The sequence below is a fragment of the Rhinatrema bivittatum genome, chromosome 7, assembly GCF_901001135.1.
Source record: "Rhinatrema bivittatum chromosome 7, aRhiBiv1.1, whole genome shotgun sequence".
NCBI lineage: Eukaryota > Metazoa > Chordata > Amphibia > Gymnophiona > Rhinatrematidae > Rhinatrema > Rhinatrema bivittatum.
Window position 1 is genome coordinate 311185364 of NC_042621.1, and position 72089 is coordinate 311257452.

A 72089-nucleotide genomic window follows, 5' to 3' on the forward strand; every position below is an offset into this window, starting at 1 on the left:
AATTAATGCCAGCCCTGGAGTTGGTGTTAAGTCTTGAGAGACTTATTTCTGTGTAGTTCCTCTGACTTAATGTTGTAGCAATATTGAGTCAGAGGAACAGAAAACAGGAATAATATAAAAACAATTTTTTTTAAAGTCTTGCCGGCAGTCAGTTAGGAAAACGGATTCTTGTAAAATTGAGCTTCCGTTTTCCTAACCAGCGCACAACCTATTCTCCCGAGCACCCAAAGCCAAGCAGGTGCTAGGAATGCACAATTTCCCCTAGTGCTGCCTCCTGCATTGCACACTCAGGAGAGGAGGATGGGTGCACATTAGAGATGCGGGTGCTCATGTTTTTCGTGCATTGATATTACATCAGCCTATAAGTGTGTGTGTGTTTCAGTATGTGTGTGTGTGTATATGCTTCTCTCTGTATGTGTGTGTGTGTGCTTCTCTTTGTGTATATGTGTGCTTCTCTATGTGTGTGTGTGTGTATGTGTGCGCTTCTCTTTGTGTATATGTGTGCTTCTCTATGTGTGTGTGTGTATGTATGTGTGTGTGCACTTCTCTTTGTGTATATGTGTGCTTCTCTATGTGTGTGTGTGTGTGTGTGCACTTCTCTGTGTATATGTGTGCTTCTCTATGTGTGTGCGTGTGTATGTATGTGTGTGTGCACTTCTCTTTGTGTATATGTGTGCTTCTCTATGTGTGTGTATGTGTGTGTGTGTGTGCTTCTCTTTGTGTATATATGTGCTTCTCTATGTGTGTGTATGTGTACGCTTCACTTTGTGTATATATGTGCTTCTCTATGTGTGTGTATGTGTGTGTATGTGTGTATGTGTGCGCTTCTCTTTGTGTATATGTGTGCTTCTCTATGTGTGTATGTGTGTGTGTGCACTGCTCTTTGTGTATATGTGTGCTTCTCTATGTGTGTGTATGTGTGTGTGTGTGCACTGCTCTTTGTGTATATGTGTGCTTCTCTATGTATGTGTGTATGTGTGTGTGTGCACTGCTCTTTGTGTATATGTGTGCTTCTCTATGAGTGTGTATGTGTGTGTGTGTGCTTCTCTTTGTGTATATGTGTGCTTCTCTATGTGTACTTGGACCGGTGCTTTTCAATATATTTATAAATGATCTGGAAAGGAATACAATGAGTGAGGTTATCAAATTTGCGAATGATACAAAATTATTCAGAGTAGTTAAATCACAAGCAGATTGTGATAAATTGCAGGAGGACCTTGCAAGGCTGGAAGATTGGGCATACAAATGGCAGATGAAATTTAATGTGGACAAGTGCAAGGTGATGCATATAGGGAAAAATAACCCTTGCTGTAGTTACACAATGTTAGGTTCCATATTAGGAGCTACTACCCAGGAAAGAGATCTAGGAGTCATAGTGGATAATACTTTAAAATTGTCGGTTCAGTGTGCTGCAGCAGTCAAAAAAGCAAAGAGAATGTTAGGAATTATTAGGAAGGGAATGGTGAATAAAACGGAAAATGTCATAATGCCTCTGTATCGCTCCATGGTGAGACCGCACCTTGAATACTGTGTACAATTCTGGTTGCCGCATCTCAAAAAAGATATAATTGCGATGGAGATGGTACAGAGAAGGGCAACCAAAATGATAAAGGGGATGGAACAGCTCCCCTATGAGGAAAGGCTGAAGAGGTTAGGACTTTTCAGCTTGGAGAAGAGACGGCTGAGGGGGGATATGATAGAGGTCTTTAAGATCATGAGAGGTCTTGAACGGGTAGATGTGACTCGGTTAAGAACATAAGAACATAAGAACATAAGAAAATGCCATACTGGGTCAGACCAAGGGTCCATCAAGCCCAGCATCCTGTTTCCAACAGTGGCCAATCCAGGCCATAAGAACCTGGCAAGTACCCAAAAACTAAGTCTATTCCATGTAACCATTGCTAATGGCAGTGGCTATTCTCTAAGTGAACTTAATAGCAGGTAATGGACTTCTCCTCCAAGAACTTATCCAATCCTTTTTTAAACACAGCTATACTAACTGCACGAACCACATTCTCTGGCAACAAATTCCAGAGTTTAATTGTGCGTTGAGTAAAAAAGAACTTTCTCCGATTAGTTTTAAATGTGCCCCATGCTAACTTCATGGAGTGTCCCCTAGTCCTTCTACTATCCGAAAGAGTAAATATGACACCTAGATCTCTTTCTTGGGTTGTAGCACCTAATATGGAACCCAACATCGTGTAATTATAGCATGGATTATTTTTCCCTATATGCATCACCTTGCACTTATCCACATTAAATTTCATCTGCCATTTGGATGCCCAATTTTCCAGTCTCACAAGGTCTTCCTGCAATTTATCACAATCTGCTTGTGATTTAACTACTCTGCACAATTTTGTGTCATCTGCAAATTTGATTATCTCACTCGTCGTATTTCTTTCCAGATCATTTATAAATATATTGAACAGTAAGGGTCCCAACACAGAACCCTGAGGTACTCCACTGTCCACTCCCTTCCACTGAGAAAATTGCCCATTTAATCCTACTCTCTGTTTCCTGTCTTTTAGCCAGTTTGTAATCCACGAAAGGACATCGCCACCTATCCCATGACTTTTTACTTTTCCTAGAATCCTCTCATGAGGGACTTTGTCAAATGCCTTCTGAAAATCCAAGTATACTACATCTACCGGTTCACCTTTATCCACATGTTTATTAACTGCTTCAAAAAGGTGAAGCAGATTTGTGGGGCAAGACTTGCCCTGGGTAAAGCCATGCTGACTTTGTTCCATTAAACCATGTCTTTCTATATGTTCTGTGATTTTGATGTTTAGAATACTTTCCACTATTTTTCCTGGCACTGAAGTCAGGCTAACCGGTCTGTAGTTTCCCGGATCGCCCCTGGAGCCCTTTTTAAATATTGGGGTTATTTACACTTTCAGATAATAGAAGGACTAGGGGGCACTCCATGAAGTTAGCATGGGGCACATTTAAGACTAATCGGAGAAAATTATTTTCCACTCAACGCACAATTAAACTCTGGAATTTGTTGCCAGAGGATGTGGTTAGTGCAGTTAGTATAGCTGAGATTAAAAAAGGATTGGAAAAGTTCTTGGAGGAGAAGTCCATTACCTGCTATTAATTAAGTTGACTTAGAAAATAGCCACTGTTATTACTAGCAACAGTAACATGGAATAGACTTAGTGTTGGGTACTTGTCAGGTTCTTGTGGCCTGGATTGGCCACTGTTAGAAACAGGATGCTGGGCTTGATGGACCCTTGGTCTGACCCAGCATGGCAATTTCTTATGTTCTTATGTATGTGTGTGTGCATGCTTCTCTTTCTGTATATGTGTGCTTCTCTATTTGTGTGTGTGTGTGTGTATGTGTGTGCGCGTGCTTCTCTTTGTGTATATGTGTGCTTCTCTATGTGTCTGTATGTGTGCGCGTCTCTTTGTGTATATGTGTGCTTCTCTATGTGTGTGTGTGTGTGTGTGTGTATATGTGTGTGTGTGAGCTTCTCTTTGTGTATATGTGTGCGTGTGTGTGTATGTGTGTGTGTGCGCTTCTCTTTGTGTATATATGTGCTTCTCTATGTGTGTGTGTGTGTGTGTGTGTGCGCTTCTCTTTGTGTATATATGTGCTTCTCTATGTGTGTGTATGTGTGTATGTGTGTGTGCTTCTCTTTGTGTATATGTGTGCTTCTCTATGTGTGTGTGTGTGTATGTGTGTGTGTGTGTGTGTGCTTCTCTTTGTTTATATGTGTGCTTCTCTATGTGTGTGTGTGTGTGTGTGTGTGTGTGTGGGAGCTTCTCTTTGTGTATATGTGTGCGTGTGTGTGTATGTGTGTGTGTGCGCTTCTCTTTGTGTATATATGTGCTTCTCTATGTGTGTGTGTGTGTGTGTGTGCGTGTGCGCTTCTCTTTGTGTATATATGTGCTTCTCTATGTGTGTGTATGTGTGTATGTGTGTGTGCTTCTCTTTGTGTATATGTGTGCTTCTCTATGTGTGTGTGTGCTTCTCTTTGTTTATATGTGTGCTTCTCTATGTGTGTGTGAGTGTGCGTGTGCGCTTCTCTTTGTGTATATTTTTACTTCTCTATGTGTGTGTGCTTTTCTTTGTGTATATGTGTGCTTCTCTATGTGTGTGTGTGTGTGTGTGCATGTGTGTGTGTGTGCTTCTCTTTATTTATATGTGTGCTTCTCTATGTGTGTGTGTGTGCTTCTCTTTGTGTATATGGGTGCTTCTCTATGTGTGTGTGTGTATGTGTGTGCATGTGCGCTTCTCTTTGTGTATATGTGTACTTCTCTATGTGTGTGTGTGTGTGTGTGTGTGTATGTGTGTGTGCATGTGTGCTTCTCTTTGTGTATATGTGTGCTTCTCTATGTGTGTGTGTGTGTATGCTTCTCTTTGTTTATATGTGTGCTTCCCTATGTGTGTGTGTGTGTGTGTGTGTGCTTCTCTTTGTGTAGTATATGTGTGCTTCTCTATGTGTGTGTGTTTCTCTTTGTTTATATGTGTGCTTCTCTATGTGTGTGTATGTGTGTGCATGTGCGATTCTCTTTGTGTATATGTGTGCTTCTCTATGTGTGTGTGTGTGCTTCTCTTTGTGTATATGTGTGCTTCTCTATGTGTGTGTGTGTGTGCTTCTCTTTGTGTATATGGGTTGCTCTCTATGTGTGTGTGTGTGTGCTTCTCTTTGTGTATATGTGTGCTTCTCTATGTGTGTGTGTGTGTGTGCTTCTCTTTGTGTATATGGGTTGCTCTCTATGTGTGTGTGTGTGTGTGTGCATGTGTGTGTGTGTGTGTGTGTGCTTCTCTTTGTTTATATGCATGCTTCTCTATGTGTATGTGTGTGTGTGTATGTGTGTGCATGTGCGCTTCTCTTTGTGTATATGTGTGCTTCTCTATTTGTGTGTTTGTTTGTGTTGCGAGGGAGGAGGCTAAGTTCCAGAAATATGGAAGAGGAAGTGTGAGCTACAGATGTAGGGGATAACAGGTAGAATTTATTTAAAATATATATTGCCTACTCATGCCAAGGTTTGAGGTAGGGCGCAGTATGCAACTGAGCTCCAAGTAGAGACAATGAGGTGTGGAATGAACTATTTATTTCTTTTATTTATATTCTGCTTTTTGGTGCTTCAGAGTTGTTTACATTCAGGTCCTTTAGGTACTGTAGTAAGTGTGTGTGTGGGGGGGGGGGGGGGGGGGGGGGGAGGGGACAGTAGGTGAGGGGAAAGATTCAGATAGAGCATGGGGAAGCGAACTTCAGAGATAGGAATACGTAGTGGGGGCTGAAGGGTGCAGTGGGTTTGAGAAAAAGGGAAATTGGGGAAAATGAGCTGAAGAGAAAGGGTAAAGCAGGTGGGAACAATCTCTAGAGATAGGGGATAGTAAAAGGGTAGTAAGTTCCAAAAATGGGAGATAGTAAGGGGAAGGGAGATGCTGAGCTAAGAGACATCAGTAATGCAATAAATTCCATATCAGCTGAAGGGAAGTTGGGAGGGGGTGGGGAGCCCTGGAGATAGGGGAAAGTAAGATGGGGGAGTAATCTTTAGACATAGGGGATAGTAAAATGGTAGTAAGTTCTAGAGATGTGAGACAGGAAGGGGAGGGGAGATCCTGAGATAGGAGATAGCAGTAGTGGATGAATTCCAGAAACAGATGAAGGGAAGGGGGAGCTCTGGAGATAGGGAAAGGTGTGTGTGTGTGTGTGTGTGTGTGTGTGTGTGTGTGTGTGTGTGTGAATAATCTCTAGAGATAGGGGATAGTAAAAGGTTAGTAAGTTCCAGAGATGGGAGATAGTAAAGGGAGGGGAGATCCTGAGATAGGAGATAGCAGTAGTGGATGAATTCCAGAAACAGATGAAGGGAAGGGGGAGCTCTGGAGATAGGGAAAGGTGTGTGTGTGTGTGTGTGAATAATCTCTAGAGATAGGGGATAGTAAAAGGTTAGTAAGTTCCAGAGATGGGAGATAGTAAAGGGAGGGGAGATCCTGAGATAGGAGATAGCAGTAGTGGATGAATTCCAGAAACAGATGAAGGGAAGGGGGAGATCTGGAGATAGGGAAAGGTGTGTGTGTGTGTGTGAATAATCTCTAGAGATAGGGGATAGTAAAAGGTTAGTAAGTTCCAGAGATGGGAGATAGTAAAGGGAGGGGAGATCCTGAGATAGGAGATAGCAGTAGTGGATGAATTCCAGAAACAGATGAAGGGAAGGGGGAGCTCTGGAGATAGGGAAAGGTGTGTGTGTGTGTGTGAATAATCTCTAGAGATAGGGGATAGTAAAAGGTTAGTAAGTTCCAGAGATGGGAGATAGTAAAGGGAGGGGAGATCCTGAGATAGGAGATAGCAGTAGTGGATGAATTCCAGAAACAGATGAAGGGAAGGGGGAGATCTGGAGATAGGGAAAGGTGTGTGTGTGTGTGTGAATAATCTCTAGAGATAGGGGATAGTAAAAGGTTAGTAAGTTCCAGAGATGGGAGATAGTAAAGGGAGGGGAGATCCTGAGATAGGAGATAGCAGTAGTGGATGAATTCCAGAAACAGATGAAGGGAAGGGGGAGCTCTGGAGATAGGGAAAGGTGTGTGTTTGTGGGAATAATCTCTAGAGATAGGGGATAGTAAAAGGTTAGTAAGTTCCAGAGATGGGAGATAGTAAAGGGAGGGGAGATCCTCAGATAGGAGATAGCAGTAGTAGAATGAATTTTAGAAACAGATGAAGGTAAGGGGGGGGGGGGGAGCTCTGGAGATAGGGGAAAGTGTGTGTGTGTGTGTGTGGGGGGGGGGGGGGGGGGGATAATCTCTAGAGATAGTGAAGAGTAAAAGGTTAGTAAGTTCCAAAGATGGGAAGAGGACTGGAAGGTTCATCTGCAAACTGCTCCCAGCATCCCTCAGAAGAGGACTCCAGAGGTCACAGCGAGCGACCCAGGCTTTGAACTCCACAGCCCCAGCTTCCAGAGGCCCCGCACCCTTTGCAGTAGAAGAGGACCGGAAGCACGTGCCGTTAGGTGTGCGAATCTCAAACCTTTCAATCCTTTCAGTGAAGATCAACTTAATGTTGGTTGAAGAGGATTGGTAAGTATAGCTTTGTGAAATCTTTGGACTTAATAAAGTTTGGAGAAAGGTGAAGTAGTGGGATATATTTTTTAGAGTTTGTGTGTATCTGAGATAATAAGCAAGTCAGAGGGGGTTAATTCTAGAGTCTGTCTTTCCCACCCACCCCAGCTCAACCCTTGATTTTTAGGCAATAGACACTTTCTCATTAAAAATCAATCAGGCTCTTATCTAAATCATGCTATTGTACCAGCCCTTTTTGACAATTGAATCATCCCCTTATAGGACACCTTTAAATTTAAAGTACTCTAATTCCAACTCCCTTAGTAACCTAAACTGTTATGATCGTGGACCCTTGGGCTGGCTGAGACTGCAGATGTTGCACTGTAGGGACCCACATTGAGCGTCGCAGCCGGGAGGTGGCGCTGCTGAGAGACTCCGGAGAAGACTTCACCGCTGGAAGTCCTAGGTCCCCCCAGGAGGAGCCCGTAGGGACCCGGACCTCTTGGACTTAGGTGGGACCCTATGCGACCAAGGATCCAGGAAGCGGCCGAAGAGATGGACGAAGGACGGCTGGGCCCAGGAGGCTGGAAGAGTCTTCACCCTCGGAAGCCCGCGGCTCCCCCGGGAGGAGCCCGTGAGAGCCCGAGCCACTGGAACTTAGGAGAATCCTTCTGGGCCAGCAAGTACCGGATCCTGAAGAGACGGAGGGAACAGAAGTCGGAGTCCAGGAACGAAGCAGGGTCAGAAGCCAGAAGTCAGAGGTCCGAAGTCAAACCAGGGGCGGAAGCTGGAAACAGAGTCAATGGACAGAGCCGGGTCAGAAGCCAGAAGTCCAAACCAAAACCAGGAGCGGAAGCAAAGACGGTCAATGGACGGTCGGAAGCCAGAAGTAGAAGAGACGATCCAAGATCTGAAGCAGCAACTAGCAACTCAGGGGACTGAGTGAACCTCCTTGCAAGGCAGGGATTTGACCAAGCTGCAGGGTTTAAATACCCTGCAGCGTCTGACGTCATCTGAAGGCCGTCCCCCTGCTTTCCCGCGCTGGCCCCTTTAAGACCCAAGCCCCCCCACGCGCGTGTGCCTAGGGGGCGGAGCCTAGCGTGTCGGGGTGGCGGCGTCTCCCTCGTGAAGGGAGAGCCGCGGTGAAAGCCATGTCAGGCCTGGACGGCCGAAGATGAGTTCCTGCGGCCCGGGCCGGCCCCGAGGTAGGTGGAGGGACCGGGGCACGACCCGGGACCGTAACATAAACTTAACTAGGAACTCAACAAAATTAAGATGAAGGCAGCAGTCCAGCAGCAAGAGGGGGGCCTCCCAGTCTTTTGCATCGAGTGTCACATGTATGATTTTTTACCCACTGGTGAGAAGTTGTACATGTGCATGCGATGCAAAGAGCTCCTGGCTCTCAGAGAACGAGTCCGATCTCTGGAGGCTAGAGTGGCAGACCTGGAGGAGCTGAGGCAGACAGAGAGGTATATAGATGAGACCTTCAGGGATATAGTAGCCAAATCCCAAATCCAGTCTGGCAGCACTGGATTCCTACAGACCTTTATGTCTTGGATCAGAAAGGTCTTCTGGCTGGAGAACTTCACCGTGGTATAGCAGGAAAGGATCCTGTAGCAAGGACCTGCTCTCCAGGTGGTGCGTTGTCCTCGCATACTAACGATGAGTCTCCCAGGGCTACTGCCCAGGAGGGAAGGGTTAGGTCGGCCGTCATAGTTGGTGATTCGATTATTAGGAATGTAGATAGCTGGGTGGCTGGTGGGCGTGAGGATCGCCTGTTAACTTGCCTACCTGGTGCGAAGGTGGCGGACCTCACGCATCACCTAGATAGGATTTTAGACAGTGCTGGGGAGGAGCCGGCTGTCGTGGTACATGTGGGCACCAACGACATAGGAAAATGTGGGAGGGAGGTTCTGGAAGCCAAATTGAGGCTCTTAGGTAGAAAACTTAAATCCAGAACCTCCAGGGTAGCATTCTCTGAAATGCTCCCTGTTCCACGCGCAGGTCCCCAGAGGCAGGCAGAGCTCCGGAGTCTCAATGCGTGGATGAGACGATGGTGCAAGGAAGAGGGATTTAGTTTTGTTAGGAACTGGGGAAAGGATGGGCTCCACCTTAACCAGGTTGGAACCAGGCTGCTGGCGCTAACTTTTAAAAAGGAGATAGAGCAGCTTTTAAACTAGAAGGGGGAAAGCCGAAATTCACTCAGCAGTGCATAGTTAGGAGAAATGTATCCTTGAAGGATACTAATGAAACAGGAGACTTAGGGCATCCCGACAGTGAGGTTCCATTAAAAGCAAAAGTAGTCCATGTGTCTATATGTAAAAAATCACCAAAGCTAATGATTTCCGAATTATCCCTATCAACTGAAAAGCAGGTTGTTAATACAAACAAAAAACACACTTTGAAATGTCTGTATGCCAATGCCAGAAGTCTAAGAAGTAAGATGGGAGAGTTAGAGTGTATAGCAGCAAATGATGAGATTGACATAATTGGCATCACAGAGACTTAAGGGAAGGAAGATAACCAATGGGACAGTGCTATATCAGGGTACAAATTATATTGCAATGATAGAGAGGATCAACTTGGTGGGGGTGTGGCACTTTATGTCCGGGAGGGTATAGAGTCCAACAGGATAAAGATCATACAAGAGACTAAATGCTCAGTAGATCTATATGGGTAGAAATCCCATGTGTGTTGGGTAAGAGTATAGTGATAGGAGTATACTGCTGTCTACCTGGACAAAATGGTCAGAAAGATGATGAAATGCTATGAGAAATCAGGGAAGCAAACCAATTTGGCAGTGCAATAATAATGGGAGATTTCAATTACCCCAATATTGACTGGGTAAATGTAACATCAGGACTTGCTAGAGACATAAAGTTCCTGGATGTAATAAATGACTGCTTCATGGAGCAATTGGTTCAGGAACCAAGAGAGGGAGCTATTTTAGATTTAGGGGCATTGATTACAGAATTCAACACAAGGCTCTGTCTTTAATTCATAAATCACTTTATAACAACAAAGTCGAATGGTTCACGGCATCATTCGATGCTGTGAACCATTGGTAGGTTCACAGTTGGTAGGCAGCATCACAGCTGCCTACCAACTTTCCGCAAAAGATTGAAGACCTGGCTTTTCAAACAAGCCTTCCCAGACAACTCATAACCACATCCAACTCCTGTAATAATACTGTAAATATTCATTAAGTTATTTATTTTTTCCCCTTACAATTCTTTTTACTCCCCACTGTTCCTATGTTTCTCTCCTAGTTATTCTACCCTTGGTTTTTTGTAACTGCTTCCCCTTTGCACAAGTTTAGTTTTACTGTTCTATGCACCCCTTCTTTCAATGTAAACCAGCATGATGTGACCTGGTCATGAATGCTGGTATATAAAAAACCTAAATAAATAATAATAAATCATTATATTTTCATATTCCCTCAAGAACAACACAATCAACCAGTACTGGGCTGCTTCCAATTCCATCAGTAAAAGCTGCACATCTGAATACAGTACTTGAAAGAGCACTATCGACAGCCGTGCCCCGATTGTGGAACTCCCTGCCACAAGACCTCAGGAAGGAATCTAACATTAAAGGTTTTAAGAAAGGAGTAAAAACGGCTGTTTTATCAAGACTTCCAATAACTTATTCTGATTTCTTTTAGTTTCTCTGTCTTAATAATTTTAATTTAAGTTTTAGTATTATATTTTATGTTATTTATAGCTAATTTTAAAATATTTTGACATTATGTATTTATAATTTCCTTTTAAAATTTGGAATTGCAAATGTTTTAATTGGCATTTGTCCATTACCGTGAACAGATGTGATATGTACAAATGAATGTCGGTGCACAAAAAAACAATAAACAAATAAATAGGGGCAGATTTTCACAGACCTACGCGCGTAAATCCAGGAGGATTTACGCACGTAGGGGGGTTATGCGCACTGGATCCATTTTCAAAAGGCCCGGCGACACGCGTAAAGCCCCGGGACGCGCGTATGTCCCGGGGCAGGGGGCGGGACGGGGCGGGGCAGACGGTCCGGGGGCGTGGCCGAGGACTCTGGCACAGGGGGATCGAGCACTGGCAGGCGTAACTTCCAAAACAAAGGTACGGGAGGGTTTTCTTTAGGACTGCGGGGGGGGGGGGGGGGGGGGGGGGACAGGGAGGGGAAGGGAGGGGAAGGTGGGGGAAGAAGGAAAGTTCCCTCCGAGGCCGCTCTGATTTCGGAGAAGCCTCGGAGGGAATGGGGAAAGCCAGCAGGGCTCCCCGAGGGCTCGGCCTGCTCAGTTTGCACTGGAGTGCACCTCCTTGCGCGCTCCGACTCCTGGTTTTCTAACATGCGCGTGGCTGCACACCCAATGTTATAAAATCTGCCCCTTAATTCTAAGTGGAACGCAGGATTTGGGGAGAGAGGTAACGGTGGTGGGGCCACTTGGCAACAGTGATCATAACATGATCAAATTTAAACTAATAACTGGAAGGGGGACAATAAGTAAATCTGCAGCTCTAACACTAAACTTTCAAAAGGGAAACTTTGATAAAATGAGGAAAATAGTTAGAAAAAAACTGAAAGGTGCAGCTGCAAAGGTTAAAAGTGTTCAACAGGCATGGACATTGTTTAAAAATACAATCCTAGAGGTGCAGTCCATATTTATTTTTATTTATTTATTTGAAAGTATTTGTATACTGTTTTTCAAAGCAAGGTTTTTTTGTCAAAACGGTTTACAAAGTAAAAATAAAAAATTAAATTAAAATAAAATGGAATTAAAATAAAATTAAAAATACAAAAACTGCTATATACCTAAAAGGTAACAAAAATCTAATTAATAATGGAGCCGGGCCATAATTCATTTTATAATCATGGGGAAGAGAAGGGTAAGGGGGGAATTTGAAATGGAGAAAAGAAATAACCATATGTATTCCGCGCATTAAGAAAGGTGGAAGGAAGGCAAAACGATTACCGTCATGGTTAAAAGGTGAGGTGAAAGAGGCTATTTTAGCCAAAAAAATTCCTTCAAAAATTGGAAGAAGGATCCATCTGAAGAAAATAGGATAAAACATAAGCATTGTCAAGCTAAGTGTAAAACATTGATAAGACAGGCGAAGAGAGAATTTGAAATGAAGTTGGCCGTAGAGGCAAAAACTCATAATAAAAACTTTTTTAAATATATCCAAAGCAAGAAACCTGTGAGGGAGTCGGTTGGACCATTAGATGACCGAGGGGTTAAAGGGGCTCTTAGGGAAGATAAGGCCATTGCAGAAAGACTAAATGAATTCTTTGCCTCCGTGTTTACTAATGAGGATGTTGGGGAGATACCAGTTCCAGAGATGGTTTTCAGGGCTGATGAGTCAGATGAACTGAACCAAATATTTATGACTTGTTGATGTGTGGGCCCTGGGCCGAGGTGAGAGATGGTACCACCCACAGCCATCCATGTGACAGGGGCCGGCCCATGGCACGGATACCCTGTCACATGGTAAGGGCAAAGGGCCATCGGCGCCACTTTGATTAGTGGCAGTCGAGGGCCCGGGAGCGGGAGATCGCTCCCGGGCCCCCCACTGGACCACCAGGTACCTGTGAAATGTTTTTGGGGGAGTCGGGAGGGTGGGGGAAGGAAAAGGGTTCGTTTTAAAGGGTCGGGGTGGGTTTAGGGGCTGTTTTGTGTGCCGGTTTTTCCGCCCTCCCCCAAATAATTCCCGCGCCCTATTTAACGATACAATGCAAATGCCCCTGACGATCGTTCAAAAACGATTCACATCCCTAATTTCATTTGCTCTCTGTCTGTCAACCAATTTGTGATCCATTCCAGGACCTTGGGAGCCACTCCCATGATACGTGAAACAATAGCAAAAGCTTTGCTGAAATCCAGATAAATCACGAGCGCGCTTCCCAATCAAAAAAATCAATCAGATTCATTCAAGCAAGTTGCCTTGGATGCTGTAGCTCATTGCACAGAAGATATTTATTTAAAGTATTTGTATTCTGCCTAGGTCAATCCTTTCCTTCTGCAGTCTCTGCATTCATTCTCCCACCAGCGAGGTGGTTTCCAGCCTGCACCCTGCTGCCTCTTTAGATAGGTGGGAGCACAATTTCTCGTCTCCCGCCAGCACATCCCCGAGCTCCCTCAGTATCCTGGGATGCAGCTCATCCAGCCCCATGAGCCCAAAACACTCCCCTCTGTCACTGGACTGACATCTACCCCACCCCCAGCAGGGCTTTTGCCAAGCAGCAATGCTCTCCTTCAAGGTCCTCTAGCTGAGCGGAAGTATTTATTCATATGTTTGCTATTTTCTCACCTGTCTCCAGCCTTTGCTCCATATCTCCTTTCAGTCTTACAATGCTACCTCCCGCCTTTCTCCTTTCCCTGCTGTGTCTGAAAAAATGTTTTGGCACTTGGCTTTTCCTCTGGTCTGCTGAGATTTTGCTATCCTGATTTCTTTCCTTGGACCTTCCAGCTTCTCTCCCACTGAATCCTGGCTGTAAAGTGCCTGGTCAGTGCCCCCCAGTCCCACCCTGGCCGGGCTGAAAGTGGATTCTGCCCTCTTCCGCCCGATTGCAGGAGAAAGGTTTCAGAAAGCCAACGGGACTGGAAAGTCTCCGTTACGGTGGCTTCCAGGGCGGTCTGAAAGCCTTGGCTTGCATTCCTCTGTGCAGAAATGCACGCGTGCATTCCTCTGTACAGAAATGCACGCGTGCATTCCTCTGTGCAGAAATGCACGCGTGCATTCCTCCGTGCAGAAATGCACGCGTGCATTCCTCCGTGCAGAAATGCACGCGTGCATTCCTCCGTGCAGAAATGCACGCGTGCATTCCTCTGTACAGAAATGCACGCATGCAGTGCGCGCCCTCCTCCTGCGCACTTTGCACGTTCAGCTGCTCCGTCTCGCGTGCACTTCTGCTGACGGCGGGCTCGTCGTGTAATGCTGCTGCCGGCCAGCAGATGGCGCCTCTCGTCCTGCTATCCGGGACCTCCTTTAACCAGTCCCTTAATGCAGAAGGCACATTACGAGCTGCCTTTTATTAGTGCTTAATTAATGTGGGGTTTTATCTGCAGGTTTAGTATTTGCAGTTTCGTTTAGCCTGACAGTGTTTGGTTTAAAATAAATGAAAAAAAATATATTTTAGGGGAGATGGGAGCAGGAGCCTTTCTGCTGGTGGCTTAAGCCCTGGAAGGCTGCCTGAAATTAAGATTAAATATTAAAGCTGCAGTTATTTACTGCACAGAAGGAATTGTTCCTGGGATTCTGCAAAAGATTTGTCTCCATTCTGAATGTGGCGGAATGAGATTTTCCTGTTTAACTACAAGTCAGACTCAACCGCTTTCCCCAGAATGGACAGCAAGACATTTGCGGCTTAACAGGTGCTGTTCTCGCTTTCACTTCCATGTTTTCCTGTCCCTGCAGTAAATATTCCGAGCAGGGGAAACGAATCTCTGCCGTGCCGAAGAAAGGCAAGGAAAAGCCGACTCCTGGGGCCCCTGCAGATCAGAGGCTCCAGCCCTGGGTTTCATGCAAAGAGACAAAAAAAAAAAACCCAAAACAAATCCGAAACGAAAAGGCGTGAAGCAGACAGAGCGCGATAAATAAACGAATTATTCTAGCATCGCAGGCTTAGGATGCGACCCTTTCCAGGCAGATCTAGCAGTTCGGCTGGGTTATTTGAGAACAGATTGGCTCTTCATTCTGCACCGGGGCCGCTGGAGTTTGCAGGGTTGAACTCAATCTTCCCCGAGCAGGAGAATTCGTTTGCGGGAAATTGTTGGGACGGGCTGGGCTCGGCTCTTCTGCCGTTCAGCGCCCGAAAATTCTCGGAACACCGACGGGAAAGTGCAGGAAATTAGCGGTACAACGAAAGCGGCGGAATAGAGAGGAAAGGCTGGACAGGGCAGCAGCTGATAGGGCAGTGACCTCGCCATCTTCCCAGCCGCAGACTTTATTATTATTATTATTATTATTATTATTATTTTTGCCTTCCTCGGCCTCGCACATTTCCCCGTCTATTGTGCTGGGTTCGCGTCTCCTTCTTCTCTGCGCGGAGATTATGCCGAATACAGTCCCTTCCCTGCCATCACACTTTGGAAATAAAAAAGCCACTTAGCAGTAAAGGCTCTTGTATATGCAAAGCCAGCGCTCAATCTGCGGACCCCGGCTCTGCTTTTACGGTCGCAACCGCAGGAGTCAATCACGCGCCCGGGAAATTAGAGGCAAAACTCCCCGGAGAGGAGCCCGGGGATGCGGGGTGAGGCTGGGGTCCGGGGGGCCCTGCCCTGAGCCCAGCGCAGATCCAAACCAGGTCCAGCTGGGCCGGGAAATGTAGGGGGGGGGGGGGCGCAGCTGTGTCCGGGGGTCCCCGCCGCAACGCACAGGCAGCTTTAGTAAATGCGGCGCTATCCGGCCTTTGCTCCTGGATACTTTTCCAGCCGGGCATTTATTGCCCAGAAAGTGAAGGTGTCAGGGCGAGCAGGTGCCTCCCTCTCCCTCTCTCCCTCCCTCCCTCCCTCCCTCTCGCTCTCCCCTCCTTCGCCAGCTCTGCCCCGGCCGGCAGCCTCTCCCCAGCCCGGCAGCGGTGCAGAGCTGCTGCTGCCTGCGCCCGACCTGTGTCATGTGCTGCTGCTCTCCCAGCCGAGCCAATATCCTTGCCTGCTAATAGCCCTCTGCTCATTTGCTGCCTAATTGGACTATATAAAGCCAATAAGAGGCGAGCGTTTGTAGCCTGAAGCCAAAGCAGAAGGCTGGGAGCGCGCGGGAGCCTTCCTCCTCCTCCTCCTCCAGATGCCGGCCCTGCGCTCTTAGCCCCTCGCCTCCTGCCTCTGCCTGCCTCTGCCTGCCTCTGCCATGCCTGAGACTGCCCAGGACGGCTCCAGCGCCCCGGCCAAGGACTCGCCCTTCTCCATCAGGAGCCTGCTGACCTGCGAGCCCCCCCCGCGGCTCCTCGCGGCCCCCCAAGGCTCTCCTCACCCCGCTGAAGGGCGCTCTGGACGCGCCGGCCTTCGCCCTCTCCTCCCTGGCCGAGCTGCCCTTCCCGCGCCTGGAGCTGCCCGCGGCGCCGAGGTTCGCCCTGCCGGCCCATTACCTGGAGAGGAGCCCGGCCTGGTGGTACCCGTACGCGCTGGGCTCCGGACTCCGCACGCCAGGTAGGGGCAGGGGCAGGGGGGGGGGGGCTGCAGGGAGCACCTGCATTGTTTTTAATGGAAGGTGGAGGGGAGGGGGTGGTCCCGATGGTGACTCTGATGCCTCTTCTCCCCTGCAGCTCCGGAGAAGACCCTGCTGCTGGGCTCCTCGTCCCCGGCCTCCGGGGCGGACAGGGACTCCCCGGACCCCCTGCAGCAGCTGAAAGCCAGCCCCGAGGAGTCCAAGGAGCGGGAGGCCGCCAGCCCCGAGGAGATCGTCCTGGAGGAGAGCGAGCCCGAGGAGGCCCGGAAGGAGGAGAGCGGCGAGGAGTGGCGCAAGAGGCCGGAGGGCAGCCCGGACAAGAAGCCCTGCCGCAAGAAGAAGACGCGCACCGTCTTCTCGCGCAGCCAGGTCTTCCAGCTGGAGTCCACCTTCGACCTGAAGCGCTACCTGAGCAGCTCGGAGCGCGCCGGCCTGGCCGCCTCCCTGCACCTCACCGAGACGCAGGTCAAGATCTGGTTCCAGAACCGGCGCAACAAGTGGAAGCGGCAGCTGGCGGCCGAGCTGGAGGCGGCCAACCTGAGCCAGGCGGCGGCGCAGCGCATCGTGCGGGTGCCCATCCTCTACCACGAGAGCTCGCCGGGCTCGGACGGCGGCCCGGCGCTAACCTTCCCGCACGCCGGCGTCTACTACTCGCAGCCGGCGCTCGGCGCGGTGCCCCTGCTGCGGCCGGTGTGAGAGGCGCCCGGCCGACAGAAACTCGGACTGTTTTGGTTTTTTTGTTTTTTTTTTACACTTTCTTTCTTTTCTTGTCTTTTTATTCTTTTGTAAAAAAAAAAATAATTGTATTTTTGGAGTGTGCAATATTGAGGAGAATCCTTCCGGCGGAGCAGAAGGGGCCGCGGCTTTCCTATTTTATTTCTTGCTCGCAGATTTAAGTGCAGGACAATCAGAGCCGCCTCCTGCGAGAGACATGGGGACTCGTTTTACGAAGCAGCGTTTTCCGAGGGGGGCTCCCCAGCTCTGCTCCGCTCCCCCGCTTCCACCACCCAACATTATTCGTTTGCAAATGATTTGTCCCCGTGAATGTTGTGCTGAAAAGTGAAATAAAAGCCTTGCTCCTGGCATTTCTCTGCCTGCTTTTGGGCGCCCGCTCCGGGGGTCTCACCTTCTCCTCCCCAGGCTCCGCTTCCTTCTCTCTCCTTTCACCAAACTGAAAACCCCAAAGCCCTGAATTTATCAGGGCGAATGGGAGAAGGTGGAGGAAGAGAAAAGCGCGGTGCTGGGCGCAGCCCGAGCCGTGAACTCCCCGGCAGCTTCCTGCCATTCGTCCCTTCCCTTTGGATGTTTTTTCCCGTTAGTTTGCAGAAATAAAATAGAAGAGGCAGCGAGTGCGAAATCTTCTTTTGCGAGAAGTGGAGTCCGGAGCGCTGCGCGGGCGCGCTCCGGACTCCTCTGAAAGTGCGAGAGCCCGGGCACCTTTGTCTCCCGCACCGCGGCTCTGCTTTCCCCCAGACAGACAGAGCTCTAGGCTCCGAGTCCTTTCTTCCAAACCATCTCGGTTTACTATTTTGGAGTTGGCTTTTCTTGGACCTCGCCTAGCACCTTTGATTTTCTGATTTGAGAGATAATATCGTTTTCAGTTGATAGAAAACTGCCCAAAATAATTTTTTTTGTGTGTGCGCTTGTGTCAAAGTTTTGAAAAGGTTACAAGGAAAATAAAGATCCATTTATTTGGCATTGTTTTTGAATAGAAATGCTGGCTTGTGTCGTAAATGAAAAATAAACAGAAAAATCTGAGTCAAAATATGCTGCCCCTTGTATAAAATAGAAACAAGGTGAAGCTCCTCGTGTTTGCGATACCAACTCCGGAGAAGTCCGGGGCAGCTCATTAAAATGTTGCAACAGCAAACAGCCGCAGATTTCTCAGTGATAGATGCAAAGCCCCAAAAAAACCAAAACCCAACCCTGCTGTAATTGTGTGGGGCTGCAGGGACGCGGTTCCGGCCTGACCCAGCTGCTTTCTCACAGGCACAGCCGGTCCTGATCCACAGGACTCCCCTGGCCACCCCCTCCGGTGCGCAGGCAGCGCAGGGAGACGTCTGCAGGGTCCCCCCCCCCCCCCCCCGTGCTCCGGAGGGGAGCGGCTGAGAGATGCCCCCCGTCCTGCCCGGGCACCTGCGCTCTGAATATTTCATGCTCTGGGGTTTGCAACAAAATGCAGGGGTGCAGCCTCTCTCACCCAGCAGGGGAGCCTTATACCGGGGGAAATGCAAGCACTGCTGCTGTCAAGAGCCTTGTGACCTGCTCTGCAGCCCCGACGCCTCAGGTCGGTCTCCATGCAAAACACCCCCCCAAAGAAGCGGGAGCACCCCCTACCTCCCCCCCCCCCCAATGAGCTGCTCCCCTCCCCCCCCCCCCCCCCCCCCAGGCTCCAGTGCCAGAGGAAAGCTGTCAGCCCAGCAGAGGGGCGCAGGCAGGGGACTGGGGCTCCCGGCAGAGCGGGGGTGGGGGACTGCGCCTTTGTGTGCTGAGGACTTGCCTACCTGTGACTTGCCTGCAACCTGTGACCTGCCTGCCTACCTGTTAAGCCGCTGCCAGCCCTGGCCACTTGTGTTTATCGCTGGCATTCAGCTCTGCAAACCTGTGCGCTCGCCCGCAATCCCAGGCAGCGCGCCCTCTGTTTGGAGACTGAAGCCGTCTCGCTTCGGTGTTTGTATTAATAACATACATGTATTTCTTTTATTTGGTAGTAAATAGAGGGTTTCTGTGTATAGCAAACAGCAGAGCGAAGGCTATAAACTTCCCGGACGGCGGGAGCCTCTGGGATTCCGCAGGCTCCTGAAGGCAGACGAGAGGACCCGACAGCCCGGGAGAGGACCCTGCACAACTTTCCCAGGTCGGTGCTTTGCTTCTTGCTTCTCCTGCTCGCTTCCCGGGGGGGGGGGGTGCCCGGGGGTGCAGGGCAAGCTCCGGGGCACGATCGCTGCTGCTGCTGCTGCCCAAGCACTGGAGCCGATCCTGCGCCCGCCCCGACGGAGGGGCAGAATGGGATTTCAGCTGCTGGCTTTGCTTTACCTCGGTGACCTTGGGCTCCCTTTCCGAGGGCCAAAGCGGCCCTTGATGCTCGCAGTCAGGGGAAGGGAACAGGGGACTCCCCGCCCCTGGAGAGCAGAGGACTCGGCAGTGAAACCTGCCAGTCCCAGAGCCCAGGATTTCAGAAACACATCTGCAATCTTTCTTTAAACTGCAATTTTCTCCAAACTTGTGCAGCATCTTTTAAAGCTCCATCTCACTCTTTGCCTTATTTTTTATTCTCTTTTTTCATCCTTTCCTCCCTTTTACTCTTTCCTCCATATTTATTATCTCTTTTATTCCCTCCTTCCCTCTCACCTTGATGAGTTTTTGAACATTAGAAGGAAGCCTCAAGTGCAGATTTATTTGTTTTTATGCCAAACATTATGCAGCACAAACTAAGAACCACTCTCTCAGTGTGAATGTGTTTCTTTAATTACATCAAACACTGAAATATCTACAGTTTGATAAATTCTGTTTATAAATGCCAAGATGTGGCAGAAACAGCAGATTGTAGTTTAGAGTCAAAGCAAAGATGTGTTTACAGATTCCGAGGAGCAGAAGGGATAAGGGAGAGAGGGGGGGGGGGTGTGGGCTTCCAGCAGCAGAGAGAGGACAGGACAGAGAGAGAGAGAGGAGGGGGGGGCGAGGTACAGGAGAGGTCTCCCAGCAGCAGAGAAAGGAGAGAGGAGAGAGGAGAGGGCAGAGAGAGAGAGAGAGAGAGGGGGGGGGGGGGGGGGGGGGGAGGTACAGGAGAGGGCTCCCAGCAGCAGAGAGAGGAGAGAGGAGAGAGGACAGGGCAGAGAGAGAGGGGGGGAGGTACAGGAGGGGGCTCCCAGCAGCAGAGAGAGGAGAGAGGAGAGAGGACAGGGCAGAGAGAGAGGGGGGGAGGTACAGGAGGGGGGCTTCCAGCAGCAGAGAAAGGAGAGAGGAGAGAGCAGAGAGAGAGAGAGGGGGGGGGGAGGTACAGGAGAGGGCTCCCAGCAGCAGAGAGAGGAGAGAGGAGAGAGGACAGAGAGAGAGAGAAGGGGGGTACAGGAGAGGGCTTCCAGTAGCAAAGAGAGGAGAGAGGACAGGGCAGAGAGAGAGAGAGAGGGGGGGGGGGCGAGGTACAGGAGAGGGCTCCCAGCAGCAGAGAAAGGAGAGAGGAGAGGGCAGAGAGAGAGAGAGAGAGAGAGAGGGGGGGTACAGGAGGGGGCTTCCAGCAGCAGAGAAAGGAGAGAGGAGAGGGCAGAGAGAGGGGGGTACAGGAGAGGGGCTTCCAGCAGCAGAGAGAGGAGAGAGGAGAGGGCAGAGAGAGAGAGAGAGAGGGGGGGGGGGGGAGGAGAGGTACAGGAGGGGGCATCCAGCAGCAGAGAAAGGAGAGAGAACAGGGCAGAGAGAAAGAGAGGAGTGGGGGGGGGGGGGGGGGAGGTACAGGAGAGGGCTTCCAGCAGCAGAGAAAGGAGAGAGGACAGGGCATAGAGAGAGGGGGGTACAGGAGAGGGCTTCCAGCAGCAGAGAGAGGAGAGGGGGAGCGCTGTTTGCTGGGAATAGTTGGCAGGCAGCGGAAATGTCCTGTGCTCCTCTCGGGGTGGGATGGGGCAGCTCTCGGGGTGGGGCTCCTGTCTGTTGTGCTCCTCTCGGGGGTGTGGGACGGGGCAGCTCCTCAGGGTGGGGCTCCTGTCTGTTGTGCTCCTCTCGGGGGTGTGGGACGGGGCAGCTCCTCAGGGTGGGGCTCCTGCCTGCTGTTGCTCCTCTCGGGGTTGTGGGACGGGGCAGCTCCTCGGGGTAGGGCTCCTGCCTGCTGTGCTCCTCTCTGGGGTGGGACGGGGGCAGCTCGGGGTTGGGGCTCATGCCTGCTGTGCTCCTCTCGGGGGTGTGGGACGGGGCAGCTCCTCAGGGTGGGGCTCCTGCCTGCTGTGCTCCTCTCTGGGGTGTGGGACGGGGCAGCTCGGGGTTGGGGCTCCTGCCTGCTGTGCTTTTCTCGGGGGTGGGACGGGGCAGCTCCTCGGGGTGGGGACTCCTGCCTGCTGTGCTCCTCTCGGGGGTGTGGGACGGGGCAGCTCCTCAGGGTGGGGCTCCTGCCTGCTGTGCTCCTCTCGGGGTTGTGGGACGGGGCAGCTCCTCGGGGTAGGGCTCCTGCCTGCTGTGCTCCTCTCTGGGGTGTGGGACGAGGCAGCTCCTCGGGGTGGGGGCTCCTGTCTGTTGTGCTCCTCTCGGGGGTGTGGGACGGGGCAGCTCCTCAGGGTGGGGCTCCTGCCTGCTGTGCTCCTCTCTGGGGTGTGGGACGGGGCAGCTCGGGGTTGGGGGCTCCTGCCTGCTGTGCTTTTCTCGGGGGTGGGACGGGGCAGCTCCTCGGGGTGGGGGCTCCTGCCTGCTGTGCTCCTCTCGGGGGTGTGGGACGGCGCAGCTCGGGGTTGGGGTTCCTGCCTGCTGTGCTCCTCTCTGGGGTGTGGGACGAGGCAGCTCCTCGGGGTGGGGGCTCCTGCCTGCTGTGCTCCTCTCGGGGGTGGGACGGGGCAGCTCCTCGGGGTGGGGGCTCCTGCCTGCTGTGCTCCTCTCGGGGGTGGGACGGGGGCAGCTCCTCGGGGTGGGGGCTCCTGCCTGCTGTGCTCCTCTCGGGGGTGGGGACGGGGCAGCTCCTCGGGGTGGGGCTCCTGCCTGCTGTGCTCCTCTCGGGGGTGTGGGACGGCGCAGCTCCTCGGGGTGGGGGCTCCTGCCTGCTGTGCTCCTCTCTGGGGTGTGGGACGGGGCAGCTCGGGGTTGGGGGTTCCTGCCTGCTGTGCTCCTCTCTGGGGTGTGGGACGAGGCAGCTCCTCGGGGTGGGGGCTCCTGCCTGCTGTGCTCCTCTCTGGGGTGTGGGACGGGGCAGCTCGGGGTTGGGGTTCCTGCCTGCTGTGCTCCTCTCTGGGGTGTGGGACGAGGCAGCTCCTCGGGGTGGGGGCTCCTGCCTGCTGTGCTCCTCTCGGGGGTTGGGACGGGGCAGCTCCTCGGGGTGGGGCTCCTGCCTGCTGTGCTCCTCTCTGGGGTGTGGGACGGGGCAGCTCGGGGTTGGGGTTCCTGCCTGCTGTGCTCCTCTCTGGGGTGTGGGACGGGGCAGCTCCTCGGGGTGGGGCTCCTGCCTGCTGTGCTCCTCTCGGGGGTGTGGGACGAGGCAGCTCCTCGGGGTGGGGGCTCCTGCCTGCTGTGCTCCTCTCGGGGGGTGGGACGGGGCTGCTCCTCGGGGTGGGGCTCCTGCCTGCTGTGCTCCTCTCGGGGGTGTGGGACGGCGCAGCTCCTCGGGGTGGGGGCTCCTGCCTGCTGTGCTCCTCTCGGGGGTGTGGGACGGCGCAGCTCGGGATTGATGGAGAAAGCTTCAGATTTTCATCAAAGTTCTATTAAGTGAAACATAGGTTGCAGGGCAGCGTCTGATTGAAACAGTTTAAATTTTAATTGTGTTTTTAATTTGACATATAGTTGCAGAAAGGAATGACACTCCGACGCCAAAGGGCGGTCGATTTCCTTAATTTCTCCCCGAGGAATTGATGAGTCTATCAGGGCAGTGGATTGGAAAGGCATTAAAGTTGTGGGGTGAGCTTGTTAATTGGAAGTTGATGGATAGGCGCCTGCACGGGCTGTGCTGATCCAATCTGCAGCGCCTTCATTTCCCCGGCACAGATTACATCAATTGCCCACCTCTGGGGCTCCCTCCAGCCCCTACCCTCCCCAAACCGCGCTGCCAGATGTCATTTGCTCCAGAAAGCGAGCAGCACAGGCTCCTGAACGAAAATCGAAACATAATCAACGCTTATACTTAGAAAATTTATTGTGATCATTTTCTCTGGTAATTTCCTTATTTTAAAGTTTGCAGGAGTCATAGATCATAATCCCGGCTTTCTGAAGGGGGAGCGGCCTTTCATATTTATCCAAGTTTCATTCTGGGATCAAACTTCTTTATGGCTTCATCTGTCACCGGTGAGGGAGCGAGGATGGAGGTTTAACCGGGGGCCCCGAGCACACACAGCCCCTCTCCCCAGCCCTGGCCTGCCCTCCCTCCCCAGCCCTGCCTGCTCTCTCTGCTCCTCACCTTCCTCTCCCCAGCCCTGGTCTGCCCTCCCTCCCCAGCCCTGCCTGCTCTCTCTGCTCCTCACCTTCCTCTACCCAGCCCTGTTCTGCCCTCCCTCCCTCCCCAGCCCTGCCTGCTCTCTCTGCTCCTCACCTCAGCCCTGCCTGCCCTCTCTGCTCCTCTCCTCAGCCCTGCCTGCTCTCCCTCCCCAGCCCTGCTTGCTCTCTCTGCTCCTCACCTTCCTCTCCCCAGCCCTGGTCTGCCCTCCCTCCCCAGCCCTGCCTGCTCTCTCTGCTCCTCACCTTCCTCTCCCCAGCCCTGGTCTGCCCTCCCTCCCCAGCCCTGCCTGCTCTCTCTGCTCCTCACCTTCCTCTCCCCAGCCCTGGTCTGCTCTCCTTCCCCAGCCCTGCCTGCTCTCTCTGCTCCTCACCTTCCTCTACCCAGCCCTGGTCTGCCCTCCCTCCCTCCCCAGCCCTGCCTGCTCTCTCTGCTCCTCACCTTCCTCTACCCAGCCCTGTTCTGCCCTCCCTCCCTCCCCAGCCCTGCCTGCTCTCTCTCCTCCTCACCTTCCTCTCCTCAGCCCTGCCTGCTCTCTCTCCTCCTCACCTTCCTCTCCTCAGCCCTGCCTGCCCTCCTGAGCCCAGTGCCTGCTCTCTCTCCTCCTCACCTTTCTCTCCCCTCCTCACCTTCCTCTCCTCAGCCCTGCCTGCCCTCCTCAGCCCTGGCCTTCTTGTCTCTCCTCCTGGCAGCCTCCCATGTGCCCCGCAAGCTCATCCCTTCACCCAACATGAGGATACGGTTTCACTTCCAGCTCCTGCTGGGTTTGCTGGCTGCGCACTTTTCAATATTTCATGAAATGCCAGAGGAGAGGGGATGTGGCGAGCGAGGTGCCCATAGGGCAGGGAGCGAGCGTGGGCTAGAGGTCGCCCCAGACCCTGCTGCTCTCTGCCACTGACAGGCGAGGGCATCAGAAGCAGATTTTCCGCCTTCTCTTCCAGGGCTGTAAATCCTGCGCAGTCCAACCCCCCTGCTAAAGGCCCCTTTCCACTTGGCAGGATTTATTTTAAAGTTTGTAGATTCCCTTTATATAAACTCATCGTTCACATCGCCGCTTGCAGAAAGACGTTTTCGTTCCGGTATAATTCCCATAACCCACGCCTCGCAATTATATTCTCTGTACGATACAGGAAGGCTGGCGGGCATGTGATAATCTATGTATAATACACGCGGATCTGGGCGCTGGTATAATCGACGGAGACTAGGGGTTCATTACAATTTATTTATAATATACGGAAAATCAGCAGAATTATTATTATAACCTGTGCATAATATACGGGGAATAAGAAGTTTATTATGATTTATGTATATATAATGCACAGGGAATCTGGGGTGTGTTATTATCTATTTATAATACACGGAGAATAGGGGTTCCTTACAATCTATTTATAATATACGGAAAATCAGCAGAATTATTATTATAACCTGTGCATAATATACGGGGAATAAGAAGTTTATTATGATTTATGTATATATAATGCACAGGGAATCTGGGGTGTGTTATTATCTATTTATAATACACGGAGAATAGGGGTTCATTACAATCTATTTATAATATACGGAAAATCAGCAGTTATTATTATAACCTGTGCATAATATACGGGGAATAAGAAGTTTATTATAATTTATGTATATATAATGCACAGGGAATCTGGGGTGTGTTATTATCTATTTATAATACACGGAGAATAGGGGTTCATTACAATTTATTTATAATATACGGAAAATCAGCAGAGTTATTATTATAACCTGTGTATAATACACGGCGAATAAGAAGTTTATTATGATTTATGTATATATAATGCACAGGGAATCTGGGGTGTGTTATTATCTATTTATAATACACGGAGACTAGGGGTTCATTACAATTTATTTATAATATACGGAAAATCAGCAGAATTATTATTATAACCTGTGTATAATATACGGGGAATAAGAAGTTTATTATGATTTATGTATATATAATGCACAGGGAATCTGGGGTGTGTTATTATCTATTTATAATACACGGAGAATAGGGGTTCATTACAATTTATTTATAATATACGGAAAATCAGCAGAATTATTATTATAACCTGTGTATAATATACGGGGAATAAGAAGTTTATTATAATTTATGTATATATAATGCACAGGGAATCTGGGGTGTGTTATTATCTATTTATAATACACGGAGAATAGGGGTTCGTTACAATTTATTTATAATATACGGAAAATCAGCAGAGTTATTATTATAACCTGTGTATAATATACGGGGAATAAGAAGTTTATTATGATTTATGTATATATAATGCACAGGGAATCTGGGGTGTGTTATTATCTATTTATAATACACGGAGAATAGGGGTTCCTTACAATCTATTTATAATATACGGAAAATCAGCAGAGTTATTATTATAACCTGTGTATAATACACGGCGAATAAGAAGTTTATTATAATTTATGTATATATAATGCACAGGGAATCTGGGGTGTGTTATTATCTATTTATAATACACGGAGAATAGGGGTTCATTACAATCTATTTATAATATACGGAAAATCAGCAGAGTTATTAATATAACCTGTGTATAATATACGGGGAATAAGAAGTTTATTATAATTTATGTATATATAATGCACAGGGAATCTGGGGTGTGTTATTATCTATTTATAATACACGGAGAATAGGGGTTCATTACAATCTATTTATAATATACGGAAAATCAGCAGAGTTATTATTATAACCTGTGTATAATATACGGGGAATAAGAAGTTTATTATAATTTATGTATATATAATGCACAGGGAATCTGGGGTGTGTTATTATCTATTTATAATACACGGAGAATTCGATTTATTAGAATCTATGTATAAACCCGGGAAATCAAGGGTTTATCTTAATCTATGTATAAATATAGTGCTCGGGCAATCTGGGGTGTATTATAATCTATTTATAATACAGACGAATCAGATTTATTATAATCTATAATACACAGGGAATAAGATTTATTATAATCTATGGAGTCAGGAGTTTATTATAATCTGTTTAATTCATGGTGAATCAGGGAATTATTATAATTTATGTACAATACCTGGGGAATCGGGGTTATTATAATCTATGTATATATATAGTGTAGGGAAATCTGGAGTGTATTATAATCTATTTATAATACACGGGGAATAGGATTTATTATAATCTATGGAATCAGGGGTTTATTATAATCTATGTTAATTCATGGGGCATCAGGGATTTATTATAATCTAAATACAAGGTGAATAAGGGGTTCATTATCATATATATATATATATATACACAATACATGTGAATCGGTGTATTATAATTTTTTAATAATATAAGGGGAATCAGGGGTGAATTATAATGTATGTGTAATACAAAAGGAATCAAGGGTGTATTATAATCTATGTATAATATACGGAGAATCAAAGATTTGTTATAATCTATATATATATAATACACGGGGAAATCAGGGGTTTATAATCTATGTATAGATAATAGACAGAGAATTAGGGGTTTGTTATAAAGCATAATACACAGAGAATTAGGAGTTTATAGTAATCTATGCATAATACACAAAAAAGAGGTTTGTTATGTTTGTATCTACAAGGCGAATCAGCTGTGTATTATAATCTAGGTACATGTAATAGACGGGGAATATGGGATGTATTATATATGTATGATACACGGGGAATCAGGCGAGTAATTTATCTATTTATGTTACACAGGGAATCAGGCGTGTATTATTATCAGGGGTTATATATAATAGAAGGGGAATGAGGAGTTTATTATAATCGGTGTGTAATCTAGGGAGAATCAGGAGCGTGTTATAATTTATGTACAATCTGAGGTGTATAATAATCTATGTACAAAGCACGGGGACACAGGAGCGTATTATATAATCCATGTATGATACACGGGAATCAGGCGTGTATTATTATCAGGGGTTATATATATAATAGAAGGGGAATGAGGAGTTTATTATAATCGGTGTGTAATATAGGGAGAATCAGGAGCGTGTTATAATTTATGTACAATAGAGGGGAAATCTGAGATGTATAATAATCTATGTACATGTAATAGACGGGGAATATGGGATGTATTATATATGTATGATACACGGGGAATCAGGCGTGTAATTTATCTATTTATGTTACACGGGGAATCAGGCGTGTATTATTATCAGGGGTTATATATAATAGAAGGGGAATGAGGAGTTTATTATAATTGGTGTGTAATCTAGGGAGAATCAGGAGCGTGTTATAATTTATGTACAATAGAGGGGAAATCTGAGATGTATAATAATCTATGTACAAAGCACAGGGACACAGGAGCGTATTATATAATCCATGTATGATACACGGGGAATCAGGAAGGTAATTTATCTATTTATGTTACACAGGGAATCAGGCGTGTATTATTATCAGGGGTTATATATAATAGAAGGGGAATGAGGAGTTTATTATAATCGGTGTGTAATATAGGGAGAATCAGGAGCGCGTTATAATTTATGTACAATCTGAGGTGTATAATAATCTATGTACAAAGCACAGGGACACAGGAGCGTATTATATAATCCATGTGTGATACACGGAGAGTCGGGGTGAATTCAGATGAGTGCCGGGACCTTATGATACGCTAAAGAAAGATTTATTTACCGGAAAACGAGTTCCCTTATTTGAGTTCACTTTTTGCGAGAAATCTGTGATGGCTGCACGTAAGGAAGCTTTCGGAAGGAGCAGAGGCTCCTGCGTGCAGCGAGTGGCAGATGCCGGGCTTTCTTCTTTCTGGCTTGAGAAGCTTTCGTTGAAAATAAAGCAAAGCCTGTGCTGAGCGCCGCCGAGGCAGGAGGAAGCTTGCATTTTGCGGCAGCAAATCCGGCAACAGTTCCCTTTCCTCTTCTCCGCGGGGCAGCGCCTTCCCCTTGTATTAAGTGCAAGGATTTTCACTTTTATTCCGTGCACCTTGCAAACATTTCTCCCCTCCCTGGGATGCGGATTGCAAGCAGCTGGAGCCATTTCTCCCCTTCTGTAAGGCCCATCTCCTCCTTTCTCCCTCGGCTTTCACATATTGTAGCTCTTTTCCCCTCGACGCTATGTCTGCCTTTTTTTTTTTTTTTTATAAGGTCAGTCCTTTTGCATAAAATGTTTTTCTTTCTTGTTGTAATTCCACTCCTTCCTTTTTCATTCCTCTTTAATTGATAGATTATCGTTTCATATCCTCGGCTTTACAGCAGGCGCGCTACAATGGGTGTTTTCCCTTTCTAGAGAGTATTTTCGTTTTACAAGAATTAAAGTTGTCCTGTAGCGCTGCTCGGTGCTTCTGCGCCCCTGGCCCCGCTCCTCCTTCCCTCCTGATAAAGCCCGGGAGAGGAGCCGCTGAAACCTTTCTTGTAAACCGCGGCTCCGTGGGGCGCGGGGCTCGGTGCTTCCGCGCCCCTGGCCCCGCTCCTCCTTCCCTCCTGATAAAGCCCGGGAGAGGAGCCGCTGAAACCCTTTCTTGTAAACCGCGGCTCCGTGGGGCGCGGGGCTCGGTGCTTCCGTCCCCCTGGCCCCGCTCCTCCTTCCCTCCTGATAAAGCCCGGGAGAGGAGCCGCTGAAACCCTTTCTTGTAAACCGCGGCTCCGCGGGGCGCGGGGCTCGGTGCTGGCAGGGGGGTTCCCCGTTGCACTCGTGCTGTAAGCTGGAGGGGCAGGGGTGCAGCCACCCCTGGGACGGGGACCGGGCAGCAGGCGACAGCTTCTGCCCCCTGCACACTTTGCAGGCCGTTTTTCTGTGTAAACGCGGAATTAAGAAGCGGAATTTTCCCTCAATGCCCTCCTCGCCCTGCACTCTCGGGCCATGTCCCTTTCAGGCTCTCTTGGCTGCTGGGATCCGGAATTAGCGCAGATACAGATTCCAGTTTTGATAATATTTAATTTTATTTTCGTGGTCATTTGATTTTTCGTATTTTTTTTATATTTATCACAAATACCTTCTGATTGAAATCGGTATTTAAATTCCGGGGTAATCCACTTGTCCTGTGTCCCAGAGCTTCCTGCTACGGCGGGCTCACTGCAGCATTTTCTATTTTATTTTATTTTATTTTAATACATTTCTAAATCGCCTCTCCGGGCAAAAATGACAGCCCTGAGCGTGTACAAAATAAAATCTCCCAGCCGACAATACAAAGAAACCACAATAAATTAAAAAAAAATACATAAACTAAATGAACTTAGGAAATAGCATTATCCAGATAGCGTTGGACTTTGTGGTGTGTGTCAGACTGTGTGTGTCTCTATGTATGTTGGGGGATGTCTTTCTGTGTGTTTGTGTGTGTGTGACACTGTGTGTGTGTCTCTGTGTGTGTGTGTGAGAGAGAGACTCTGTGTGTGTGTGTGTGTGTTTGTGTCTGTGTGTGTATCTGTGAGAGAGAGACTGTGTGTGTGTGTCTCTGTGTGTGTGTGTCTCTGTGTGTTTGTGTGTGTGTGTGACACTGTGTGTGTGAGACTCTGTGTGTGTGTGTGAGAGAGAGACTCTGTGTGTGTTTGTGTTTGTATCTGTGTGTGTATCTGTGAGAGAGAGACTGTGTGTGTGTCTCTGTGTGTGTCTGTGTGTTTCTGTGTGTCTGTGTGTCTCTGTGTGTCTCTGTGGATGTCTGTGTGTGTCTGTGTGACTCTGTGTGTGTCTCTGTATGTGTCTGTGTGTCTCTGTGTGGATGTTTGTGTGTGTCTGTGTGCCTCTGTGTGTGTCTCGGTGCCTGTGTGTGTCTGTGTGGATGTCTGTGTGTGTGTTGTGTGTCTCTGTGGGTGTCTCGGTGCCTCTGTGTAGATGTCTGTGTGTGTCTTTGTGTGTGTGTGTGTGAGAGAGAGAGACTGTGTGTGTGTCTCTGTGTGTCTGTGTGTCTCTGTGTGTCTCGGTGCCTGTGTGTGTGTGTCTGTGTGTGTGTGTGTGTCTCTGTGTGTCTCTGTGTGTGTCTCTGTGTGTCTGTGTGTGTCTGTGTGTGTGTGTCTCTGTGTGTGTGTCTGTGTGTCTGTGTGTGTGTGTGTGTCTCTGTGTGTCTGTGTGTCTCTGTGTGTGTCTCTGTGTGTCTGTGTGTGTGTGTGTCTCTGTGTGTCTGTGTGTCTGTGTGTGTCTCTGTATGTCTTGGTGCCTCTGTGTGTGTGTTGTGTGTCTGTGTGTGTGTGTGTCTCTGTGTGTGTGTGTCTGTGTGTCTCTGTGTGTCTCGGTGCCTGTGTGTGTGTGTGTGTGTCTCTGTGTGTGTGTGTGTCTCTGTGTGTGTCTCTGTGTGTCTGTGTGTGTCTGTGTGTGTCTCTGTGTGTCTGTGTGTCTGTGTGTCTGTGTGTGTCTGTGTGTGTCTCGGTGCCTCTGTGTGTATGTTGTGTGTCTGTGTGTGTGTGTCTCTGTGTGTGTGTGTCTCTGTGTGTCTCTGTCTGCCTCTGTGTGTGTGTCTCTGTGTGAGTGTGTCTGTGTGTGTGTGTGTCTCTGTGTGTCTGTGTGTCTCTGTGTGTGTCTCTGTGTGTCTGTGTGTGTCTGGGTGTGTGTGTCTCTGTGTATCTGTGTGTCTGTGTGTCTGTGTGTGTCTCTGTGTGTGTCTCTGTGTGTCTGTGTCTCTGTGTGTCTGTGTGTGTCTCTGTATGTCTCGGTGCCTCTGTGTGTGTGTTGTGTGTCTGTGTGTGTGTGTGTCTGTGTGTGTGTGTGTCTGTGTGTCTCTGTGTGTCTCGGTGCCTGTGTGTGTGTGTGTGTCTCTGTGTGTGTCTCTGTGTGTGTGTGTGTGTCTGTGTGTGTGTGTGTCTCTGTGAGTCTGTGTGTCTCTGTGTGTGTCTCTGTGTGTCTGTGTGTGTCTCTGTGTGTCTCGGTGCCTCTGTGTGTATGTTGTGTGTCTGTGTGTGTATGTCTCTGTGTGTGTGTCTCTGTGTGTCTCTGTCTGCCTCTGTGTGTGTGTGTGTGTGTCTGTGTGAGTGTGTCTGTGTGTCTGTGTGTGTGTGTCTCTGTGTGTCTGTGTGTCTCTGTGTGTGTCTCTGTGTGTCTGGGTGTGTGTGTGTGTGTCTCTGTGTGTCTGTGTGTCTGTGTGTGTCTCTGTGTGTCTCGGTGCCTCTGTGTGTATGTTGTGTGTCTGTGTGTCTGTGTGTGTCTCTGTGTGTCTCTGTCTGCCTCTGTGTGTGTGTGTGTGTGTGTGTGTCGGCGGAAGTCCCCCTGTACAGGCAGGAGCAGGGCAGGCGTGAGGGACCCTTGCTTAAATGCTATTTCAGTGCGGGTCTTTGCGGGTTAATGAGCTGACATCATGATTAAAGTTGACCATTTGTAATGTGTCTGGGAAAGGTTAATGTGGTAAGGAGGGCGGGCAGGCAGCACCTGCACCTGCCCCTCACTGGCAGGACGGAGGGGGAGGTGGTGACCCAGGGGGCAAGGAAAGGAGAAGAGGGAGCAAGGGGCGCTGGTGGGGGAGGGCAGATCCCCGACGTGAATGGAGCAGGCGGTGAAGCAGTTAAAGGCTCTGCCTCTGGTCACGTGACCATTATCTAAGCACATTATACCCACTTTATTCAATAAAAGAGACAGAATATGCTAATTTGCAGTTAATGAAAATGTCATTTTAAAACATCTTGACATTTGTCTCTATTGATTCTGATATTTCCATTTAGCGTAATTCTTTCTCTTCATCCCGCGTTTGCATGCCAGGGACTTGTCCCCCCACCCCGAGGAGCTGCAGAAGCGGCGCTCACAGCCCCCGTGGAGCTGCTCCTCGTCCTGACCTCCGCTTCGCGCGGCTGCCGCTGCGCTAGGACTTATCGCGTCCTCCGTGTAATCGTCGGAATTAGGCAGCAGAATCCGCCCCTGCATAATTCTGTCGTTAAGGGTAATTAGCCCGTTCTAACGAGAAACGATTGATAGCTTTCCTATCGATTATCTAGTGCTGTCTTCCAGCAAATGCACCGAAACGAAAAAAAAACACAAAACCCCGCGAACAGTTTTCCTGGCTGTTTCCTTCCTGCTCGGCCTCCCGTGTCCTTCATCCCGGCTGCATTTTACGGAGGGAAATATCCAGCCGAGTCTCAGTATTATATTGAATCCGACCGTATCCATCCCCGCAGCCCAGGGCAGCCGAGCAGAGCATTGCAAGAAATGAGCTTCAGAGTATTTGTGAAAGGAAAGTGAGCAGCGCGCGCTAATCCTTCTCCCCTGAATGGCGCGCTTTCTTTGCGCGCCTTTCGTTCTTCTTTTCCGTGTAATTTCGGGAAGGCAGCGCAGTTGCTGGGATCAGCTGAAAAAAATCTTCATTGAATTTTGTAAAATTTCCGGTCGGCCCGAGTCCTGCTCGCTGGCCTCTCACGGAAGCTGCCCGGTCCGGTCCGGTCCGGTCCAAGGAGGCTGAAGTCCTTTTAACCCTCTCGTTGCCCTCTTTCTCTCGCACACACTTTCTCTGCTTTTCCTCTGTCTCTGTGGCTTTGGGAAATGTAAAATTCCTTCGGCGCCTCTTGCAGACGAATCTTTGGAAAGGGATTGATGTTTTATTTTCAAAGTCTGACAGATGGAGGAAGGTTCCCTTCCGCGGCCCCTTGCTGGATTTACAAATCGCTCTTTTTCCGAGCTCAGATCGAACAAACTTTTCCTAAACTTGCAAGCAGAATGCAAGAAATCCTATTTCCTTTCTGAAATGTAATGGATTTGTCACCTTGAAGCGAAACAGAGGGAGAGACAGACAGACCGTTATAGGGAAAGCAGACGGACGTGCAGACGAGATAGAAACAGGGAGAAAGTCAGAGTAGCTGGAGAAGAGCAGAGAAGCGGACGCGTCCCCGCTGCCCACCCTGCCCGTCCGCATCGGCCCTTGCACCCTTCCTGGGGAGATGCGCGCGCAAGTTGCCAGGGCTGGGCTGAGTGAGAGGGAGTCAGTATGCACGGGATAGACAGAGACAGATAGAGCTTATCTATTCCTATTTAGTGCAATTTATGCCTGACAGACAGACAGACAGCTAGAGCAGCCGGGATGGACCGTTCTGGTCTTCATCCACCCTGGGCAGGGAAGCCTAGCGCACATGCACAAAGGGACAGACACAGATGAAAGATAAGCGGGACAGACAGAAAGTTAAAAGAGACAAAGGATGAAAAGAAACCCTGAGCTGGAGGGGGGGGGGGGGGGGGGGGGGGGGACGGGACATTGCCCCACAGCAGGCTCCAGGGACTTCCAGGGCTGGGCAGGTCCATCAGAGAAACAAGAACAGCCACACCAAGCGGACAGAGTCCTTCATCCGAGTGTGCCACGGTGCTAAGTCACAACTCTGGCACTGTATGCTGTGAATGCAAGATCTTTAAAGGCGTGGGATTAATGAACTTGCGGGGCATTATCACACGGTGTGGTCTACTATTTCTGGGCTTGGGGTGAGTGGGACAGAGAGAGAGAGACTCTAGGGTGGCCTGCACAGTATTCAGCTATTTATATCACTGTAGGAGGGCCAGCTAATAACCTGAAGTGAGGTTTTGGTGGTGGTTTAGGGTTTTTGGGGCAGTCTGACATGCAGCGTGAGACTTGTGAACAGCACAGTACGCATTAGAGATGTGAATCGTGTCCTCGATCGTCTTAACGATTGATTTCGGCTGGGAGGGGGAGGGAATCGTATCGTCGCCGTTTGGGTGTTTAGAGTATCGTGAAAATCGTTAAAATCGTGAACCGGCACACTAAAACCCCCCTAAAACCCACCCCCAACCCTTTAAATTAAATCCCTCACCCTCCCGAACCCCCCCAAATGCCTTAAATTACCTGGGGGTCCAGCGGCAGTCCGTAGCTAAATCGGGGGAAGGGGGAGGGCAGGAAAACCGGCACACTAAAACACCCTAAAACCCACCCCCGACCCTTTAAATTAAATCCCCCACCCTCCCGAACCCCCCCAAATGCCTTAAATTACCTGGGGGTCCAGCGGCGGTCCGGAACGGTCTCCTGCAATTGAATCATGTTGTCTTCAGCCGGCGCCATTCTGCGCCGCCATTTTGCAAAATGGCGGCGCAAAATGGCGGCGGCCATAGACCAACACGATTCGACTGCAGGAGGTCGTTCCGGACCCCCGCTGGACTTTTGGCAAGTCTTGTGGGGGTCAGGAGGGCCCCCCCAACCTGGCCAAAAGTCCCTGGGGGTCCAGCGGGGGTCCGGGAGCGATTTCCTGCCGCAAATCGTTTCCGTACGGAAAATGGCGCCGGCAGGAGATCGACTGCAGGAGGTCATTCAGCGGGGGTTCCAGACCCCGGCTGACCCCGCTGAGTTCCAGACCTCGGCTGACCCCGCTGAACGACCTCCTGCAGTCGATCTCCTGCCGGCGCCATTTTCCGTACGGAAAACGATTCGCGGCAGGAAATCGCTCCCGGACCCCCGCTGGACCCCCAGGGACTTTTGGCCAGCTTGGGGGGGCCTCCTGACCCCCACAAGACTTGCCAAAAGTCCAGCAGGAGTCCGGAACGACCTCCTGCAGTCGAATCGTGTTGGTCTATGGCCGCCATTTTGCAAAATGGCGGCGCAGAATGGCGCCGGCTGAAGACAACACGATTCAATTGCAGGAGGCCATTCTGGACCGCCGCTGGACCCCCAGGTAATTTAAGGCATTTGGGGGGGTTTGGGAGGGTGGGGGATTTAATTTAAAGGGTCAGGGGTGGGTTTTAGGGTGTTTTAGTGTGCCGGTTTTCCTGCCCTCCCCCTTCCCCCGATTTACAATTTTTTGACGATAAATCGGGGGAATTGGTATTGTATCGTGGCCCTAACGATTTTTGATGATTTAAAATATATCGGACGATATTTTAAATCGTCAAAAAATGATTCACATCCCTAGTACGCATCAGTGAAGATTTGACGTCATTTGGAGTGAGGAAAGTCTCCCAAAGATGAGATTTCTACACTGTTTTCTCGCCCTGGCTTGATGGACTCTATAACAGGGGACTATCCAGCTAGGGTCTCACTCTGCATGTCAAACTGGCCCCAAAACCCTAAACCACCACCAAAACCTCACCTCGACTTAATCACTGGGCCTCCTTTAGTGAAAGGAATAGTTGACTACTATGAAGATCTTATAAAGAGTCTGTCTCTCTCTCTCCCCTCCTCTCATTATTCATTTGGGCAGATAATGAGCTTAGGTATCAGGCAGAACATTTCTAGCAGGAAAGGTTGATGGACTCAGATGCTTACATTCATGGGCCAGTGATGATGTTGGGAATGAAGTTTGTAGCTCTTAAGATGGGCCATTAAATGACTCAGATACTAGGATGGATGGTTTATGGCTCCTGGGATGGGCTCAGATACCAGAATAGAAGGTTTGTAGCTGATGGGCTGAGGCTTTGGAATTCAAGGTTTGTAACTCTTGGGATGGGAGGGTGATGGGCTCAGGTGCCGGGTTTGAAGGTTTGTAGCCCCTTAGGATGGGACCAGTGATAGGCTCAATTGCTGGGATTGAAGGTTTATCTCCTGGGATGGGAGGGTGATGAGCTCAGGTGTTGGGATTGAAGGTATGTAGAACCTGGGATGGGCCAGTGATGGAGTCAGATGTTGGAATTGATGATTTGTAGCTCCTGAAATGGGCCAGTGATGGGCTCATCTACTTGGATTGGGGTGGGAGGGTGATGGGCTCAGGTATTGGGATTGAAAGTGTCTCCTGGGATGGGAGGGTGATGGGCTCAGGTGCAGGATTGAAGTTTTGTAGCTCCTGGAATGGGCAGTGATGGAGTCAGGTCCTGGGATTGAAGGACTGTAGTCTCTGGGATGTGCCAGTGATGGAGTCAGATGTTGGAATTGATGATTTGTAGCTCCTGAAATGGGCCAATGATGGGCTCATCTACCTGGATTGAAGGTTTATTGCTCCTGGAATGGGAGGGTGATGAGCTCAGGTGTTGGGATTAAAGGTTTATCTTCTGGGATGGGCCAGTGATGGGATCATCTACCTGGATTGAAGGTTTATCTCCTGGGATGGGAGGGTGATGAGCTCAGGTGTAGGGATTGAAGGTATGTAGAACCTGGGATGGGCCAGTGATGGAGTCAGATGTTGGAATTGATGATTTGTAGCTCCTGAAATGGGCCAGTGATGGGCTGATCTACCTGGATTGAAGGTTTATCTCCTGAGATGGGAGGGTGATGAGCTCAGGTGTTGGGATTGAAGGTATGTAGAACCTGGGATGGGCCAGTGATGGAGTCAGATGTTGGAATTGATGATTTGTAGCTCCTGAAATGGGCCAGTGATGGGCTCATCTACCTGGATTGAAAGTTTATCTCCTTGGTTGGGAGGGTGATGAGCTCAGGTGTTGGGGTTGAAGGTATGTAGAACCTGGGATGTGCCAGTGATGGAGTCAGATGTTGGAATTGATGATTTGTAGCTCCTGAAATGGGCCAATGATGGGCTCATCTACCTGGATTGAAGGTTTATTGCTCCTGGAATGGGAGGGTGATGAGCTCAGGTGTTGGCATTAAAGGTTTATCTTCTGGGATGGGCCAGTGATGGGCTCATCTACCTGGATTGAAGGTTTATCTCCTGGGATGGGAGGGTGATGAGCTCAGGTGTTGGGATTGAAGGTATGTAGAACCTGGGATGTGCCAGTGATGGAGTCAGATGTTGGAATTGATGATTTGTAGCTCCTGAAATGGGCCAGTGATGGGCTGATCTACCTGGATTGAAGGTTTATCTCCTGGAATGGGAGGGTGATGAGCTCAGATGCTATAATTGAAGGTTTATCTCCTGGGATGGGAGGGTGATGAGCTCAGGTGTTGGGATTGAAGGTATGTAGAACCTGGGATGTGCCAGTGATGGAGTCAGATGTTGGAATTGATGATTTGTAGCTCCTGAAATGGGCCAATGATGGGCTCATCTACCTGGATTGAAGGTTTATTGCTCCTGGAATGGGAGGGTGATGAGCTCAGGTGTTGGCATTAAAGGTTTATCTTCTGGGATGGGCCAGTGATGGGCTGATCTACCTGGATTGAAGGTTTATCTCCTGGAATGGGAGGGTGATGAGCTCAGGTGTTGGGATTGAAGGTATGTAGAACCTGGGATGTGCCAGTGATGGAGTCAGATGTTGGAATTGATGATTTGTAGCTCCTGAAATGGGCCAGTGATGGGCTGATCTACCTGGATTGAAGGTTTATCTCCTGGAATGGGAGGGTGATGAGCTCAGATGCTATAATTGAAGGTTTATCTCCTGGGATGGGAGGGTGATGAGCTCAGGTGTTGGGATTGAAGGTATGTAGAACCTGGGATGTGCCAGTGATGGAGTCAGATGTTGGAATTGATGATTTGTAGCTCCTGAAATGGGCCAATGATGGGCTCATCTACCTGGATTGAAGGTTTATTGCTCTTGGAATGGGAGGGTGATGAGCTCAGGTGTTGGCATTAAAGGTTTATCTTCTGGGATGGGCCAGTGATGGGCTCATCTACCTGGATTGAAGGTTTATCTCCTGGGATGGGAGGGTGATGAGCTCAGGTGTTGGGATTGAAGGTATGTAGAACCTGGGATGTGCCAGTGATGGAGTCAGATGTTGGAATTGATGATTTGTAGCTCCTGAAATGGGCCAGTGATGGGCTTATCTACCTGGATTGAAAGTTTATCTCCTTGGTTGGGAGGGTGATGAGCTCAGGTGTTGGGATTGAAGGTATGTAGAACCTGGGATGGGCCAGTGATGGAGTCAGATGTTGGAATTGATGATTTGTAGCTCCTGAAATGGGCCAGTGATGGGCTGATCTACCTGGATTGAAGGTTTATCTCCTGGAATGGGAGGGTGATGAGCTCAGGTGTTGGGATTGAAGGTATGTAGAACCTGGGATGTGCCAGTGATGGAGTCAGATGTTGGAATTGATGATTTGTAGCTCCTGAAATGGGCCAGTGATGGGCTGATCTACCTGGATTGAAGGTTTATCTCCTGGAATGGGAGGGTGATGAGCTCAGGTGTTGGGATTGAAGGTATGTAGAACCTGGGATGTGCCAGTGATGGAGTCAGATGTTGGAATTGATGATTTGTAGCTCCTGAAATGGGCCAGTGATGGGCTGATCTACCTGGATTGAAGGTTTATCTCCTGGAATGGGAGGGTGATGAGCTCAGGTGGTATAATTGAAGGTTTATCTCCTGGGATGGCCAGTGATGGGCCTAAGTGCTGAGACTGAAGGTTTATAGCTCCTAATATAGGCCAGTGATAGGATTGTAAGTTTGTGTGGCTGCTGGCAGCTGCTGCTTGGTTCTGTCCACTTAAAGTTTCATACAGTTGAAGGCCCTGCATTCAGGAGTTGGGCTGCTGCATGGACATGTCCAGCCAGACCTCTTTGTCTTCAGTCACCCATTCTCCTCTGCTTCTTCCCCCAGCAGAGACAGCAATGAGCAGCAAGGAGGAGACCAGCAAGAGCTCTCCAGCTCCGCTCTGCACCTTCAGCATTCAGTCCATCCTGCAGGGCGGCAGCACCTCAGAAGCAGCGCTGGGCCGGCACAGGAGAAGCCCTTCCTTGAGTTCAGACCAAGAGGATCCTGAAGAGAGCTGGATGGGACGTGGCTGCCTGTGCCCAGAGAGCCGGAGCCAGCCCTGCAGCCCTCGGCCCTGTGCTAGTAAGTAACGCTAGGACCTGTCTGGCCCAGGGCGAGGCAAACACAATCCTTAAGCAGAATAAGAGTCCCCAAAATCTAAAGAGCAAGTGGCATATCAGGCATTCATGTCTGCTCCCAACTCAGGAGACAAACCTGGCCTTACTTCAGGGGTTCCCAAATCCCAGCCGGGTTTTCAGGATTTCCACAATTAATATGCATGAGATAAATCTGCATATCATGGAGTCTTGTTATATGCAAATTTATTTCATGCATATTTGTCAGCGGTGGGCTCCCCAGGACAGCTTTGGGAAGCGGTTCACCACTTCCTGTCCTCCTTATAGGTGAATTCCTTTCTTCTTCGGGCTGAGCCTTTCTGTGCCATTGTCCGGCTCCACAAACAAAATAAAAATTGTAATTAAAATTCAGCTGGGAACTTCCACTTTAACTTCTCCACTTACAGACTGGACAGCAGGGCAGAAAGGGAGCGCTAAAACAGTGCGGAGGAGGCTTGTTTAGCGCGCGCCTTGCACAGAAGCGGTTCAGTATTAACGCCGCCGGCAGCATCAGGACGTTTGCGAAAGCCATCGCGCCCGCCCAGCCCTCTTCTTACAGCTGATGAAAAGCAGGGGCACGTTTGCTCAGAAAGGTTTAAACAATATCCTGCACTTTGACATTTCCCCCAAAGTTTAGGTTTTCCCGAGCAGAAATGCCAGAGAAACAAGAAAACCGAACAGCGAGGCGCGGGTTGCTCTGCCGGTGTCACTCAGGCATATCGCACTGCGTTTTAGGAGTTTTATCTTTGTTTTTGTAAAGAAATAACCTGTTTCCCTACAAATCTGTGCTTTGCGAAGCAGAAGGCCCAGCCCTTCACTAGCGCAGAACAGCGAGAATTATCGCCTTCTCCCTCTGCAGCCTTTGCGATGAGGCGCACGGTAACTCTCCTTAGCGCTCACCTTTGCTGCTGAGGGGCACAGCCGCGCTCCGTAGCGCTCACCTGAGGGGCACAGCCGCGCTCCATAGCGCTCACCTTTGCTGCTGAGGGGCACTGCCGCGCTCCATAGCGCTCACCTGAGGGGCACAGCCGCGCTCCATAGCGCTCACCTTTGCTGCTGAGGGGCACTGCCGCGCTCCATAGCGCTCATCTTTGCTGCTGAGGGGCACAGCCGCGCTCCATAGCGCTCAGCTGAGGGGCACAGCCGCGCTCCATAGCGCTCACCTTTGCTGCTGAGGGGCACTGCCGCGCTCCATAGCGCTCACCTTTGCTGCTGAGGGGCACTGCCGCGCTCCATAGCGCTCACCTGAGGGGCACAGCCGCGCTCCGTAGCGCTCATCTATGCTGCTGAGCGTGCACTGGACTTTGGTGTCCGTGCATTTTTTTCTGCGCAGATTTTAGGCAACTTAACCAGTGTAAAGCTGTGCCCAGGCATTAGTGCACTCCCCTTAGCTAATACTCCCCTTGCCTCTTGCTTTCTTAACGTTGGAAATTTAACTCAAGCTCAGTGGTGGAGCGCATTTATTTATTTATTTATAATGTATTCGCCGCCCCTACAAAGGCGTCCATACATAAAATTAAAACAAATGAACAGATACAATGACATTATTCAGAAACACACTGCCGAAGCTTATTAAAATGCCTCTGCAAATAGTTTTACATTACTTGTCCAGCTAACTAGAGGTGACTCGCCCCAGATACGTGACAGCAACTCCCCGCTGCTGGATAGCCGGATAGATCAGAACTTATCCGGCTAAGCGCGAAGGCTGCCGCCGTTTACCTGCCCCCTCAAGATCTGCAGATTAAGGACTCTACGGAGTCAGGGAAAGTCAGGAGCCCGCAGGAGAGGCGGAAATCCTGAAGCCTTGTTTGCGTAGCTGGAGGGAGAGGGCGAGACCGATCCCCGGGATCCGGTGCATTTCTTCGTGCACACATCACCCTCTGTAGCGCTAGGAAGATGGCAGCCAGCCCGATGCACTGTCTGGCGCTGGGGAGTAATACTTACTTACTTGATGTCCTCGTTTGCAAGGGATTTCCATGTGAGGGCGCTAAGTAAGTACTGATTCCAGTTTACAGCGCTCATTTTCAGGCTGATGCAATATCATACTGAGCCCCTCTTTTCCTAACGCGCACATCCACCTCTCCTGGGCACCTGATGCTATACTTACATGAACAGCCGTGTTAAAAAGGAGGTATTAAGTAGAAACTGTGCATCCCTAGCACTCAGAAGCATCAGGTGCCCAGAGGCTGTGGATATGCGTGAGGATAACGGGCATTCAATATGAGCGTCGGGTTTCTCGCCTCACAACTGGAGGGTGCATATCGTGCGCGTGCATTGTGTGCCCAGAAGTTTATTTCTGGTTATCAGCCGTTACATTTTCCTTTCATTTTCATTGCCACCGGCAGTAGATCTCAGGGACCAAAGAGAGCGTGACTTTCATTTTTTTCACGCACCCCCAATGCAATCAGGGCATCAGCGCATCTAAAACACCTGTCCAAACCCGCACCTAGCTAACAGCGCGCATGACATGTAAATTGCATGGAGATGAGGCTATTAGCCATTACCTCTTGCTAACACAGCAAATTTAACACCAGCCCCAGAGCTGACGTTAAGCCTTGCCACATGTCCAGGGCACACAATAGAACAAAAAACCCTGCTTTCTGTGGTGCCTCCTACGCAGTATCATGACAATACCAGATCGAAGGAACCACGGAAAGCCGTATCATGCCAAAATGGAAAGGGGAACAACATTCTGGGTGCACAATATTATACCCTCTCCAGGCCATGCATATTCTGCAGGTATATTGTGCCATTAGCCACACCATAGCTCACGTGTAGATTCCAGTTTATGGCCTTGCATGGCTGTCTACATCCACCAGCCCAGCCTCTCCAGCCTTCCCATCATTCAGCATGGAAACTTTACTGCCTATGCAGTAAGACGTTTTACACTCACAGGGGCTGATGCAATAAAAGGGCAATGGTAAAACTGAGCGCCGTTTCCCTGATGTGTGCACATCCACAGCCCCTGGGCCTCCCATGCTAGGGATGCACAATTTTCCCCAGCACATCCTTTTTGGCACAGAAGCTCATTTGCCTATTGCATCAGGAGCTCAGGGGCTGTGGCTGGGCATTAGGCACTCAACACAAGCACCCAATTTACCACAAGCTTTTATTGCATCGGCTCCTGTGAGCATGAAACGTCAAGTTTACGCTCACAAAATGAGGGCTGACTTGCAGGCAATGCCGTAGGTTGGCTGGAAGGCATTTTTCTGCATGGGCCTGCCAGTACAGCAAGCTAATGCTATGTGAATGCATCAGGAGCTTAAAAAATAGGTGCCGACAGGAAACAAATGAGCATGGGGGAGCTGCATGTGAGAAGGAGCTGAGGACTGCTCAGTTGTTCTGAGCACTAAGCCCAGTGATTCCCTTTTGCATGGACAGGCTGGGTTTCCACACACTGATCAGGAAGGAATTATAATTTTGTTACATGATTTATCTTGGTGCACTAAAAAAGACAGATTCTTTACTTCTCTCCAAAGTGTTAAACAATTGTGCTTAATAGTGCAATTCTTCATTGCTTTGTAGTGGTAGAAAGCCATGTAAACTAATACCCAATACCACAGCTCACGTGTACTTGTATGTTGTAGCTTAGGACCACGCATGGCTGTCTATATCCAGCAGCCCAGCCTCTCCAGCCTTCCCCTAACCCGGGCTGGAAACTTTACTCCACCTCTAACCAGTGCTAGTAAGAAGGGGATTAATCCCATGCACTTCTCTGCATTGGAAGGAAATAGTTAATGCCCTCCTTAGCGTGGGATTTACACGCCGAGGCGCTAAGCTGACCACACGTTTTTGGAAGCATGGGCAGTAAGGTTTACCTGTGCTTATCTGCAGTAAAACGGGGGGTTGGGCTGAAGGCACTGCATAGCATCACCCCATCAAATTTTATCCTATGAGTAAAGGAAACAGAGACTAAAATTTAGCTCACATTTTCTTACATGGGCTGGAGAGGCCTAGGATATTTTGGGGGGAATTTATTAACGTTTAGTGCTGGTTGTGAATCTGTGCTTTATCCATTAAAATTAATGGGATTTTGTAGTTAATAAATCTGGCACAAAATGCAATAAAGGAGTGGGGAAGGAGCAGCTGCAGTGATTTGCAGTGCGGTGCAGTGTGGTTCCTGCCCCCTTCAGCAAGAGCTGCTCTGGAGTGCTGGCCTCATCCTTGGGCACCCCCGCAGGACTGCCAGCTGCTTCCTCTCACCGCAGGTTTTTAAGGCAACCCTCAAACTTAAATACTTATTTATTTTTTTTAAACATGGGGGCAATGCATGCAGAAAACAGAAAATGCTGACACAAATCTGCCCTGAAACTACTTTACATCAGGTTTGAGGATGCAAATAATGAGCAGAAAACATAACTGCCAGGTGTGCCTAGGTTTTGGATCAAAATCCAACCCAGCGCAGGCTGTCGGCTGCTGTTTAGAAACGTCCCCACAGTCTTGCCTCCGTGGTTTTACTATCCTGAGTTACCACTGCTGTAAAGCGCAGGGGAAAATTTGTTTGCACTTTTTTTAAAAAGCTTCCTTCACTAAGTAAACTGAAATTAGAATTAAAAGTGTGAAACCTGACTTTTGTGTTCCCAGTCTGAGGGCTGCTCTGCAGGCTTCCTGTGGGTGCTCCCTTGCTCCCTAACCAGTGCGGCTGAGGCGTTTTAGAACCAATCATTGATTTGCACTGACTTTTTGACTTCCTTCAGCACCAGTGCTTCATGCAGCACCCTGCATCTCTGCACCTCATTATCAGCAGGGTTTGGGACTGTCTGCTCTCTCTGCTGCTTTCCTCAGTCTGCAGCCTCAGTTTCTGGCTTTGGCTTCTAGTAGCTGAGATTTTCTCTCTCTCTCTCTCTCTCTGTTCTTACAGGTGACACCAAGGGCAGTGCAGCAGTGCTTGGCTCAGACAGATCTCCACAGGTGAGCAAGGGCAAAACCTTCCCCTCCAGTCCTTCCTCCCCAGGAGACAGGCAGAGAGAAGCTGGAGACAGGCAGGGTAGTTCAGCCAAGAAGAAGACCCGCACCGTCTTCTCCCGGAGTCAGGTCTACCAGCTGGAGTCCACCTTTGACATGAAGAGGTACCTGAGCAGTTCGGAGAGAGCTTGCCTGGCCTCCAGCCTCCAGCTCACAGAGACACAAGTCAAAACGTGGTTCCAGAACCGCAGGAACAAGTGGAAGAGGCAGCTGTCTGCTGAGCTAGAAGCAGCCAACATGGCCCATGCATCTGCACAGACTTTGGTGGGCATGCCACTGGTATTCAGGGACACTTCTCTTCTGAGAGTGCCAGTGCCTCGGTCTATAGCTTTTCCAGCACCCCTGTATTACCCCAGCAGCAGCATGCCTGCAGCTTTGCCTCTCTATAACCTCTACAACAAACTGGACTATTGACTGCCTGTCTATAACCTCTACAATAAGATGAACTATCAGCTGCCTCTCCATGACCTTTACACAAGCAGAGCTAATGGGCACTTCTCTATAGCCTCTATACAAGCTGGACTGTTGACTGACTGCTTCTCTATAACCTTTACAAAAAGATGGACAATTGACTGCCTCCATGACCTCTACAGAAGCTGGACTAGTGACTGTGGCTCCATAAATTTTAAAAACAAGCCGGACTATTGACTGTCTGCATCCTCCACACAAGCTGGACTACTGACTGCCTATCTGCTAGGTATATTACTTTATAACAAGCTGGGCTATTGACTGCTTATTCTCAGCAGCACCAGTTCATCCCCTCCCATTCGGTCCTAACAGTACGTATTATGAAGGCAATGTGCTTCTGGAAAGGTTAAGAAATACACCGTGTGTATTCATTACTTCTTCTCTTTTATTTATGGACTCATCATGTTTTTATGATTTCGGCTGGCGTGGAGCATCTTGTGCAGTAAAAGGGGTCAGTGCTTGCCATGCCCCAGACCCAGGGGAGCCCACAAGCTGACCCCCTCCTATTTACTGATATATAATTTGTAACAAAACATGTTTAAAATATGTAAATAATTTTTGCAATAAATGAACATTTTAAACATTGTTTTTAACTTTTGAGTTTTGTGGCTACCAAAGTATCTAAAATATTTTGCTCAGTCAGGAGATTCAGCAACGCATGAAGAGCTCTGCTGCTTTCTAGTATTCTTAGCTCTCTGTTCTCATTTATTAGAGTTTTTCTTTGCATTGTGCTGAATACTATTTTTATTGCAACTTATACAATGCATCTAATAACGCTCAACAGACTCAAGCAAATACAGAAGGAAGTCATTAGGAAAAGTCTTAAAAAATACAATTGAGGTCTAGGACACACATGGATGCTGTAGTCGTGATACCTCTTAAACACACAATAAAAAAAAAAACCATCTGACATCTGCAATGCTAAGCGGCCAAAGAGAAAAGGCCATTGCTCTCTCCCAAACCTGCCGAATCCAAAGTGGTCTCCTCCTGAGCCCCCATCCAGCATAGCAAGAAGCACTGGGACTCACCTATCAGAGAGGAAAAGCCCCAGCCCTGAGAGGAGCAACTCCCACCCCAGAAGAAGGAATCTGGAGGGGAAGGGGCGAAGCTGCTAAAGGCAGAATGAGAGGGCAGGAAGGCGGGACTGCTACCCACTGTTACTGACAAATAGGAACACTGTTTACTTCATTTTTCATCTATATCTTCTTTTAAATATAATATTTGCCTTTCAGTGCAGTAAAAGAAAAAAAGGAAGCAAAATGAAAATTTCCAGTTTTTGTGTCATGTTGATTCAGAAATGAAACAAAATATGTAAAGTTATTGGCATCCATTTATCTGTCATTATTAAATGAGAATACATCCTTTCTATCACTAAGGCAGCATCAATAGTGACTGTCACTGATAATAAGAAAGTCTCAGATGTGACTTACAATGATAGTCAGAGCACCTCACTATTGAATGTCACAGATAAGAATATCTCCGATGTAACTTCCAATAACAATGAGAGTGCAACACTGGTGATGGTTACTGATAATAAGAGAATGTCTCAGATGTGACTTACAATGACAGAGCACCTCACTATTGAATGTCACAGATAAGAATATCTCCGATGTAACTTCCAATAACAATGAGAGTGCAACACTGGTGATGGTTACTGATAATAAGAGAATGTCTCAGATGTGACTTACAATGACAGAGCACCTCACTATTGAATGTCACAGATAAGACTATCTCCGATGTAACTTCCAATAACAATGAGAGTGCAACACTGGTGATGGTTACTGATAATAAGAGAATGTCTCAGATGTGACTTACAATGACAGAGCACCTCACTATTGAATGTCACAGATAAGACTATCTCCGATGTAACTTCCAATAACAATGAGAGTGCAACACTGGTGATGGTTACTGATAATAAGAGAATGTCTCAGATGTGACTTACAATGACAATCAGAGCACCTCACTATTGAATGTCTCAGATAAGAATATCTCAGGTGTAACTTCCAATAACAATGAGAGTGCAACACTGGTGATGGTTACTGATAATAAGAGAATGTCTCAGATGTGACTTACAATGACAGTCAGAGCACATCACTATTGAATGTCACAGATAAGAATATCTCCGATGTAACTTCCAATAACAATGAGAGTGCAACACTGGTGATGGTTACTGATTATAAGAGAATGTCTCAGATGTGACTTACAATGATAGTCAGAGCACCTCACTATTGAATGTCACAGATAAGAATATCTCCAATGTAACTTCAAATAACAATGAGAGTGCAACACTGGTGATGGTTACTGATAATAAGAGAATGTCTCAGATGTGACTCACAAGTACAATCAGAGCACCTCACTATTGAATGTCACAGATAAGAATATCTCCAATGTAACTTCCAATAACAATGAGAGTGCAACACTGGTGATGGTTACTGATAATAAGAGAATGTCTCAGATGTGACTCACAAGTACAATCAGAGCACATCACTATTGAATGTCACAGGTAAGACTATCTCCGATGTAACTTCCAATAACAATGAGAGTGCAACACTGGTGATGGTTACTGATAATAAGAGAATGTCTCAGATGTGACTTACAATGACAATCAGAGCACCTTACTATTGAATGTCACAGATAAGAATATCTCCAATGTAACTTCCAATAACAATGAGAGTGCAACACTGGTGATGGTTACTGATAATAAGAAAATGTCTCAGATGTGACTTACAATGACAATCAGAGCACATCACTATTGAATGTCACAGATAAGAATATCTCCGATGTAACTTCCAATAACAATGAGAGTGCAACACTGGTGATGGTTACTGATAATAAGAGAATGTCTCAGATGTGACTTACAATGACAATCAGAGCACCTTACTATTGAATGTCACAGATGAGAATATCTCGGATGTAACTTCCAATAACAATGAGAGTGCAACACTGGTGATGGTTACTGATAATAAGAGAATGTCTCAGATGTGACTTACAATGACAGTCAGAGCACATCACTATTGAATGTCACAGATAAGAATATCTCCGATGTAACTTCCAATAACAATGAGAGTGCAACACTGGTGATGGTTACTGATTATAAGAGAATGTCTCAGATGTGACTTACAATGATAGTCAGAGCACCTCACTATTGAATGTCACAGATAAGAATATTTCCAATGTAACTTCCAATAACAATGAGAGTGCAACACTGGTGATGGTTACTGATAATAAGAGAATGTCTCAGATGTGACTCACAAGTACAATCAGAGCACCTCACTATTGAATGTCACAGATAAGAATATCTCCAATGTAACTTCCAATAACAATGAGAGTGCAACACTGGTGATGGTTACTATAATAAGAGAATGTCTCAGATGTGACTCACAAGTACAATCAGCGCACATCACTATTGAATGTCACAGGTAAGACTATCTCCGATGTAACTTCCAATAACAATGAGAGTGCAACACTGGTGATGGTTACTGATAATAAGAGAATGTCTCAGATGTGACTTACAATGACAGTCAGAGCACATCACTATTGAATGTCACAGATAAGAATATCTCCGATGTAACTTCCAATAACAATGAGAGTGCAACACTGGTGATGGTTACTGATTATAAGAGAATGTCTCAGATGTGACTTACAATGATAGTCAGAGCACCTCACTATTGAATGTCACAGATAAGAATATTTCCAATGTAACTTCCAATAACAATGAGAGTGCAACACTGGTGATGGTTACTGATAATAAGAGAATGTCTCAGATGTGACTCACAAGTACAATCAGAGCACCTCACTATTGAATGTCACAGATAAGAATATCTCCAATGTAACTTCCAATAACAATGAGAGTGCAACACTGGTGATGGTTACTATAATAAGAGAATGTCTCAGATGTGACTCACAAGTACAATCAGCGCACATCACTATTGAATGTCACAGGTAAGACTATCTCCGATGTAACTTCCAATAACAATGAGAGTGCAACACTGGTGATGGTTACTGATAATAAGAGAATGTCTCAGATGTGACTTACAATGACAATCAGAGCACCTTACTATTGAATGTCACAGATAAGAATATCTCTGATGTAACTTCCAATAACAATGAGAGTGCAACACTGGTGATGGTTACTGATAATAAGAGAATGTCTCAGATGTGACTTACAATGACAGTCAGAGCACCTCACTATTGAATGTCACAGATAAGAATATCTCCGATGTAACTTCCAATAACAATGAGAGTGCAACACTGGTGATGATTACTGATAATAAGAGAATGTCTCAGATGTGACTTACAATGACAATCAGAGCACCTCACTATTGAATGTCACAGATAAGAATATCTCCGATGTAACTTCCAATAACAATGAGAGTGCAACACTGGTGATGGTTACTGATAATAAGAGAATGTCTCAGATGTGACTCACAAGTACAATCAGAGCACCTCACTATTGAATGTCACAGATAAGAATATCTCTGAGGTAACTTCCAATAACAATGAGAGTGCAACACTGGTGATGGTTACTGATAATAAGAGAATGTCTCAGATGTGACTTACAATGACAATCAGAGCACATCACTATTGAATGTCACAGATAAGAATATCTCCGATGTAACTTCCAATAACAATGAGAGTGCAACACTGGTGATGGTTACTGATAATAAGAAAATGTCTCAGATGTGACTCACAAGTACAATCAGAGCACCTCACTATTGAATGTCACAGATAAGAATATCTCTGATGTAACTTCCAATAACAATGAGAGTGCAACACTGGTGATGGTTACTGATAATAAGAGAATGTCTCAGATGTGACTTACAATGATAATCAGAGCACATCACTATTGAATGTCACAGATAAGAATATCTCTGATGTAACTTCCAATAACAATGAGAGTGCAACACTGGTGATGGTTACTGATAATAAGAGAATGTCTCACAGGTGACTTACAATGACAGTTAGAGCACCTCACTGTTGAATGTCACAGATAAGAATATCTCCAATGTAACTTCCAATAACAATGAGAGTGCAACAATGGTGATGGTTACTGATAATAAGAGAATGTCTCAGATGTGACTTACAGTGACAATCAGAGCACCTCACTATTGAATGTCACAGGTAAGACTATCTCCGATGTAACTTCCAATAACAATGAGAGTGCAACACTGGTGATGGTTACTGATAATAAGAGAATGTCTCAGATGTGACTTACAATGACAATCAGAGCACCTTACTATTGAATGTCACAGATAAGAATATCTCTGATGTAACTTCCAAGAACAATGAGAGTGCAACACTGGTGATGGTTACTGATAATAAGAGAATGTCTCAGATGTGACTTACAATGACAATCAGAGCACATCACTATTGAATGTCACAGATAAGAATATCTCCGATGTAACTTCCAATAACAATAAGAGTGCAACACTGGTGATGGTTACTGATAATAAGAGAATGTCTCAGATGTGACTTACAATGACAATCAGAGCACCTTACTATTGAATGTCACAGATGAGAATATCTCGGATGTAACTTCCAATAACAATGAGAGTGCAACACTGGTGATGGTTACTGATAATAAGAGAATGTCTCAGATGTGACTTACAATGACAATCAGAGCACCTCACTATTGAATGTCTCAGATAAGAATATCTCAGGTGTAACTTCCAATAACAATGAGAGTGCAACACTGGCGATGGTTACTGATAATAAGAGAATGTCTCAGATGTGACTTACAATGACAGTCAGAGCACATCACTATTGAATGTCACAGATAAGAATATCTCCGATGTAACTTCCAATAACAATGAGAGTGCAACACTGGTGATGGTTACTGATAATAAGAGAATGTCTCAGATGTGACTCACAAGTACAATCAGAGCACATCACTATTGAATGTCACAGGTAAGACTATCTCCGATGTAACTTCCAATAACAATGAGAGTGCAACACTGGTGATGATTACTGATAATAAGAGAATGTCTCAGATGTGACTTACAAAGACAATCAGAGCACCTCACTATTGAATGTCACAGATAAGACTATCTCCGATGTAACTTCCAATAACAATGAGAGTGCAACACTGGTGATGGTTACTGATAATAAGAGAATGTCTCAGATGTGACTTACAATGACAATCAGAGCACCTTACTATTGAATGTCACAGATAAGAATATCTCTGATGTAACTTCCAAGAACAATGAGAGTACAACACTGGTGATGGTTACTGATAATAAGAGAATGTCTCAGATGTGACTTACAATGACAATAAAAGTGCATTATAAGTGACTGCCACCGATAATAAAAATATCAAAGATGTGACTTTAATGACTTTGCGAGAGCACCACTAGTGACTATCACTGATAGTAAGAATGTCTCAGATGTTATTTCCAACAACAATGAGAGCGCATCAGTACTGAATACTACTGATTGTAATGTCTGAGTTGTGACTTATAATGTCAGTATGAGCGTATCACTGGTGACTGTCACTGAAAATGAGAATGTCTCAGATGTGACTTCCAGTGCCAATCAGAGCACCTCACTAGACTGTCACTGATAAGATTTTCTCATATGTGACTTCCAATGAAACTGACAGTGCATAATTAGTGACTGTGTCTGATAATAATGTCTGAGATGTGACTTGCAATGACAATGATAATACATCACTAGCGACTCTCACTGCTAATAAGGATGATTCAGATGTCTCATCCAATGACAATGTTATGCCCGTCGGTCGCAGACGGCTGCGTCCACGTGTTCTTACTTCCTGCACGGCTCTCCTGCCCTCTCCGGGGCTGCACACGGCTTGGACCAGATTTCACCGCCGCGTTCCCCGGGACTCCTCATGGCGGTCTGGACGTCGCCGCCATCCTCCTCGACTTTGGACCTCTCTAGGCGCGTGCGTGTGCCACCGGGCACTCCTATGAAGCCTCAACAGCGGGAACCTCGGGGGCGTCTCCGGTTGATGACATCATGAGACCAGTGTACTTAAGCTCCACCTTCGCCCTCAGCTAGCGGACTTGGCAACAAGATCTGTATGTCTTCGACTACTGCCTACGTGTTCCTGAGACTCACTTCATGCCTTGGACCTGGACCCTGTCTGGTACCCGCTCTTCGGGGGCCAGTGCATGCATTGGGGACTCGCTCTCCTCGCCTACCCTGCTCCTCGCGCTGGCTCTGTGTCTCCTCTGTTCTAACCTGCAAGACTTCCTGTTCCTCAGGACCACCTCTGGGACATCTCAGCTTCCTGTGAGCTCTACAGAGGGGCTTCCCTGATCCTCGGGGTTGTGCCCACAACCTGAACAATACTGCTCATGTCTCTCGTTCCTCGGGACAGCACTTACGTTTTACAGTGACTACCAGAGCTTCCACACTCCTCGAGGCTGTGCCCTCTGGCTTCTCTGGGACATTTTCATGCTTCCCCGCTCCTTGGGGCGGTGCAACGTCAACACAAGAGGCTCAGCTCAGGCTTCCCTGTCCTGTGGGTTAGCCTACAGTATTACATTATCATCCTACACTGTGCAGCTCCTCCCCTCGGGGTTGCCCTCCGGAGTAGCTCTTGCCTGGTCAAGCCTCACACCCTCCACTCTGTGGTCTGCCTGGCATTTTTCCATCAGGGTCCCTGTCCAGGTATTGCCTCCCGTCTACTCTCCAGGTGGGTCCTCTCCTGGTACCGCGGGACATCTCCATCGCCTCATCCAGAGCTCTTCGCTGTTCTTACCTCGCCTCCCGATGATGTACACCTCTGGGGGTCCTTCCCACAGGTAGTGGCAACTTGCATCTCGGGCCAAGGGCCCACATACCCACAAATCATAGCAGACAATGAAAGTAAATCTCCACTGACTGTCACTGATATTAAGTATGTTTCAGAAGTGACTTCCAAACACAATGGGGTAGATTTTAAAAGGTGCGCACACATGGACATGACGATTTTATAACATGCAAATGGACGCTGTACCAGCAGCCTCCAGTCCCACCCCTCCCCGCACCTTTCTCTGGAACTGGTACTGCTGTGTGTAACAGGGGTTACACAGATGGCCAAGCCCCTTTGAAAATACATGCAGTGCATGCAATGCCCAGCCACGCATGTAACAATGACAGGACAACACTATATACTGGCACTGATAATAATAATGCTTCAGATGTGACTTCCAATGACAATGACAGGACATCACTATATACTGGCACTGATAATAATAATGCTTCAGATGTGACTTCCAGTGACAATGACAGGACATCACTATATACTGGCACTGATAATAATAATGCTTCAGATGTGACTTCCAGTGACAATGACAGGACATCACTATATACTGGCACTGATAATAATAATGCTTCAGATGTGACTTCCAATGACAATGACAGGGCATCACTATATACTGGCACTGATAATAATAATGCTTCAGATGTGACTTCCAGTGACAATGACAGGACATCACTATATACTGGCACTGATAATAATAATGCTTCAGATGTGACTTCCAGTGACAATGACAGTGCATCACTATATACTGGCACTGATAATAATAATGCTTCAGATGTGACTTCCAGTGACAATGACAGGACATCACTATATACTGGCACTGATAATAATAATGCTTCAGATGTGACTTCCAATGACAATGACAGGGCATCACTATATACTGGCACTGATAATAATAATGCTTCAGATGTGACTTCCAGTGACAATGACAGGACATCACTATATACTGGCACTGATAATAATAATGCTTCAGATGTGACTTCCAGTGACAATGACAGGACATCACTATATACTAGCACTGATAATAATAATGCTTCAGATGTGACTTCCAATGACAATGACAGGACATCACTATATACTGGCACTGATAATAATAATGCTTCAGATGTGACTTCCAATGACAATGACAGGACATCACTATATACTGGCACTGATAATAATAATGCTTCAGATGTGACTTCCAGTGACAATGACAGTGCATCACTATATACTGGCACTGATAATAATAATGCTTCAGATGTGACTTCCAGTGACAATGACAGGGCATCACTATATACTGGCACTGATAATAATAATGCTTCAGATGTGACTTCCAGTGACAATGACAGTGCATCACTATATACTGGCACTGATAATAATAATGCTTCAGATGTGACTTCCAGTGACAATGACAGGGCATCACTATATACTGGCACTGATAATAATAATGCTTCAGATGTGACTTCCAGTGACAATGACAGTGCATCACTATATACTGGCACTGATAATAATAATGCTTCAGATGTGACTTCCAAGGACAATGACAGGGCATCACTATATACTGGCACTGATAATAATAATGCTTCAGATGTGACTTCCAGTGACAATGACAGTGCATCACTATATACTGGCACTGATAATAATAATGCTTCAGATGTGACTTCCAGTGATAATGACAGGACATCACTATATACTGGCACTGATAATAATAATGCTTCAGATGTGACTTCCAGTGATAATGACAGGACATCACTATATACTGGCACTGATAATAATAATGCTTCAGATGTGACTTCCAGTGACAATGACAAGACATCACTATATACTGGCACTGATAATAATAATGCTTCAGATGTGACTTCCAGTGACAATGACAGTGCATCACTATATACTGGCACTGATAATAATAATGCTTCAGATGTGACTTCCAGTGACAATGACAGGGCATCACTATATACTGGCACTGATAATAATAATGCTTCAGATGTGACTTCCAAGGACAATGACAGGGCATCACTATATACTGGCACTGATAATAATAATGCTTCAGACGTGACTTCCAGTGACAATTACAGGACATCACTATATACTGGCACTGATAATAATAATGCTTCAGACGTGACTTCCAGTGACAATGACAGGACATCACTATATACTGGCACTGATAATAATAATGCTTCAGATGTGACTTCCAGTGACAATGACAGGATATCACTATATACTGGCACTGATAATAATAATGCTTCAGATGTGACTTCCAATGACAATGACAGGACATCACTATATACTGGCACTGATAATAATAATGCTTCAGATGTGACTTCCAGTGACAATGACAGTGCATCACTATATACTGGCACTGATAATAATAATGCTTCAGATGTGACTTCCAATGACAATGACAGGACATCACTATATACTGGCACTGATAACAATAATGCTTCAGATGTGACTTCCAATGACAATGACATGACAATGACAGGGCATCACTATATACTAGCACTGATAATAATAATGCTTCAGATGTGACTTCCAATGACAATGACAGGACATCACTATATACTAGCACTGATAATAATAATGCTTCAGATGTGACTTCCAATGACAATGACAGGGCATCACTTTATACTGGCACTGATAATAATAATGCTTCAGATGTGACTTCCAATGACAATGCGAGTGCATCACTATATACTGGCACTGATAATAATGCTTCAGATGTGACTTCCAATGATAATGACAGTACATCACTATATACTGGCACTGATAATAATAATGCTTCAGATGTGACTTCCAGTGACAATGACAGGACATCACTATATACTGGCACTGATAATAATAATGCTTCAGACGTGACTTCCAGTGACAATGACAGGGCATCACTATATACTGGCACTGACAATAATAATGCTTCAGAAGTGACTTCCAGTGACAATGACAGTGCATCACTATATACTGGCACTGACAATAATAATGCTTCAGACGTGACTTCCAGTGACAATGACAGTGCATCACTATATACTGGCACTGATAATAATAATGCTTCAGAACACTATATACTGGCACTGATAATAATAATGCTTCAGACGTGACTTCCAGTGACAGTGACAGGGCATCACTATATACTGGCACTGATAATAATAATGCTTCAGATGTGACTTCCAATGACAATGACAGTGCATCACTATAAACTGGCACTGATAATAATAATGCTTCAGATGTGACTTCCAATGCCAATGACAGGGCATCACTATATACTGGCACTGATAATAATAATGCTTCAGATGTGACTTCCAATGCCAATGACAGGGCATCACTATATACTGGCACTGATAATAATAATGCTTCAGATGTGACTTCCAGTGACAATGACAGGACATCACTATATACTGGCACTGATAATAATAATGCTTCAGATGTGACTTCCAGTGACAATGACAGGACATCACTATATACTGGCACTGATAATAATAATGCTTCAGATGTGACTTCCAGTGACAATGACAGGACATCACTATATACTGGCACTGATAATAATAATGCTTCAGATGTGACTTCCAGTGACAATGACAGGGCATCACTATATACTGGCACTGATAATAATAATGCTTCAGATGTGACTTCCAATGACAATGACAGGGCATCACTATATACAGGCACTGATAATAATAATGCTTCAGATGTGACTTCCAATGACAATGACAGGACATCACTATATACTGGCACTGATAATAATAATGCTTCAGATGTGACTTCCAGTGACAATGACAGTGCATCACTATATACTGGCACTGATAATAATAATGCTTCAGATGTGACTTCCAATGACAATGACAGGACATCACTATATACTGGCACTGATAACAATAATGCTTCAGATGTGACTTCCAATGACAATGACAGGACATCACTATATACTGGCACTGATAATAATAATGCTTCAGATGTGACTTCCAATGACAATGACAGGACATCACTATATACTGGCACTGATAACAATAATGCTTCAGATGTGACTTCCAATGACAATGACAGGGCATCACTTTATACTGGCACTGATAATAATAATGCTTCAGATGTGACTTCCAATGACAATGCGAATGCATCACTATATACTGGCACTGATAATAATGCTTCAGATGTGACTTCCAATGATAATGACAGTACATCACTATATTAGGGATGTGAATCGTTTTTCAACGATTAAAATTATCGTCCGATAATGTTTATATCGTCTTAAATCGTTATAGAACACGATACAATAGAAATTCTAACGATTTATCGTTAAAAATCGTTAAATCGTGTTAGTGCGCACTAACTCGAGTTAGTGCGCACTAACTCCCCGTTAGTGCGCACTAACTCGATTTAGTGCGCACTAACTGAAAATGATACAAATAAACACTTTCCAGGTCACTGAACGTCAGTTAGGAATGAATATGTGTTCCTATTGGCTGGCTGCCCTCTTATCTATTGATGTTACCAAGGTTACCACTGAGGTGATGGTTGGGGGGATGGGAAATGGAACTGGAAACTAACGAACACCAACAGAAAATGAAACAAAGTGTTCACACTTCCCAGGTCAGTAAAGGTCACTTAGGAATGAATATGTATGTATGTATTCCTATTGGCTGGCTGTGCTCTTATCTATTGATGTTACCAATATTGTTGGGGGGATGTGAAATGGAAACAGTTGGAAGCTTGACAAAAAAAGTAATGTAATGATCAGCACTCACCTGACTAGAACTTGTTTGTTTATTATTTTTGTTAGCAGGCACCTGAAATGCTAGTGCATGTTGAATTTGCCAATCACTGTGCATTTTAGAAAGGTGGTCCTGGCTGGAACTGTACACAGTTCAAATATATGTAATTGATTGTTGGTAAGTGTATTTTTTAAGTAGCCACACTGGCACCAGTATGTTTACTTTTCCTCCTACTTAACTCACTAGCTCAGCTTTGTAAGAAGGGCTTCTCTGCTTGTGTGTTGTTTTTGTTTGGTGTGAGGAGAGCAGAAACATCAGATCTTTATTCAATCTACTACAGTCATCTCTTACAGTGCCCTATCCCTATTAATACCAGGAGTGTTGTGATCTTCCTGCACACAGTGCCCTAACCCTGATACCAGTCTGAGACAGCTCCCTCCCTGCATTACTAGTGAGAGGCTGGCTTCACAGACAGGGGGGAGCTGCCTGACCCTCACTCCTGACTTCCCCCATGTCCCAGCTAGTGAATGGTGTGTGGGTGAGGGGGGGGGGGGAGGATGGTGAAGTCTGAGACAGCTCCCTCCCTGCATTACTAGTGAGAGGCTGGCTTCACAGACAGGGGGGAGCTGCCTGACCCTCACTCCTGACTTCCCCCATGTCCCAGCTAGTGAATGGTGTGTGGGTGAGGGGGGGGGGGAGGATGGTGAAGTCTGAGACAGCTCCCTCCCTGCATTACTAGTGAGAGGCTGGCTTCACAGACAGGGGGGGAGCTGCCTGACCCTCACTCCTGACTTCCCCCATGTCCCAGCTAGTGAATGGTGTGTGGGTGAGGGGGGGGGGGGAGGATGGTGAAGTCTGAGACAGCTCCCTCCCTGCATTACTAGTGAGAGGCTGGCTTTACAGACAGGGGGGAGCTGCCTGACCCTCACTCCTGACTTCCCCCATGTCCCAGCTAGTGAATGGTGTGTGGGTGAGGGGGGGGGGAGGATGGTGAAGTCTGAGACAGCTCCCTCCCTGCATTACTAGTGAGAGGCTGGCTTCACAGACAGGGGGGAGCTGCCTGACCCTCACTCCTGACTTCCCCCATGTCCCAGCTAGTGAATGGTGTGTGGGTGAGGGGGGGGGGGGAGGATGGTGAAGTCTGAGACAGCTCCCTCCCTGCATTACTAGTGAGAGGCTGGCTTCACAGACAGGGGGGAGCTGCCTGACCCTCACTCCTGACTTCCCCCATGTCCCAGCTAGTGAATGGTGTGTGGGTGAGGGGGGGGGGGAGGATGGTGAAGTCTGAGACAGCTCCCTCCCTGCATTACTAGTGAGAGGCTGGCTTCACAGACAGGGGGGAGCTGCCTGACCCTCACTCCTGACTTCTCCCATGTCCCAGCTAGTGAATGGTGTGTGGGTGAGGGGGGGGGGGGGGAGGATGGTGAAGTCTGAGACAGCTCCCTCCCTGCATTACTAGTGAGAGGCTGGCTTCACAGACAGGGGGGAGCTGCCTGACCCTCACTCCTGACTTCCCCCATGTCCCAGCTAGTGAATGGTGTGTGGGTGAGGGGGGGGGGGAGGATGGTGAAGTCTGAGACAGCTCCCTCCCTGCATTACTAGTGAGAGGCTGGCTTCACAGACAGGGGGGAGCTGCCTGACCCTCACTCCTGACTTCCTCCATGTCCCAGCTAGTGAATGGTGTGTGGGTGAGGGGGGGCGGGGGAGGATGGTGAAGTCTGAGACAGCTCCCTCCCTGCATTACTAGTGAGAGGCTGGCTTCACAGACAGGGGGGAGCTGCCTGACCCTCACTCCTGACTTCCCCCATGTCCCAGCTAGTGAATGGTGTGTGGGTGAGGGGGGGGGGGGGGGGGGAGGATGGTGAAGTCTGAGACAGCTCCCTCCCTGCATTACTAGTGAGAGGCTGGCTTCACAGACAGGGGGGAGCTGCCTGTCCCTCACTCCTGACTTCCCCCATGTCCCAGCTAGTGAATGGTGTGTGGGTGAGGGGGGGTGGAGGATGGTGAAGTCTGAGACAGCTCCCTCCCTGCATTACTAGTGAGAGGCTGGCTTCACAGACAGGGGGGAGCTGCCTGACCCTCACTCCTGACTTCCCCCATGTCCCAGCTAGGGAATGGTGTGTGGGTGAGGGGGGGGGGGGAGGATGGTGAAGTCTGAGACAGCTCCCTCCCTGCATTACTAGTGAGAGGCTGGCTTCACAGACAGGGGGGAGCTGCCTGACCCTCACTCCTCCGGGGTATTGTGATCTTCCTGCACACAGTGCCCTATCCCTGATACCAGGGGTGTTGTGATCTTCCTGCATGCAGTGCCCTATCCCTATTAATACCAGGAGTGTTGTGATCTTCCTGCATGCAGTGCCCTATCCCTATTAATACCAGGAGTGTTGTGATCTTCCTGCATGCAGTGCCCTATCCCTGATACCGGGATGTGTGCAAGAAGATCACAACACCCCCGGTATCAGGAATAGGGCACTGTGTGCAGGAAGATCACAACACCCCCAGTATCAGGAATAGGGCACTGTGTGCAGGAAGATCACAACACCCCCAGTATCAGGAATAGGGCACTGTGTGCAGGAAGATCACAACACCCCTGGTATTAGGGATAGGGCACTGTGTGCAGGAAGATCACAACACTCCTGGTATTAATAGGGATAGGGCACTGTGTGCAGGAAGATCACAATACCCCTGGTATCAGGGTTAGGGCACAAGTTCTAGTCACATTGACTGATCACATTACTTGTTTTGTCAAGCTACCAACTGTTTCCATTTCCCATCCCCCATATACTGTCAGTAGGAAACTTGGTAACATGAATAAATAAGAGGGCAGCCAATAGGAATACATATTCATTCCTAAACTGACCTTAACTGACCTGAAAAGTGTCAAATTGTATCATTTTCAGTTAGTGCGCACTAACTCCCGTTAGTGCGCACTAATCGGAAAAAACGATTTTTAACGATTTTTTAACTAAAAAATCGTGCCTAAGACGATTTTCTTGCCCTGCCACACGATTTCTATCGTTAAGACGATATGGAAAACGATTCACATGTGACTTCCAGTGACAATGACAGGACATCACTATATACTGGCACTGATAATAATAATGCTTCAGATGTGACTTCCAGTGACAATGACAGGACATCACTATATACTGGCACTGATAATAATAATGCTTCAGATGTGACTTCCAGTGACAATGACAGGGCATCATTATATACTGGCACTGATAATAATAATGCTTCAGATGTGACTTCCAGTGACAATGACAAGACATCACTATATACTGGCACTGATAATAATAATGCTTCAGATGTGACTTCAAGTGACAATGACAGGCCATCACTATATACTGGCACTGATAATAATAATGCTTCAGATGTGACTTCCAATGACAATGACAGGGCATCACTATAAACTGGCACTGATAATAATAATGCTTCAGATGTGACTTCCAGTGACAATGACAGGACATCACTATATACTGGCACTGATAATAATAATGCTTCAGATGTGACTTCCAATGACAATGACAAGACATCACTATATACTGGCACTGATAATAATAATGCTTCAGATGTGACTTCCAGTGACAATGACAGGACATCACTATATACTGGCACTGATAATAATAATGCTTCAGATGTGACTTCCAGTGACAATGACAGGACATCACTATATACTGGCACTGATAATAATAATGCTTCAGACGTGACTTCCAATGACAATGACAAGACATCACTATATACTGGCACTGATAATAATAATGCTTCAGACGTGACTTCCAATGACAATGACAGGACATCACTATATACTGGCACTGATAATAATAATGCTTCAGATTTGACTTCCAGTGACAATGACAGGACATCACTATATACTGGCACTGATAATAATAATGCTTCAGATGTGACTTCCAATGACAATGACAAGACATCACTATATACTGGCACTGATAATAATAATGCTTCAGATGTGACTTCCAATGACAATGACTCTGTTGACTGTCACTGATAAAAATATCTAATATTTGACTTTCAATAACAATGAAGGCCCATCACTGGTGATGGTCACTGATAATAGGAATGTCTCAGATGTGACATCCAATGATAATGACAGAGTATCACTAGTGACTGTCAAGGATAAAAGTATCTCCAATGTGAGTTCCAATAACTGTTGAAGTTAACTGACATTAAGAATGTCTAAGAAGTGACTTTCACTGAGAACTGGAGTGCATCGGTAGTGGCTGTCACTAATAATAAAATGTCTCAGATGTGACTTCTAATGAAAATGAGAGACAATCACTAGTGGCTGCTACAGAGAATAATAATGTCTCAGATTTGACTTCCAATGACAAGGAGAGTGCCTCACTAGTGAATAATACTGATAATAAGAATGTCTCAGATGAGATTTCCTGTGACAATGAGAGTGCATCAATAGTGACTGTCACTGATAATAAGAATGTCTCTGATGTGACTTCCAATGAGAATGAAAGTGAATCAGTAGTGAATGTCATCTAAATAAAAATGTAAATGTTCATTTGTTCAAAATCTTAAATCTCCGAAAATTCTTCACCGATTGCTTTGAAATTTTGACACATCGTTGCCTTCGAATATGCGCGTGTTTTTATATACTTATATTATATAGATGTCGCACCTGTGACAGGTAAAAACATGCTTTTTTTTGGAAAAACACACCATCTGTTGGACGTACAAGCAACACACGCAATCTACAATATAAATGGGCTCTGACCCACGGCCCACAAATGCGCAGTAGAGAGCAGCTCTACCGCGCATGTGCGGACCATAGAGCTCTGCGCTACGTGCTGGGTGTCACAGAGGGGAGGAGGAAAGGGAAGATGAGTCGCCGCTCCGAGAAACAGCTCAGACCGTTCCTCCCCCGCTGGGGAAGGGGGGAGGGAGTTGGGACGGCCGGAGCAGAGCAAATGCAATAGAAAGCGGCTGTGAAGAGATCACAAGCAGCTGCAGCCTACAGCAGCCAAAGCGCAAAGAGCTGAACAGAGAACAGCTCGCCCTCCTCCCCTGCTCCCTGAGTCCCGCAGATAAGGAGAAGCCAAGTAAATATCCCGCAACTGCTGGGGGGGGGGAGGGGGGAGGGGGAAGGCAGTGCTGTCAGCCCGCCCGTGGGTCTCAGCTGCCACGGGAAGAGTTTACATGGGCATCGCTCCACCCCCACTCCCAGCAAAGCACCGTGACGAAAGTGAAAGCCAGAGCCCTGCTCCCTCCTCCCTCTCAAGCCCCCGATCGGATTTCTTAAAGGCACAGGTCTCCCAGAAAGAGCAAAGTAAGCAAGGCAACATGTCCCAAATCTGTTGCAGTGCCTGCCGCCTGCCCTTTGCGAGGGGGGTGGGGGGGACAGACTGTTTTCCTCTCTCTCCCAGACACAACTGGCGTGGGAACTTTGCAAGCTCTTGCGAGTGCAGAGCAAAGACTTAGGTGGGGCGGGGACAAAAATCCTGCCCGTTTTAACTGTGTGAGAGAGAAGTGTGGTAATGTGCGCTGAAGGTCAGTGTGAGTGCCAGAGAGAGAGGGAGACTACGTGAGGGATTGGGCGTGCGTGTGTGAAGGACAGAGGGAGAGTGTATGTGCAAGAGAGAGAGAGAGAGGAAGCCTATGTAGGGGGCTGTATGAGAGAGAGAGTCTCTACCCCCCCCCCCCCGCCCCAGCTCTCCACTTATAGGTTAGAGTGGAAGGGGTTCAGTGTAGAGGGGAATGGGAGAGCAAAGGAGTTGGGACCTGTAAGGATAGAGTGAAAGGGGTCTGAGCCTGTCCCTCCGCCACCGGGGAAGGGGGGAGGGAGTTGGGATGGCAGGACCATTACACCTTGTGAGATCCCCCTCGGCCACCGCTGCAGCTCCTACCGCCGCCGCCGCCTCTGCCCCTTCGTGGTGCTGGGGGGGGGGGAGCGGAGCAGAGCAAAGACGTAGGAGGAGAGGGGACAAAAATCTCGCTCGTTTTAACGGTCTTAACGGCTTGGACTAAATATTTTACGATTCCATTTCAATGTTTCCGATTGCATTGTTAAATTGAATTTAAATAGATTTCGATTTATTTTCATTTTGATTTAATTATTTCGTGTGACTTTGCGTTGGAACTGAGCTGTGTCGTTTACCATACCATTCAATTAGTGAGTATAGTTTATTTTTCTTTTTTCATTCTTTTTCATTTCTAGAATTATGCGGTTTACATCTAGACACGGATTGCTTCTCACATGGACAATTATATGTTGCGTGTTCTAGAGTCGGCAAACCAGACAATCTCTATATCTGCACAGACAATGGAACAACAAAAAATATTGTATACCCACAAGCATTGTGAAATTAACCATATTCGAAACGTGCGCTTTCTCTTTTCTTTCTTTTCCATTTAACCAGACTGAGCCACAGCAATGCGTGGCCGGGTACAGCTAGTTGATAATATAATTTCTTAGGTGTAACTTCCTATGACAATGAGAGAGAATCACTAGTGTCTGCTACTGATAATAAGAATGTCTCAGATTTAACTTCAAATGACAAGGAGAGTGCATCAATAGTAACTGTCACTGATGGTAAGAATGTCTGACATGAGATTTCCAATGACAATGAAAGTGCATCACTATTGACTAAGAACATAAGAACATAAGAACATGCCATACTTATATTATGGACCCTTGGGTCAGACCAAGGGTCCATCAAGCCCAGCATCCTGTTTCCAACAGTGGCCAATCCAGGCCATAAGAACCTGGCAAGTACCCAAAAACTAAGTCTATTCCATGTAACCATTGCTAATGGCAGTGGCTATTCTCTAAGTGAACTTAATAGCAGGTAATGGACTTCTCCTGCAAGAACTTATCCAATCCTTTTTTAAACACAGCTATACTAACTGCACTAACCACATCCTCTGGCAACAAATTCCAGAGTTTAATTGTGCACTGAGTAAAAAAGAACTTTCTCCGATTAGTTTTAAATGTGCCACATGCTAACTTCATGCAGTGTCCCCTAGTCTTTCTATTATCCGAAAGAGTAAATAACCGATTCACATCTACCCGTTCTAGACCTCTCATGATCTTAAACATCTCTATCATATCCCCCCTCAGCCGTCTCTTCTCCAAGCTGAAAAGTCCTAACCTCTTTAGTCTTTTCTCATAGGGGAGCTGTTCCATTCCTCTTATCATTTTGGTCGCCCTTCTCTGTACCTTCTCCATCACAATTATATCTTTTTTGAGATGCAGTAACCAGAATTGTACACAGTATTCAAGGTGCGGTCTCACCATGGAGCGATACAGAGGCATTATGACATTTTCCGTTTTATTCATCATTCCCTTTCTAATAATTCCCAACATTCTGTTTGCTTTTTTGACTGCCGCAGCACACTGAGCCAACGATTTCAATGTGTTATCCACTATGATGCCTAGATCTCTTTCTTGGGTGGTAGCACCTAATATGGAACCCAACATTGTGTAACTATAGCATGGGTTATTTTTCCCTATATGCATCACCTTGCACTTATCCACATTAAATTTCATCTGCCATTTGGATGCCCAATTTTCCAGTCTCACAAGGTCTTCCTGCAATTTATCACAATCTGCTTGTGTTGCAGTTGGACACTGCTGGAGAGATAGTGGACCCTTGGGCCGGCTTACCTAGGGTGACAGGGTAGGCCAGGGGGCAGAGCCACAAGCAGGAGGTGTTCACCCGGGAACCAGGAACCCCCCGGGAGGAGCCCGTAGGGCACTGGGACCTCGGGACTTGGAATAGAGGCAGAAAGTCCAGGGGCTGAGATAGGCTTAGACCGGGACCAGGGCAAACAGGAAGGATAGGAAGTCCAAGGTACCCGGGAAGCAGGGGACCGGCTGTACAGGGCCGAGGGCCGGTTGAAGGCAGGGCAGCGGGCGGCAGCGGAGTCTGCAGCAAACCGGAGGCTGAAGCAGGCTGTAGTCTGAAGTGGAGTCGGTAGCGAACCGGAGGCTGAAGCAGGCTGTAGGCTGAAGCGGAGTCGGTAGCGAACCGGAGGCTGAAGCAGGCTGTAGGCTGATGCAGAAGCAGGCCGGGGTCAGAGGCTGGCTGCAGGCTGAAGCGGAGTCAGAGGCAAACCGGAGTTGGAGGCAGGCAGCAGGCAGAAGCGGAGTCAGAGGCAAACCGGAGTCGGAGGCAGGCAGCAGGCTGAAGCGGAGTCAGAGGCAAACCGGAGTCGGAGGCAGGCAGCAGGCACAAGCGGAGTCAGAGGCAAACCGGAGTCGGAGGCAGGCAGCAGGCAGAAGCGGAGTCAGAGGCAAACCGGAGTCGGAGGCAGGCAGCAGGCTGAAGCGGAAGTCAGAAGCAAACCAGAGTCAGAGGCAGGCAGCAGGCTGAAGCGGAAGTCAGAAGCAAACCGGAGTCTGAAGCAGGAAACGTGGGAATCACCAGGAACGCAACTAAGAACAACTATGGAGTTGTGAACCTCGTTGCAAGGCGATGAGAGAGAGTTTGAGTGCCGGTTATATCGGGGCTTGGGCGTGACGTCAGCAGCACGGGCGGGGCCAGGCTTCCGGGAGTTGAGCGTACAAGACGGGCGTCCTCGCGCGCGCGCGAGACTGACGAGAAGCAGGCACATAATGGCGGTCGCCACGTAGAGTGAGAGAAGCCCCCGGGGTCCAGAGCGGGTGGAATGCGGAGATTCCTGAAGCGAAGGTAGGCGGGTTTGAGCCCTAAGTGGAGGGAAGCGGTAGAGACCGCAACAGCTTGTGATCTAACTACTCTGAACAATTTTGTGTCATCTGCAAATTTGATTATCTCACTTGTATTTCTTTCCAGATCATTTATAAATATATTGAAAAGTAAGGGTCCCAATACAGATCCCTGAGGCACTCCACTGCCCACTCCCTTCCACTGAGAAAATTGTCCATTTAATCCTACTCTCTGTTTCCTGTCTTTTAGCCAGTTTGTAATCCACGAAAGGACATTGCCTCCTATCCCATGACTTTTTACTTTTCCTAGAAGCCTCTCATGAGGAACTTTGTCAAACACCTTCTGAAAATCCAAGTATACTATATCTACCGGTTCACCTTTATCCACATGTTTATTAACTCCTTCAAAAAGTAAAGCAGATTTGTGAGGCAAGACATGCCCTGGGTAAAGCCATGCTGACTTTGTTCCATTAAACCATGTCTTTCTATATGTTCTGTGATTTTGATGTTTAGAACACTTTCCACTATTTTTCCTGGCACTGAAGTCAGGCTAACCGGTCTGTAGTTTCCCGGATTGCCCCTGGAGCCCTTTTTAAATATGGGGGTTACATTAGCTATCCTCCAGTCTTCAGGTAGAATGGATGATTTTAATGATAGTTTACAAATTTTTACTAATAGGTCTGAAATTTCATTTTTTAGTTCCTTTAGAACTCTGGGGTGTATACCATCCGGTCCCGGTGATTTACTACTCTTCAGTTTGTCAATCTGGCCTACCACATCTTCTAGGTTCACCGTGATTTGATTCAGTCCATCTGAATCATTACCCATGAAAACCTTCTCCATTACGGGTACCTCCCCAACATCCTCTTCAGTAAACACCGAAGCAAAGAAATCATTTAATCTTTCCGCGATGGCCTTATCTTCTCTAAGTGCCCCTTTAACCCCTCGATCATCTAATGGTCCAACTGACTCCCTCACAGACTTTCTGCTTCGGATATATTTTTAAAAGTTTTTACTGTGAGTTTTTGCCTCTACAGCCAACTTCTTTTCAAATTCTCTCTTAGCCTGCCTTATCAATGTCTTACATTTAACCTGCCAACGTTTATGCTTTATCTTATTTTCTTCTGTTGGATCCTTCTTCCAATTTTTGAATGAAGATCTTTTGGCTAAAATAGCTTCTTTCACCTCCCCTTTTAACCATGCCGGTAATCATTTTGCCTTTTTTCCACCTTTGTTAATGTGTGGAATACATCTAGACTGTGCTTCTAGAATAGTATTTTTTAACAATGAACACGCCTCTTGGACATTTTTTACTTTTGTAGCTGCTCCTTTCAGTTTTTTCCTAATAATTTTTCTCATTTTATCAAAGTTTCCCTTTTGAAAGTTTAGCACGAGAGCCTTGGATTTGCACACTGTTCCTCTTCCAGTCATTAAATCAAATTTGATGATATTATGATCACTATTGCCAAGCGGCCCCACCACCATTACCTCTCTCACCAAGTCCTGTGCTCCACTGAGAATTAGATCTAAAATTGCTCCCTCTCTCATCGGTTCCTGAACCAATTGTTTCATAAAGCCATCATTTATTCCATCCAGGAACGTTATCTCTCTAGCGTGTCCCAATGATACATTTACCCAGTCAATATTGGGGTAATTGAAGTCTCCCATTATTACTGCACTACCAATTTGGTTAGCTTCCCTAATTTCTCTTAGTATTTCACTGTCAGTCTCATCATCTTGACCAGGTGGACGGTAGTATACCCCTATCACTATAGTCTTCCCCGACACACAAGGGATTTCTACCCATAAAGATTCAATTTTGTATTTAGTCTCAATTTTGTATTTAGTCTCATGCAGGATGTTTATCCTGTTGGACTCTATACCATCCCGGACCTAAAGCGCCACACCTCCTCCCAGGTGCTCCTGTCTGTCATTGTGATATAATTTGTACCCCGGTATAGCAATGTCCCATTGGTTATCCTCTTTCCACCATGTCTCTGAGATGCCAATTTAGTCTATGTCACTGATATTACCAATGTCTCAGTTTTGACTTCCAATGAGAATGAGAGTGCATCACTAGTGAGTATCACTGATAATAAGAATTTCTCTGATGTGGCTTCCAATAACAAGTAGAACACCTCACTAGTGACTTTCACTGATAATAAGAATGTCTCAGTTGAGGGGCCAAAGACGTTGCGCCCAAGTTCAGGACCCCATCTGAACTTAGGCCAGGAAGTTTGCTGGATGGACTGGGCAAGTCTGTAGGTGATAGTCAAGTGCTCCATAGTACAGACATAGGCCTGTTTGTCTCCGCCGGAGGCGCTCTTTTGGGGACAGATGCCCACGACCCAACTGCATGGGTTTGTCGGTCTTGGCCACAGCAGAATTCCCACCAGTAGTAGGGTTGGTAGTAGGTGGCGAATGGGAACGGATCCGAGAGGGTTTCTTGGGCATCTGATTCTCTCGGTGACGCTCTTGGAGACGATGGTTAATTTGGCCCATTAGATCAATAAGATCCTCAAGAGTGGAAGGGAGCTCTCGTGCTGCCAATTCATCCTTTAGTTGTGGGGAGAGCCCGTCCAAGTTGATAGCTCATAGGTAGTCCTCCTGCCAAGCGAGTTCAGATGCTAAAATCCAGAATTCCGTGGAGTTCTGAACCCTGGCAGCAGAACTGGGATGGTAGGCGGACTGCCTGCGGGCACTCTATCTCGAGGGACTGACACCCGCTCTGAAAGACGAATTGGCACCCCGAGAGATCCCTACATCATTGGAGGACCTCATCTCATTGGTTGGGCAGATTGACCACTGCCTCCAGGAACGGCACCAGGAAGTAAAGGCTATCCGACGACCAGCACCGGAACCACTGTGGTCATTTAGCTCCAGATCAAGGGCACCTCCGGCGATTTCCCCACCAAAGGAAGAATCGCGGACGCCTTACTCCCGAAGAATGCCTCCGGGAGCGATCTCCTGCACTCAGGCCGTCAGCTGCCAGTAATTAAAATGGCGCTGATAGCCTTTGCCCTTACTATGTCACAGGAGCTACCGCTGCCAATGGTCAGCCCCTGTCACATGGTAGGGGCACAAGATGGTGCTGGCCATCCATTGCTCCTACCATGTGTCAGGGGCTGACCAATGGCACCGGTAGTCCCTGTGACATAGTAGGTCAAAGGCTATCGGCGCCATTTTGAAATCGGCAGCCGAAGGTGTGAGTGCAGGAGATGGCTCCCGGACCCCCACTGGACCACCAGGGAGTTTTGGTAAGTCTTGGGGGGGTCAGGAGGGTGGGGGGTTTGTTTAAATTGGCTCCTTTAGAGGGCCAAATAATTTGGCGAAGATTCGTTGTAGTCGTGGAGAATCGCGATACGTTTCGCTTCCCCACAAATACAAGAATATGTCCCTATATGTTGCAGATTGCCAATTTGTAGGGAACGAATGCACACCCCTATCCACCATGTTGCCTGAAGACTTAGGGTGCGCGCGCGCTCTGATTGAAGTACCAGCAAGAGCGCAAACCTCAAGGGCGTCCCCCTGAGATGAAGTTATCCGCTTCCAATATTTAAAGGTCTCTGATATCGCTAACAAACTGATTTAGCAAGGACTCGCTTCGGCTGTCCAAGCTACTCTGCCTCCTCAGACTTACCAGAGGTACCCGCTCCTCGGGGGCCTCGCTCTTTTTCTTTACTTTCAGATTACAGATAGGAACCGGTACTCGCTCCTCGAGGGCCTATGTTCCTGGACACTCTGAAGATTCTCTATTGCCTGGAAGCTATCGCTGCTACAAACATTTGTGAGTTACCATCGCTCTCTCAGAGCTTTCCCTGGAACCAGGTACTTGCTCCTCGAGGACCTAAACCTTTCCAGCTCCTGAGCTTCCTTGAGACCTTATGTGAGTTTTGTCATCTAGTTCTGTTCATGAACTCTGCCTACTCACTTTCTACAGTTTCTCAACAGCTCAGCCATCCTGGGATTGCTGTTCCAGTACCTGAGGGACTACAGCCCTGCCGGGCATATCAGCTCACTACTGCCACTTCTGGTGGTTTCAAAAACCTGTTTAATAAAAGAACGAATGTGAGTCTGTCTCCATTCTCAAGCCTAGCCTGTGGTCCCTCTCGGGATATCCTCCCGGGGGCGTGGTCATCTGCCACGGGCCCAGGGATCCACCCACAACTATATCAGATTCTAACTAATTGCTAACACCTAGCATCAGAGCTTTCCTAACAGATTGCTATCTCCAGTGGATCCAGCTTAATTATGGAATGTTGCTAACTCCAGTGGATTCAGCTTCAACTTTGGGATGTTGTAAACTCCATGGATCTGGCACATCTCTCTGCCTTGCAGGGTATACTGGGCCTGGCTCAACACATCTCAGAGCAGCAAGAAACTTTGGAGAAACTTACTTCAGCATTTCATCAGCTACACACACAGAAGATACAAGGCACAGCTTCTACCCAAGAAGTACAGTTACAGGAGGTAACTTTAAAGACTGCTGTACCACTGGTGGCTCCCATCCGCTTTTCCGGAGAAACCCAGAAGACCTGGGGCTTTCTGAACCAGTGCTGCATGCACTTCAACTTACAGCCAACTTTATTTCCCACGGCTCTTTCGAAGACCACTTACATCCTGTCATACTTGGATGGAAGAGCCCTGTCGTGGGCATCTACCTTGTGGGAATGCAAGGACCCTATTTTACAGGACATAGAAGGATTTATGGACTTGTTTAAATCCATCTTTGATGACCCTGCTCGTAAGAACATAAGAACATAAGAACATGCCATACTGGGTCAGAGCAAAGGTCCATCAAGCCCAGCATCCTGTTTCCAACAGTGGCCAATCCAGGCCATAAAAACCTGGCAAGTACCCAAAAACTAAGTCTATTCCATGTTACCATTGCTAATGGCAGTGGCTATTCTCTAAGTCAACTTAATAGCAGGTAATGGATTTCTCCTCCAAGAACTTATCCAATCCTTTTTTAAACACAGTTATACTAACTGCACTAACCACATCCTCTGGCAACAAATTCCAGAGTTTAATTGTGCGTTGAGTAAAAAAGAACTTTCTCCGATTAGTTTTAAATGTGCCACATGCTAACTTCATGGAGTGCCCCCTACTCTTTCTATTATCCGAAAGAGTAAATAACCGATTCACATCTACCCGTTCTAGACCTCTCATGATTTTAAACACTTCTATCATATCCCCCCTCAGCCGTCTCTTCTCCAAGCTGAAAAGTCCTAACCTCTTTAGTCTTTCCTCATAGAGGAGCTGTTCCATTCCCCTTATCATTTTGGTAGCCCTTCTCTGTACCTTCTCCATCGCAATTATCTCTTTTTTGAGATGCGGCGACCAGAATTGTACACAGTATTCAAGATGCGGTCTCACCGTGGAGCAATACAGAGGCATTATGACATTTTCCGTTTTATTCACCATTCCCTTTCTAATAATTCCCAACATTCTGTTTGCTTTTTTGACTGCCGCAGCACACTGAACCGACAATTTCAATGTGTTATCCACTATGACGCCTAGATCTCTTTCTTGGGTTGTAGCACCTAATATGGAACCTATCATTGTGTATCTATAGTATGGGTTATTTTTCCCTATATGCATCATCTTGCACTTATCCACATTAAATTTTAACTGTCATTTTGATGCCCAATTTTCCAGTCTCACAAGGTCTTCCTGCAATTTATCACAATCTGCTTGTGATTTAACTACTCTGAACAATTTTGTATCATCTGCAAATTTGATTATCTCACTCGTCGTATTTCTTTCCAGATCATTTATAAATATATTGAAAAGTAAGGGTCCCAATACAGATCCCTGAGGCACTCCACTGTCCACTCCCTTCCACTGAGAAAATTGTCCATTTAATCCTACTCTCTGTTTCCTGTCTTCTAGCCAGTTTGCAATCCACGAAAGGACATCGCCACCTATCCCATGACTTTTTACTTTTCCTAGAAGCCTCTCATGAGGAACTTTGTCAAATGCCTTTCGAAAATCCAAGTATACTGCATCTACCGGTTCACCTTTATCCACATGTTTATTAACTCCTTCAAAAAAGTGAAGCAGATTTGTGAGGCAAGACTTGCCCTGGGTAAAGCCATGCTGACTTTGTTCCATTAAACCATGTCTTTCTATATGTTCTGTGATTTTGATGTTTAGAACACTTTCCACTATTTTTCCTGGCACTGAAGTCAGGCTAACCGGTCTGTAGTTTCCCGGATCGCCCCTGGAGCCCTTTTTAAATATTGGGGTTACATTTGCTATCCTCCAGTCTTCAGGTACAATGGATGATTTTAATGATAGGTTACAAATTTCTGTTTCTGGTTTTGCTTTGGTGGACTTGAAGCAAGGCAACAGATCACTGGCTGAATTCGCCAGAGAATTCAAGACCCTCGCAGCGGAACTTAGCTGGGACCCCAAATGTCTCAAGACACTTTTCTGCAGAGGCCTGGATACCCGCTTAAAGGACGAGCTGGCCGCTCTTCATACACCTGACTCGCTGGATGAATTGATAGCCTTGGCCACTCGGATTGATCACCGGCTCCGAGAAGGTGAAGGAACTCTGGCCTAAGGTGTTACTTGGGTTGAAACAGGCTAGTACTACCACTGCACCTCGGATGGTTCCAGTCACTTCTGCTGCTGATAAAGATGAACCGATGCAACTTGGTCATGGACACTTGACCTCTAAGGAGAGAAGATTTC

The 72089-nt window shown here is 47.3% G+C and overlaps 2 protein-coding genes across 2 annotated transcripts; both read left to right on the forward strand.

Annotated features, from left to right (window-relative positions):
- The first annotated feature begins 15772 nt into the window (after positions 1-15772).
- On the forward strand, positions 15773-16883 carry HMX3 (H6 family homeobox 3). Its single transcript, XM_029608090.1, is given in 3 exon segments — positions 15773-15939; positions 15941-16148; positions 16265-16883. Coding segments are annotated over 3 exon segments (897 nt in total). The 5' UTR covers positions 15773-15849; the 3' UTR covers positions 16864-16883.
- Positions 16884-18971: 2088 nt separating this feature from the next.
- HMX2 (H6 family homeobox 2) lies at positions 18972-44815 on the forward strand. Its single transcript, XM_029610593.1, has 3 exons — positions 18972-19024; positions 38586-38822; positions 43716-44815. Exons 2-3 carry the CDS (start codon positions 38597-38599, stop codon positions 44231-44233), a joined length of 744 nt encoding a protein of 247 aa, XP_029466453.1. The 5' UTR covers positions 18972-19024; positions 38586-38596; the 3' UTR covers positions 44234-44815.
- Positions 44816-72089: the final 27274 nt, after the last annotated feature.

Bases quoted from the DNA above. Each gene is read 5' to 3' on its own strand.
- HMX2 (XM_029610593.1), top strand. From the start codon at position 38,597: ATGAGCAGCAAGGAGGAGACCAGCAAGAGCTCTCCAGCTCCGCTCTGC. The intron at 38,823-43,715 runs GTAAGTAACGCT...CTGTTCTTACAG, and splicing joins CAGCCCTCGGCCCTGTGCTA to GTGACACCAAGGGCAGTGCA.